Raw genomic sequence first — 72089 nt, 5'->3', positions numbered from 1 at the left:
TTAGTGGTGTCAGGTATGATATCTATTTGTGCTTAACGTGCCTATGCGTTCATAGATTTTGGTTCTACGCACTTTTTTGTGTTGCATGCCTTTTCTCGGAAATTAACTAGACCCTTAGAACCTTTGAATTATTTGTTATTTGTATCTGCACCATCTGGAGGCTCTATGTTATGTGCTTATGTGTATCTAGCGTGTGACATCATGGTTAGGGATATGTTATTATATGTTGTTTTGCTACCATTGGATATTACTCATTTTGATTGTATTTTGGGTATGGATTGATTGACTAAATACTATGCCACCATTGACTGTGTGAGTAAATCTGTTGTGTTTCGACCACCCGATGTGCCTGAGTTTGTCTTTACTGGGAATGGGGTAGTTCCTCTGCCGTACTTGATTTCGTTTATGAAAGCTAGAAAGTTGTTGAAAAAAGGTTGTTGGGGTTACTTGTGCTGTGTATTGACTGTATCTTTGGTTAGTGCTAATGTGGAAACTGTTCTTGTGGTTAATAAATTTCCTGATGTCTTTCCAAATGAACTGCCCAGGGATCTAATTGATAGGGAAATTGAGTTTACTATTGATGTAGTACCTAGAACACAACCTATTTCGCAAAACCCCTTACAGAATGTTAACCTCAGAACTGAAAGAATTGAAAATCCAACTTCAAGAACTGTTAGATAAGAAGTTTATCCGACCGAGTACTTCAGCTTGGGGTGCTCTAGTTTTGTTTATTAAAAAGAAAGATAGGTCCTTAGGGTTATGTATAGATTACCGAGAATTGAATAGAGTAACTATCGAGAATAAATATCCATTGCCCCGAATAGATGATTTATTTGACCAATTCCAGGCAGCTCAAGTGTTTTCTAAAATTGACCTTAGATTGGGCTATCATCAATTGAAAGTTAAGGTAGAAGACATTGAAGAAAACCACTTTCCGGACTAGATACAGACACTATGAATTTTTGGTAATGCCGTTTGGAGTGACTAATGCACCTGAGGCATTCATGGACTTAATGAATAAAGTGTTTAAACAATTTCTTAATGAATTTATCGTTGTATTTATGGATGATATGCTGATTTACTCCAAAAAATAGGAAGGAGCGTGAAAATCATCTGAGAAGTGCCTTATAGATCTTGAGAGAAAAAAAGGTATATGCAAAATTTTTCAAATGTGAATTTTGGCTTGACGGTGTAGCATTTTTGGAACATGTAATCAACAAAAATGGTATATTAGTGGACCCATAGAAAATCGAAGCCATTGTGGACTGGCCAAGACCAACCAATATGACAGAAATAAGAAGCTTTATGGGACTTGTTGGCTACTACTGCAGATTTGTGAGAGACTTCTCTAAGCTTGCCTTACCAGTAACACAACTAACTCAGAAAAATATACCGTTTGACTAGAACGACCAAAGGAAGTCTGCCTTCTAAGAGTTACAGACCAAGTTAGTAACTGCACTAATTTTGACTTTGCGTAATGGTACTGATGGGTTCTAAATTTACAGTGACGCTTCGTACAAAGGTTTGGGGTGTGTGTTAATATAAAATGGGAAAGTTATTGCTTATGTGTAGACGCGCCCCAAGGGCTTTATGCTGTGCTACAGTTTGGACTCAAATGTCACGGTTCTGAATCTAATCCCGTAAAATGCAATGCGAGACCGATAAATCACCAAAGAGTCCAAATCCGACAAATCGTTTTGGAAAACTGATTTTTAAGAAAGAAGTGCCAAACATGGACTGCTTTGCCAGATACAGAGTCGCCACCTAAATATTTATTTTAGAGGAATTTAGGAAACCTTGACTCGTGCCTAAGGCCACATGTCCGTCATCACCAAAGTTGCCTCGGCTCGGGAACTTGGGTACGATTGGGGAAGGTTATCTATGAGTACCCCCGCTCGCTCGATCAAAGATTGGCCACTACTAAACATGATATCTTGTTTTTGAAAACACATGTATTCTTATTCCGGTTATTAGCTAGAATTTACTATGTGATGCGCACAACACACAAGTATGGACTAGATCGCCTAAGTTGGAACAAAACATCTCGTGTCTGTTTGAAAATGGTTTGAAGGTGCTACTCACAAATAGGCTAAGACGTGGATTTGCCACTCTCAAGTGGGCTTAAGAAAACATGATTTTGCCACAATCAAGTGGGCTTAAAACTCGCATTTCAATGAATTGTTCCAATTCAAGTAATCTAACCTTCACCCACAGGCATTCAGGCAGTTATACACATAAACAGTTAGCCTCATGGCAAGCATGCTATCATGGCAACACTTACACTCATGTAAAATGCTAAAGCATAAACACTTACCTAGTACTCCGAACCAAAACAATAGCTAGTTAGAAATCAATGCATGATCCTAGCTATGTTTGGATGGCTAATGCAACACATGCAAGAATGCAACTAAGATAGGCTCGGCTATTCTAAGATAGCATATGAAATGCAACAGTTGATATGTGTATTCAACTTGGAATTGAAATATAATGCAGTTAGTATGATGCGCCGAGCCCGGTGCATGCAAGACAAAATGAATGAATGCAAACATGCGAAGCATAAGGATGCTAATTGAAATATGCCCTAAACTAACCATCAAAAGTAGGTAAGTAAAAGGGAGGAAAACGTGGGGTTGGAAGACATTCACACACTCACGCACACTTATTACAAAATTCGCCCTCTCGACGGAGGGTCCGAATAAATAATACAAGCCAACTAATTAACTAACTAACAAGCTAATTAATTATTACAAAACTTTAACTAATTAAACAAATTAATTAAATTACAAAAGCAGTAAAGAGGCCTCGAGAAGAGGGATGCATGCATGCTCGGACGGCTTCGCTCGGAAATCCATTGCCATGCTTCATGTTGCCTCTGTTTGCACTGCTCTGCACCTCTGAAAACTGTGCCAACTTCTATGACACTTCTGAACTACCTTGGGGACATGCTGAGAGTCCATCGGCCAAGAGATAGGGCCATCGGCCAAGAGATAGAGCCATCGGCCAAGGGAATGGTACCATAGACCAATGATAAGGCTCTCGGCCAAATGTTTGTTGCCGATCGGCACTAAACATGGTCGGTCGACCATCTCTTCCTGCAGAATGTTGTGTTGCTGCAGCAGAGGACAAACAGAGCATGACAATACATTTACAAGACTATGTATGCACAACCACCCTCCCTATCATGTTATGAACTCAAGGGAGTACAGTCATCGACCCTTGGGCCACCAATCACGCATTTCAATGCATGATGGCCAAAGGAGCCAAATGTACAATTCAATATGGGATGAAATGCACAAAAACATATAAGGGGGCCCAACCTCTATCATGGTTGATCAAGAGGCAAGGGATGCAATCATGCAAGCAATATTAATGCAACATGAGCACGTTAAGGACAATGCCATACAAGGCTAATGGTAATAAGCATGCCAAATGCAATGCAACCTAGGCAAGCATGCAAAATGCAACATGAACATTCAAACATGCAAGGCATGCAAAGGTGGACAAGTATGTCACAACATACAAAATGAGACAAGCATGTGACAACATGATAAAAGGATAAACATGCAATAAGCATGCAACATACTAGCATGCAACAACATGCAAGGAACTAAATATGCAACAAGCGTGCGACAACATGCGAGGCAAGCATGCAACAACATGCAAAGGACAATGCATGCAAATATGCAAAGCAACTTAACAAAAGGCGTGCCAAATGCAATATAACTCAAGCATGCGACAACATGCAATAGGCCAAGTATGTAACAACATGCAAGGCAAGCATGCAACAACATGCAAAGGATGGACTTAAACCAAAATGGACAGCTCTCAAATAGGCCCAAATCAGTGGCCAAAATGATGAATTGATGACAAAATGCACATACAAGCATGCACATGTAATGGTTCACCAACAAGGAATAAAGATAACAACTCTTAAGCATGAGCAATGAGGGAAAATCATGGATGTATGACAATACTATAGGCCCTGAAACTAAGCATGGAATGATGCCAAGGCATGCAAACATCACAAGTATAGCATGGTAGGGACCTCAAAACTCAAGACTAGTCAAGGCATTTGCACTATAGCTATACAAAACATGAGTCATATGGCCAATACAACCCAAAACAGTCCTAGAGCATGCCAAAACAATGACAAAACATGCATGGAGCAAAGCCAAAACAAGCTAGCATGAAGGGTCAAAACATGGAGTATGCAAGGCCGATAAGGAGGTTTACACTGAACCTACCAAAGCCAAGCATGTGATGACTTAACCAACAAAAAACAGAGTTATGGCATGTCAAACTAACACCAAAAATGGGCTAATACCAAGTCAAAACATGCTAGAATAACAAGCTCACTCATTAGGCATGCAAAACTAGTAAAGAGGACTTACACTACAAGTGTAAGAAGAAAATGAGGGATGCTCTAACCAAGTAAAAACAAAGCTATATCATGGAAAAATAAGACCCAAAACACACTGAAATGGTGGTCCAAAAGCCTAGGCAAGATGGCATACGCATGGGCTCTTTTTCAAGGCATAAAGCATGAACCCTTCAAAGCATTGAAGGAGTGAAACATGTGAGTGGATGGAAATGAAACATGCTCTGAAATATCATTCCAAATGATACTAAATCATGCAAATAGCCCAAGCAATGCATGCTAGTGGCTTGGAAACTCAAGGCTAGTGAGCTAAAATGCACTATTGCTATACAAAGCATGGCATGCATGACCAAAATAACATAAATTAGACCTAGAGCATGCTAAAACATGACCAAAAGCTTCTCAGAGTTAAGCCAAAATCATGCTATAATGATGGTCTAAAGCATGATACATGTTAAGCTAGTGTGCAAGTTTACACTACAAGTGTATGGAGCAAGCAAGGGGTGATCAAACCCGCCCAAAACAGAGTATGGTAGGTCTAAGAAGTCACAAAAATGAGCCTAAACAAAGCCATAAAGAAGTAAAAACACATGCTCATTTGGTTGGCCATCAACACTAGCAAGCAAGACAAGAGGAGAGGGGACCACCCTCTCCTATTTGGAGCCTCAAAATAGGTTTTTTACTACTGAAAATCCTCTGAATTTCAGTGGTTAAAAGGCCACGAAAAGTTGTTTTAAAAGGCCTTGGAAGATGGCTCAAAAGCTATACAAGCTAAGGGACAAAAGGGAGGACAACCCTCTAGCCAACCAAGGCACAAACCAAGACTTTTAGGACTGAAAAACCAAAGGAAAAACAGAGGTTTTTGTAATTCAACACCACCCCAAAAAACAGCCCCAAAGTAGTGTGCAAAGATGGTGAAGTAAGTGTGCAAAACAAATACAAAAGAGGAGAGGTGCTTACCCTTGTAGCACAGCAGCAAAAGGGCCTCTTTCTTGGCTCAAGTAACCTTCTATCAACCTAAAAACCAGTTCCAAGAGATCTCAAGCCAATGGTGATCAACTTTGATGAAGGAAGTGTATGCCAACTAGAAGTATTTCTCTACTTCTATACACTTCTATGCACAAAAGGAGCAAGAGAGAGAGGCTCTAGAGAGAGAGAGAGGCAGAGATCTTGCTCTCAAAATTCCAAGTGTGCTAAGAGATATCCCTCTTTTAGTGAAGACTGCTCAGTTTTGGTCCAACCGGAATGATGCCCAACTTCAACCAATCATATCTCCCCCATCCGGACTCGGCTTTAGGTGATTCTTAAGTGAAAAATGAAGCCCCGGAAGTAAGCTTTCTAACGGTGGTGGCCTCATGGCTGAAATCCAAGTATTCAAAAGGATAGGCCTGATTTAGCGAGGGCTGCTCGACTTTCTCTTAGCGATTCATGCCCATCTTCTTCTCCAACTAGGTTTCTTCCCTCTTCTCCTCTTTTCCTCAACTCCAAACTCCTAAGCAAGGTGTTTTGAAAGATTTTTTAGAGATTTCACCTCTCTTTCATTCATTTCCACTTCGTCCTTGCTCGGTTTACCGAAAAGCACGACATTTGACAAAATGCGAGCCTCAGAGCATCGTAGAAACTTTATTTCAAAAATATTTTGAAAGAGAGGGTTTTAAGGTCTAAAAACCATTCAAAATAGCTTTGGTCCAAAAAGGGGTGTGAGGTTGGGATTTGACTCTCCTCTTGCCGAAGAAATTGAACTTTTGCTCTGCACATCTTTTACCATCAAGTAAGCCATTAGTAGAGCCCAAGTCTTAAGGTCGGTAAAAAATGAGGTGTCTACATTATGCTTCTCGGCAACTTCGACCACATGAAAAGAACTATCCAACCCACGATCTTGAACTTGCAGCTACGGTTTTTGCACTGAAAATCTAGCGCCATTATTTGTATGAAGTAACTTGTAAAGTGTACACTGACCATAAAAGCCTCAAATATTTCTTCTCCCAAAAAGAACTGAACATGAGACAGAGATAATGCTTGAGTTGATCAATGATTATGACTTACAGATCTTGTACCACCTGGGGAAAGCCAATACTGTTGCAGATGCTTTAAGCCGAAAATCCATTTGGAATTTGTCATGTTTACTTACCGGTCAAAGAGAATTGTTACATGATTTAGAAAGAAATGAGATTGAAATTGTATTGCGTGAAAGGGCGGGATCTTAGTCGTCATTTCTGCCCAACCTGAAATGTCAAAGAGAATTGTTACATGATTTAGAAAGAAATGAGATTGAAATTGTATTGCGTGAAAGGGCGGGATCTTAGTCGTCATTTCTGCCCAACCTGAAATCATTGAAGAAATTAGAGAAAAACAATTGCAAGATGAATATTTGAAGAAGATTGTGGATGAAATCGACTCAAAATAGAGGCCGGGATTTGTGCTTGATAATAGTGTGTTGAAATTTCATAATAGACTTTGTGTACCAGATTGTTTTGACCTAAGGAAACGAGTTATGACTGAAGCTCACAATTCTAGATTTGTTATGCATCCAGGAAATACAAAGATGTACCATGACTTAAAACAGAATTTCTGGTGGCTTGGTATAAAGAAAAGCATTGCTGATTCGTAGCCAGATGTTTGCATTGCCAACAAGTTAAAACTGAACATCAACGACCCGCTGGACTACTTCAACCACTTTTTGTACCAAAATGGAAATGACAGCATATTACGATGGACTTTATTGTTGGACTGCCTTACTCCTCCCGAGGTATGGATTCTATTTGGGTCATTGTTGATCGTTTAACTAAATCTGCTCACTTTCTGCCTATTAAAACTCTTTATAATGCAGATAAATTGGCTAACATCTATATGAATGAGATAGTGAGATTATACGGCATGCCAGTATCTATTGTGTCTGATAGAGATCCTAAGTTCACTTTAAGATTTTGGCAGAGTCTACAGCAAGCTTTAGGAACTTGGTTAAGACGGACCAGTGCATATCACCCACAGACAGACGGTCAATCAGAAAGAACGATACAGACTTTGGAAGATATGCTCATAATGTATACCCTAGATTTCCAAGGCAATTGGGAGACCTACTTACAATTGGTCGAATTTGTGTATAATAACAGCTATCACTCAAGTATTGGGATGGCTCCTTACGAAGCTCTGTATGGTAGAAAATGTTGTTTTTCAATCTGTTGGGCTGAAGTAGGTGATAAACCATTGTTGGGACCAAAACTTGTGCAAGAAACGACGGAAAATGTGAAATATTGAAAACTGCACAAAGTCGCCAAAAAAGTTATGTAGATGTTCGAAGAAGAGACAGAGAATATGAAGTTGGGGATCACGTGTTTATCAAAGTGACTCCTATGAAAGAGCAAACTCAGTTTGGTGTGAAAGGGAAACTAGTATCGAGATATGTTGGACCATATGAAATCCTTGAGAAGATCAATCCAGTGACGTATCAGGTAGCCTTACTGTCGGTCATGGAACATATGCATAATGTTTTTCATGTCTCAATGCTTCGAGAACATTTGCGGGATCCACAACATGTAATTGAACCAACTCATGTGTTTCTGAAAGATGACTATACGTACGAAGAAAGGCCAATTTAGATTGTGAACCACATAATCAAAAGATTAAGGAACAAAGAAATATCCTTAGTGAAAGTTGATTGGCAAAACCACGGAGGGACATATGCAACATGGGAGATGGAAGAGGATATGATGAAGAGATACCCTGACTTGTTTCCATTAGATCCGATATTCTACCAAAACGAAGGTAATGTGAGTTTGGAGGACCAAACTCTTAAAGGGGGGAAGACTATAACAACCCCGACCGTGATTAGCTTAAAACATATGATTAAGAATGCCTAATAAGTAATTAAGATGAAATTCTGAATTAATTGCATGTATGTTGCATTATTTGTGTTTCTATTTGTTTATCGTAGAAATATCTATTTGTTTTTTTTTTGTTCTATGAATTGAAGGTCTTATCGGCATTCGATCAGAAAATTAACTTTGGATATGTATTATTTGGAATTTTTAGAATTTTATGGTAGGTTTAATTGAAATTCGATTCAGACCCCATTAATTCAAATAAAACAATCCTAATTCATTAACCTTAACTCAAATTAATTAACACAATCTAATGGAGCCTATATAAGGCACATTTGACTCTACATTATGTTACACATCAACATTTCATCCTCTTCTTGAACTCAAAACGTGAGAGTGAGAGTGAGAGAGAGAGAAAGACAGACAGACAGAGACAGAGAGAAGCCTAGAAGGAATTGTCTCTAAGCAAGGAAAGAAGAATTGTGGGGTATTGAAGGGTTTGGACTTAGAGATTCAAGGATTCAGCCTTTAGCTCTTACTTTGGAAAGCCTAGGTAAGAATTCAACCCTTAGATTGTATAATTGTGATATCAAGGACATGAACTCTAGAGAATTAGTTGTACAATGCAAGAATTGAGCTAGAATTGAAGTCATACCATGCATGCATGCACTTTCATCACAATTTTGAGTTTGAGTTTCAAGTAATTCCCTCTTGCATGTCCTTGGTTCACTTTGGGTTTGGAAAGTCATCAAGTTTCATATCATTTTACCTTAATTGATCATGTTTTGAAAACTTTGAAGACAAGAATTTCATGTATGTGATGTTTTCAACATTTCAAGCTTGAGTTTGCACAATTGGCATGCTTTTGGGCTTTGATTTTGCGAAACAATTTAAAATTCCCAATGTTTTCCAAGTTTACACATCTTTCCTTAAGCTTTTGGCCCAAAAGAACATGATTTATTGGTTTGAATTTGAGTTTTGAAGCCTAAAAGCAAATCTAGGAATTCCAAAATTCTACTTCTCCGCTGGAGCGACCACTCTTTATTTGGCACTTCTGCTCGAGCGATCAAAAGTTGGCTCGAGCGTAAATTGCATGCTCCTAGATGTTTATAAGTTTTGCAGACCACTCGAGCGACCAGAGTTGCGCTCGAGTGAAGTCCTTAGTCTCACGCTCGAGTGACCGTCGAGCGTGTGTTGAGCGAAAAAATCAACCGACCAGTACTTTTGTAAAGTTTATAGATCGCTCAAGCTACGAAAGTTGCGCTCGAGCAACCGCCCTTATTTTTGACCCTCTGCTCGAGCGAATGAAGCTATGCTCAAGCGAGGACCTTGTTTTCAGCAAAATTGACCAAGTGTTGAACAGTATGTTTTGGCATCCTCATTGTATCCTAGCCATTCCAAGGCCATGATTAAGACATAATAATTAGGATAAGGACTATAAACACACTAAGAACGAAATGAAATAAGTTAAGTACTATCTGAGTGTGTGTTTCAATATGTGTATTTGTTATGTTTGTGTAGGTCACACGCCATAAACTATTTGATTTGTCTACTCTGTCTGTTTTCTTTTAGAGCCATCTGTGAGTAATAACTTAGTAAAACTATATTCGACTTTATTTATTTTCTGTATGATGAAATAAGATCTATTTTCTGAAATGTTATATTATGTACAATGAATGATTATCCAATTTCTGGCAAGTACTCGTGACATCCTTAACACAAGGCCCTTATCCAAGGGTAACAATACCGTGGTCTCATGGCCCTTGCCTAGGGGTAATAATACCATGGTTTCATGGCCTTTGCCCAGGGGCAATAATACCGTGGTCTCATGGCCCTCACCCGGGGGTAATAATACTGTGGTCTCATAGCTCTTACCCGGGGATAATAATACCGTGGTCTCATGGCCCTTGCCCGGGGATAATAATACTGTGGTCTCATGGCCCTTGCCCGGGGATAATAATACTGTGGTCTCATGGCCCTCGCCCGGGGGTAATAATACCGTGGTCTCATGGCCCTCGCCTAGGGGTAACAATACTGTGGCTTAAGTATGTTATCTGTTCCCGGTACCGGAGGTTCCTTTATGGAACTAGTCAAGAATGACCCTTAATGCTCTGTATCTGATCTGTTAGCGCTAATGGGTGTACCACGTATGATCCTCTGTGAAATTGAATAAGTATATGCTTCTGAACTCTGAATAAGAATACGAATCTATTTCTGCTTTCTGAATCTGATATGGGACATCATTCATTAAACGCTTTACTTTGTTATTATTTACTGGGCTCTCGCTTACTATTTATATTACGTATGTAGGTGACCAGGTGCGTGATCAAACCTAAGCTACTGCCTGGAGAGTTTGGATCAGTTAGTCACCATGCCTCTTGGGGACCTTCCCATTTGAAAAAGTCAAGTTTTGTGAATCATGTTAAGGATGTTTTTGTTTTGTTTTTGTTCATCCGTACACTGGGCTAAGTCCCTTTTGATAATACATGTACGGTGTTGCATAACTTATATGGATATGACGTTATGTATAGATATATAAAGTTTTAAATTATCTGTCTCATGTATGTCTATACAGCTCAATGGACGATGTATCTTATCTATTTGCTTCCGCAGCCCCTCTCTTGTATGATTTTCAAGTCAGAGACCTTTGGTAATTCCAAGATTACTGGCCGGTTACGACGCTAAACCTATAGGGGGTTTGGGTCGTGACAACCAGTATTGGCAATCACCCCTTTTAACTTGTTTTGAATTTTTTTTTTTATAAATATGTGTACCAAATATGATTTTTGTTTTCGTTTTTATCCAAAATAAACATAAACATTAATGTTTTCTGTAAATTAAAAACAATAAACAACAACATTAAAGTGCTTGTAGATAGATCATGGCGACAAGCAGATAGCAGTGCTGGAATAGCGTGGATTTGTTACCTTGGTAATGGTAAACCTATAGCACAAAGAGCTTTCCAACTTCAGCCTACATCAGCTTTTGTGGCAAAAGTGATAGTTTGTCAGAGAGCGATCCAGTGGGCAAAAGAACAAAATTTGCACCAATTATGTACATGGAAAGATTCATAGCTTTTAGTAGACGTACTATGTAAAAGAGTCGGTCCTTTTTAGTCTTCTTTCACTATACTAGCAGATATAAGGTAATTTAGGCCTCGTTTGGAAATAGACTAATTTAGTAATTTTTTAGTTATTTGGCTAAAAAGGTGAGTAAAAAAAACTTGTATGTTTGAGATGACTTTTTGGCTAATTATGAAAAGATGTGCAAAAAGTAGGGAGAAAAGAGAATCTTTGACTTTTTGGTATGGGTTGTTGGCTTTTTGACTAATTTAGTAACTTTTTGACTAATTGACTAAAATAGCCTCTTGCCAAACGAGGCCTTAGTAAGTATTTTGATTATCTTTATGTATGTAAGGTCAAGCATCGGGATGTTAAACCTAAATATGATTTGATACGTTCTGTAAATAATTTCCCTACTTAATATAACACTTGTTGTTTGTTTGCTTTCTCTTTGAAAAAAAAGAAAAAGAAAAGAAAAGTCCATTATCACACTATAAGTTAGGAAATGTTTGATAGCCTCATTCAGTATTTAAAACTTAATATATTAAGTGATAATTAATTAAGTCCGTTTGATAATTATAATTAATATTACTTAAAATTTTAAGTGTCTCTTAAAATGAAGACTAAAACTTAAGAAAATTTTAAATTATATGAAATTTACTTAATTTTGATTGAATTTATAACTATTATGCATAAATATCGATATATACTATTATAAACTCATCACCATCACTACCACCACAACATCACCATCATGCCACTGTCACTACTACTGTTACCATCATTACCATCATCACTGCCGCCGCTACCACCACTGCCATAACTACTTTAGGTAATAATTAACACATTTTGAGACATACTTTAATATCACGTTCATCGTAATCAAAGCCACCTAATCAACACAATTTTGAACGAATATTTTTAACCCCCAACTAAAATTCATACATTTGCTAGTGGTTAATGAGACTTTTTTTATTCGACGTGATATGTTTGAATAACGGAAATCTTAAAAGGGGATGGAAATGTCATTAGAAATAATGAAATTAATGGTAATAAAATTTATGTGCCAATATTATTCAAGTGTTTGGTTTTGTTATAAATCTTCAAAGGAGAAATAATAAAAATTTAGATATTGTGAACCGGATTATTAGTTTTTTTTACTCTTAAATACTTAACATTCTTATAGGAAATCTCTAGATTCTCATGAAAAGATAGGGGAATCTTGCTATTATAAATAACAAATTTAAATTTTCTTATATTTTCTTGTATTTTTTTTTATAAAAAAACTAAAATTCTAGTTACCATATTATTATGAGTTGTATAAGAAAATTAATTTCCATTACATTCATGTTAAACAAACTTAGAAAATTTTAAATTTTTTTTTTCTTATTTCCTTCACTTTCTATGAATTTTATCCTAACTAAACTGAGCTCTTAAGAGTATAGTCATGTCAATATAATCTTAATGCAATAAACATGATGAGAAAGAATTTTATATGACACATACGTCAGGTGGCAGTCATGATATGAATTTCGAGTAAAAATTACAAATGCTAAAACATGCGACAATTGCTGTTTGAAATTCGGATCCACTAATGGCATCAGATTCGGCGAATAGATACGGAGCATAACAATAATATAAAGAAAATTTGGCGATGCCTTTTTCTTTTTTATTTATTTTTATTTTATTATTTATTTTTTTTTTGTGTGTGTTTACACGAAAAGAACAAACAAACGAACTGAAGGCATAGTATCGACTTTTAGGGGGAATAGTAATTAGCGTAAAAATTGAAAAAAAAAAAAAAAAGATTGCACATCAGTGATAAATTTTATAAATATTAATAATTAAAATTTTAAATTTGTTCATGTATTTGTAAATATTTTTGCAAAAGACCACTAGGTTGTAATTCTCTCAAACTTTTAAGGCATAGTAGTCTGTTGTGAGATTTTAAGAGAATTAGTAGTGAACTATTTCGATAATCTGAATCATTCATATTATAAGATTCATTGAGTAAAGTATTCATAGAAAAAATTAAATTAATTAGATATTCATAATCACATAATCAAGGTATTAATAACTAACTTATTTAAATTATTTATATTTTTTTATTTTAAAATTTTATGTCAAATTATTTAGTATAGTTTTCACTTACAATTTACAAGGACAATATAGCATAAATAAACTAGGGAGGAAAAAAAAAATTAATTAATTAACTAGAAATCAGCCACTTGCGATTTGTTACAGTGCATCTATTTTTACCCTTTTCCCACCACAATTACCTACTTTTTGTTCTTAAATCACATACCCATGATGGGTATTCACCATTTAGTTGACCATTTCCTTATCCTTTATTCAATGGAAATATTATAGGAAAATAATAAAACAGTGAAAAGTGAAAGAAATTATTTATCAAAAACAAGAGGTACAATTTGTACTACGATTTCTTTGCATCATTTGTTTGTAATTATTATTTTTTTTTTTACACTGATGTGTAATTTTCACATTTTCACAAAGGAAAATGTCTCGTAACTCAAATTTTGTGGCTCAAAAGTGGCTCAAATGGCCAAAACGACGTCGTTTTGGCCATTTTTATGTTGTTCTGTATTCAAAACGACGTCGTTTTGGCCATTTGAACCACTTTTGAGCCACAAAATTTGAACTACGTAGCATTGTCGTTTCACAAATTATGCGTCTTGTGCCCGGTGTAAATTTCTTTGTTTTAAAGGGCTTTTTTTTTTTATTTTTACAACAAAAATGCTAGACCCAAAAAATTTACACAATATACATTGATAAGTTTGGGAATCATTGTGTAGGTGTGAGAGAGAGGAGAGCCCGGGCAAGTTTAGGAAGTTGAAATAATAGTTAAAAAGTTATTAAAAAGTCAAAAATTATACAAAAAATTAAGATTCTCTTTCCATTTTTTTTTTCCTTCACATTTTTTAATAAAAAATTAAAAAATAATCCTAACCATATTAATTTTTTTCATTTCATATTTTAGTCAAAAAAAAGTTACTAGAATAATCTATTCTTAAAGACAACAACATTATTCTACTATCTTCATAGCCTTAATTCACCTTTTTATTTAGGAAAAGTTGCTTGTAAATCCTAAAAGTTGAAATTGTATTCCATTTGGTTCCATAAAAATTCTGTTGACCTGTTTGATCCTTTTCTTTGTGGAAAGACACAAATACCACTGGTGAAAATATTTAACAGCGTGACAATTGTGTGGCCGTGATTGGATGCGCGGGGTTATATTTCATTTTTTGTGTAACAGGACTAGTTGGAGAGCGTGGGTGGGTCATGTGCTGCCGTTGAAGTTTGTAAAATGGGCAAATGCTTCACAAGTGCCTTGTTTGGCGCGTGTATTGGGTGCCACATAATAGGAAAGCGTACTAAAGCCTTTTATGGGTTTTGGATTTGGTGTGCTGATTCCACATGCCAGACACTTGGGTTACGTTTGTTTTTAATAAACAACATTTGAATCTGGGTTACGTTTGTTTTTAATTTTTTTAGAATATCACATCATATCCGTTATATTGGAGTGTCACATGTCACGTTTGGGAAAAGTACACTAAGAAATTTTTAATTTTTTTAAAAGTATCACATCATACCCATCACGTTGTCATGTTTGAGAAATGTACACTAAAGAGCTTTTATTTTTTTTGAAGTGTCACATCATACCCGCCACGTTGTCACGTTTGAGAAAAGTACACTAAGTAATTTTTATTTTTTCTGAAGTGTATCATCATACCCGCCACGTTGTCACATTAGGAAAAAATACACTAAAGAGTTTTAATTTTTTTTAAATGTCACATCATACCAGTCACGTTGTCACAGTAGGAAAAAGTACATTTAAAAGCTTTTATTATTTTTTTTTGAATTAAAAGTTTTGGAGTGTCATATCATACGCGCCACATTGACACATTGAGAAAAAATACACTAAGGAGTTTTTAATTTTTGGAGGGTCACATTGTTGGAGTGTCACATTAATACTTGCCACATTAGAGTATTACATCATACTTGTTACATTAATAAAAGGTATAACTGTCCACCAAAACACTACCAAAATTAAAAATAGGATCGCACGAAAAAAAACTCTCTACTAATAGAACTTAACAGATTAATAAAAAAAAAAAAACTAATTGGAGTAGTGTCATAATGGTAATGTTTATACTGAAATATTCAAATATCAAAAAGTGCACACGTAATCCTACCAAAATCGTCCGCCAGCAAATGAAAGGGTATAATTGACCTCTAAATACTAACAAACAAAGGAAACAGGATCACATGGGATATATTCCCCAACTAATAGGACTATTAAGAACAATAGAAACAACATTGGGACCAATTGGTGCAACTGTTTGTGAAATAGGATTTATCGGTAAATATCCCTTTTATTTATTCATTTTTTTTTGGTCCTTGCGAGTAAAGTTATAAGGTAACATATTTAATCCAGTAATTTAAAATATGTTTAGTAACATTTATATTTGTAATTTTCTATTTATATTTACAAAAAAGTTTAAAATTATAAATAAAAACTCATTTTGTTTCTATTTTCATTTTCAAAAAGTTATAAACAGTTTAAAAAAATTATTAAATTTTGCAAACACAAAAAATTACTTTCACTTTATAATTTTTTTTCCCCCCCTCATTTCTTCTTTCTCCCATCCTTTTCGACCACCACTCACCTTCGTCCACCATGTCCCTCAATCGCAAACAACCTGCCATCACCACTAACAACCTTCCACTAGTGTTAATTACTTTCGCCACCACCTTTTGTTGAAAACCGCCTTCAACTACCACCCTAGATGGCTTACTAGCCACCATATCAAACTATCTCTGGCCACTGCCAACCACCTCTCACCAGTAGCAACTAGCTTCGATTACTATCTCCTCCAATGGACAACCAACTTTGGTTGTCATCTCTAACCATTGATAACCACCTCTTACAACCACTCTTTTTAGCTTGTTTTGAAAACAAAATTTTAAAATGTGTACCAAACACGTTTTTTGTTTTCATTTTTATCCAAAATAAACATAAAAATTAATGTTTTTTGTATATTAAAAATAATAATAAACATAAACATTAACGTTTTCTGTAAATTAAAAACAATAAACTATAAACACTAAAGTGCTCGTGGATGGATCATGGCGACAAGCAGATGGCAGCGTTGGAATAGCGTGAATTTGTTACCATGGCGATGGCAAACCTATAGCACAAAGAGCTTTCCAACTTTAGCTTACATCAGCTTTTGTAGCGAAAGTGATAGTTTGTCAGAGGGCAATCCAGTGGGCAAAAGAACAAAATTTGCATAAATTATGTATATGGACAGACTCACAACTTTTAGTAGACGTACTATGTAAAAGAGTTGGTCCATTTTAGTCTTCTTTCACTGTACTAGCAGATATAAGGTCGTTTAGTAAGTATTTTGATTATCTTTATGTATGTAAGGTCAAGCATTAGGATGTGTTAAAACATACACATGATTTGGCACGTTCCATAAATAAGTTCCCTACTTAATATAACACTTGTTGTTTGTTTGCTTTCTCTTAGAAAAAATAAAAAATAAACTAAATAATAATAATAATAATAATCCATTGTCATACTATAACTTAGGGGATGTTTGATAATCTCATTCAGTACTTAAAACTAAATACATTAAATGATAATCAATGTCCGTTTGGTAACTATAATTGATATTACTTAAAAATTTAAGTGCCTCTTAAAATGAAGATTAAAACTTAAGAAAATTTGAAGTCATAAGAAATTTACTTAATGCTGACTGAATTTATAACTATTATACATAAGTATTGATATACACTATTATAAACTCACCACCATCACTATCACCACAACACCACCATCATCCCACTACCACCACTACTGTTACCGCCACCACCACCATTGCTATCGTCGCCACCACTACCACCATGTCATAGCCACTACTACCACCACTGCTACCGCTGCTACACCACCACCATGCAACATTTGCTACTACCATCACTATCACCGCTACCACTATCATGCCACTGCCACCACTACTACCACTACCATCATCATACCACCACCACTACTATAACCACCATCTTCATCACCGTTGTCATTGTTACCATAAGCACTATCATTATTTTACTACCACTATTATTGCTACCACCATCACCACCATGCCACCACTACCACAACCACCATTAATGCTACCACCACCGTCGCCACCACCACCACCACCACTACCACCCGCATCACAATATAAAAATCAAGATATACAATTTAAAAATAATAAATTTTATATTTAAACTTATATATATTAAACAATTTAATTTTAGTTCAATACTTAAATTTTTATCAAACAACTTTTCAATTTAAAAAATTCAGCATTCAGGGGTGGTTTAGGATGATCTAAATAAGTACACTTTTTGATCTTTTATGAAATATGGGTTGGGTATGGATTAGGTTTGAAGTGATGTGGTAGAGAGGCAATATGATTTAAATAAGATGATGTGACTTAAATATGATAGTGACTTTTTGACTTTATTAGATTATGACAAACAAGTTTTCAATATTTAAATTTTAGTCTTTAATTTTCAATTTATCAAATACCACCTTAGATATGCATTAAGTTTAGTTATCATCGGTGTCTGTTTTGGGCATAAGCCGACAATGCTATCGTTTTGGGTCTCGAAAAATTGACTAAAAAAAAGTTTTAAAATTTTGTTAACTATTATATTAGCCTATAAAAATATCCCACAGGAATTTAAAGGACCTCAATAAAATCCAGTTTTAAAATTTTGTTAACTATTATCATAAAGTTTCACCAATTTCCCATTTTGGCCTTTAAGTTTGATTTTTCTCAGTTTGTCTCTTCATGTTTGTAATCCTTCTCACTTTGGCCCTACATATTTGCAATTCTTCACACTTTATTGTTAAACTAACTTCCATTTAAAAAAACTAACAGAATTGCCGCATTGCCAACACATCAGCTCCATATGAGATGTAAAAAAATTCACTAAAAATGAAAAATAGAAAACAAAAAAATTGGAATTTTTTTGTCTTTAGTGAATTTTTTTTTTCAAATTTATTCATAAACATCATTACATTATAGATGCATCTAGATTAGACGCACCTAAATAAAGAAAAAATTTTATTACAGACGAAAAAAAAAATGAAAATATACTGATTCAATTACCTGTATTGTCAATTCTAAAATGAAAAGTTTACTATCATTTTTTTTTGTCTTTAGTGAACTTTTTTTTTTCTTTTTTTAGTTAAATTTGTATTTATTTTTCTAGATGCATCTAAACTAGATACATCTATAATGTAATAATGTTTATAAATAAATTTGAAAAAAAAGTTCACTAAAGATTAAAAAAAATTATTTTTTTTGTTTTTTATTTTTCATTTTTTGCATCATTAGTGAATTTTTTACATCACACATAGAGTTAATGTGTTGATGATGTGACAAATTCTATTAACTATGCTTAGTTTTAGTTTTTTGAAAACACTTTTCAAAAAATTATACTTTTTTATTTTCCATATTTTTTGATTTTTACTATTTTTTTAATATTTTAAGTATTTTTTAAAAAAAATTTAGACACACCTAACATAAATACACTAAAAAGAATATAATTTTTGTGAAAAAAAATCTTTAAAAAATTCACTAAATATCAAAAATACAAAAAAAAAATGAAAAATCAGTACATTTTTGTGTATTTATTAATTTTTTAAAATATTTTTTCATAAATATTTTACTTTTTAAAAAAGTAAAAACAAATGTTAAAAATTTTAAAAATATTCACTAAAAATTTAAAAAAACACAAAAAACTCAATTGTCAAAAAACTTAATTTAGTAAACTGAAACCAAATACACTGATTAGTTTTTTTGAATGGATTTACGAGTAAAGTGAGAATGATTGCAAACAAGAAATGTCAAAGTAGGAAGGATTGCAAACTTGAAAGGCTAAAGTAAGAAATATCAAACTTAAAGGGCCAAAGAGGGAATGATTGCAAACATGAAGGGTCAAAGTGAAAAAAATAAAACTTAAAGAGCCAAAGTGAGAAATGGGTGAAATTTTAGGGAGGCAAAATATAATTACCCTAAATTTTAATAGATATATACAGGAAGTAACCTTTTCACGAGTACCGTCAAATATCAAAAAATAAAAAATAAAATTAAACACATAATTATTTTTTTTAAAATATGTATAAAATGTCCCTGTGGAAAGATCGCTGTAGGCGTTTAGGCGTTAAAAAAGTCAGAGCCAGACCTACTTATCATCCTACTACTCACATAAAAGTGAACAAAATTACCCCATCCTCTAAAACATAAGGGTACGTGTTACCTATTTGTTGCTAAGCTATGGTAAATTGGTAATTTGGTGCCGAGAGGTTGTGTTAGTCAGGAAAGCTCATTGAAGTAAGATTTCTCAGCATCAAGAACACCCTGCATGAACAAGACAATTTAGTAACTACTACAAGCACATATTGCAACTGGGGTGATGATATTGAACTGTTTTTCGAGTCAGGACCTTAATGATAATAATAGCTGCGTCCTTGTGCAAAACTTCATTGTACTCGTAACACGCTAGATTCTGCAACATGCCAAAACCTACTATGATACATTTAATGTGATAAATTTAAATATCAAAAACAAAATGAGAATTTAATATCGACTAGTATCTGCTGAGCAACGGCATGATGTGAGAAGTTCCAAAGCAGCCGTTAACAGTTCAGTGAAAATAGGCTGAACCTGCATACATTCAGATGTTTTCAAATTGCAGAGTTAACATTAAATTTCATATAATAATTCACAAATGGTAGCTCAGAATCTTAAAATATCCTAGAAGTTTGCAACACACAGTATTCAATTTCAAAAGGTCAAGGACATAATCAGAACCTAAGAAGCTCTGACACTCCAAGATGAGTGTCATACCCATGTCTGACATAGCTGGAACACGCGTGTCCACATGTCTGACATGCTATGCAGGGTGCAAATTTTTTTTTTTTGGAAAGACATGGGGACACTTCATGGGCACGTGTCCAGTGTTTGGGGTCGAAATAAAATATAAGGAAATAAAGAGGGAATGAGTAGAAAAAAAAAAAAAAAGATATATGAACTCAAATATAGATTGATGTCTCTCGTAACTATGTATCATAAATTTATATTCATATACATAGAAAATGAAATTATATATTTAGTCATATCCTAGCATGTCTATGTCCTAATTTTCCTAGCGTGTCTATGTCCTAATGTTTTGAAAATCACTACGTTCCCATATTTGTGTCTGTGCTTCTTAGATCAGAACAAAACAATATTTGGCTAAATCATATGGGATTAGTCTAAACAATAATTTAGCTTAGTCAGCTGGGGCAGTCCAAAACCAAAAACTTACTTGACAAACAAATCTTTACTCATTAAAATAAGTTGTTCTTTCAATTTCAATTCATATAAACAAATAAATAAGAAAACCAAAAAAATCAACAGCAACTCACTTGTGCCGAAATGCCAGTCCCTCCAGGATGCTGATCATATAACAGAATTCTTTCAGGAACATGGCAACTATCGTGAGGATTTACACACTCTGAAGCCAAATCTGATGAGTTGCAAATTATATATCTACATGCCAGAGTATCATGATACAGTCAGATCAACAACCGATAAATATGACAAGTTGGGTTATAGCTAATCAACTTGACTTCCCTAATGCAGCTACATATTTCACGTTTAAAATTTGAAAGAAAATAAATAAATAAATTGACAACAATTGTTAAGAAGGCTGTAACCTCAAAATTATCTATTATTTCGGCTATGTTTAGACAAACAATACAGATTTTATTAGTTTTGGTTTCCTTCTACTATAAATGTTGACAACTTACAGAGGTATCACTTTAAGAAGAGCATGATCCACAGCATGTAAGCCTGCACGGAAGGACAAGTTTTTAATCTCCACAGTTGCTTTTATAGATTGTGGGACTCGAATCCAAACAGCCTGTTTACATGTAAAGGTAAAAACAAGAAGTCAAAAGAAATGGTTAATTGGACACAACAATGCTATGAGAAACAGCCGAAAGTAAGAAATCCATAATAATGCAGAAGGGAACCCATACACACCTGTGATTCATATGAATGCGTAGGAAGCAAAAGATCAACTGCATCAAAAATTTGGTTGCTTCCTCGCCATATACGATAGAAACCAAACCAAGTAGTTGTTACTTTGCAAGTATTTACTTGGGAAGTTGTTCTAGATAATTGGATATTGGAAATCCTCGCTGGATACGCCTACACAACAGTAGAAAATGCATGTGGTTATCAATACTTATTCCAGTATCAAAAGGGTTCACAATACTTGTGTATTTGCAAATACATTCATGCAAATGGAATTAAGCTTGTAAACTACATGGCTAAAATGCAAGCAAACACAAGTCTGCCCTGTCTAGTCTGCCTATTTACTATCTTTCTCTGTTCAGAATGCCCAATGGAGTTGTTAGAGAAATTGAAAAACTCCAAGCTGCTTTCCTGTGGGGAGGTAACGATCTGAAAAGGAAAGTTCACCTAGTAAAATGGGCTGAAGTGACAAAAAGTAGGGAGCAAGGTGGACTGGGAATTAGAAGAATCAAGGATGTCAATTCTAGCCTTCTCCTTAAATGGTGGTGGAAATTTGGGAAGGAAGTAAATGCCCTTTGGAGGAGATTGTTGTGTAGCAAATATAGGATTGAGGAGGGTAGCTGGACCCCATTGGCGAGTGTGTCTCATAGTCACTCTAGAGTGTGGACTGATATTATCACAGTGGCTAAACATCATCAACAGTTAGTGGAGTTCTATGTAGAGAAGCTTCGGTTAAGGGTTGGGAATGGGACTAGGATCAAGTTTTGGCATGACCGTTGGCTTGGCAGCAGATGTTTAAAAGCTGAGTTCCCTAGAATTTTTAGTTTGTCCATTGATAAAGGGGGATCACTCTTAAGCTTCTATGATAGGAGATCTTCTGTGGAGGAGTGGAATTTTATCTTTAGGAGAAACCTCTATGATTGGGAAAAGGATGAAGTAAATCGATTGGTTGTTGTTTTAAAAGATGCCCCTCCCCTACGCAGTAATGTGGAGGACTGCGCTACATGGAATGGAACAGCTGGCTGCCTCAAGGTATCTGGCCTATACAAGTTCAGTGACACTCCTTTTGGCCCTCATCTGTCGTTAGGTAAGTTTGTGTGGAACACCGATTTACCTCCTAAGGTCCAGTTTTTTGGCTGGTTAGCCTGGAGGAATAGAGTGAAAACAAGAGGTTTTCTCCAGCATATTGGCATTCTTAACAGTAGTGCTTCAATTCTTTGTGCCTTTTGTGAAAATGCGAATGAATCTGCTGCCCATGTGTTGCTGCATTGTCCATTTTCCTGGAAAGTTTGGTCAGATCTGTTACAATGGTGGGGGTGCCTGTGGGTGGTGCCTAGGTCTGTTGACCGATTGTTTTATTGGTGGTTAGGTGGCCATTTTAAGAACAAGGTTAGGAGATTATGGAGGGTTTTACCTCTGATTGCTCTATGGTCCATTTGGAAGTGTAGAAATGATTGCATATTTAATGGGGTGCAGCCTTGTGGAGTTGATCTCAGTGAGCTCATTAAGGTTCGATTTGCCTTATGGAGTAAGGCCTCCAGGTTAGGGAATATGTACTCGGTTAATGATTTTATCAACAACATTGATCAGGTAAAGGCATGTGTTTGAGGAAGGTTGTAGCTGGCAGTGTCCTTCTGTTGTGTGCATCTGAGTAGCAGAACAAGCTACATTCTTCAGCTGCTGCTCAAGCTTGTATTGTATGGTGGCTTGTATGGTGGCTGCTAGTCTGCGGGTTGGTAGCACACTTTGCCAGATGCTAGGTGCATTTTCAGTCTGTTAAGTGGCCTGGCCTGGCTGCTGTTTAGGGGCCAAGCATTGGTGGTTGCTGCTGTATTGTAGTCTGTGGATTGTATCTTGTATCTTGCTAATTTGTTGGAGTTTGGGTGTTTGATTGGCTTCTCGCCAATCATGGGTCAAGTGCATAGTGCACTCCCCTGATTTGTTGATGTATTGTGGATTGTATCTTGCTTAATCATCAATAAATCCTTATTTTGCCGATCAAAAAAAAAAAAAAATGCAAGCAAACACAACAAAGATACGATTAAATTCTCTTCAAGATAGCCAGAATGGTCATCTGGTGGCTACATGTGGACTTCTCTATTCAAGAAGGCAGCTAACTTGAGCCGCTTCATTTCAGTTTATCTTGCCTCTGAGATCCATATTCCACAAATTCTCCATACAAATAGGAAGAGTTAGCTGGGTTGAAATTAAGAAGATGAATCTACATGAAGGATCTCAAGTAATTGAAATTAAGGGCTTGCTGAGTTGAGCTGAGTTAATTTATTTATCAATTTTATGCTATTAGAAATCTAATTATATAAAGCTGGAAGTGCCATGAGAGGGCTTATGCCTTGTGCCTTTGTAAAGTGAAAAATCTTGTCATTTTTCACTATGATAATAACATCAAACACTATGATAATAAATGAGATTTTGCAGTTAAAGGTTTCTCACTATGATTCCCTTTGCTTTAATCTAATGAAACTTAACTTTGAGAAAACCAGATACAATATCATATATACCATTTCCAGTTAACATATGAAGGTTTCACAGAAGTATGCAGAATACTGTTGTCCATTCATGTCTCAAGACTCATAAACTAATAAGCACTGTTAGCACAAAGAATTAAGAGCCCACATACAATTTTACCACCAATGACATGAACATCTGTGTAATCACAAGTTTTTGTGTAGTACTTCAAGTCGGCCAATTGGCATAAAGCAATTTTACTTGATATATCTAATTCTTTCACCAGATAGGTTTTGCCTTGATGCATATACACAGCACCATCATAAACCTGAAAGATCAAAAAAAATTATTAGGTTACCATTGTAACTGCATAGACCAACTAAATTTTTATTTTTTAGTATAATGGAAAATAATCTGAAGAACCAAGTATGAAGTACGATTATTATTTAAAAGAAATAGGCAGATCACATCCTTGGGCAAAAAGACCCTGAAAGATTGAGAGGCAATTGGAGAAAAAAAGGCATGAAATGTAGTTGGCTCAGCAAAATAAAAATAAATATATAAAATTGCAATAAGTGTAAAGAATCCGAACATAATTAGACTAGAAGTCAACCATGCACAAAAAACACTCCAAAGATCTACAACAGCAAAAGTCAAAGCTTTACCATGCATAAATATGAATTGCCATATATCAATATAATAATTCCCATCAAAACTCATAATCATTTGCTTTCCTCAATCTCTTCAAGGACTTCATTCTTTTGCTTGTCAATTACTTTATACTTCTCAGTTTCAATTGCTCGTATACTAACATTATGAGAAGGCATTTTCTACCAACAAGAATACAGAAAAGGAAGATGGGAAATTAGTGACTTACAGCTGCTAAAGAATTTCATCCATGATCAGATATTTCATTAACTATAAGAAGAGAGATCAGACCTATACTATTCATACAAATAATATACCTCATGCCCAATGTAACTCCAAATTCTGTTAGGAGAATCTCGTGAGGGATCAGCAATCAAGTATCCTTTACTTTTAAGTGCCATTATGGCATTCTTTATGCGAGGACCAAAATAAATCTCATCGTGAAGAAAGCTCAGTGAGTGTTCAACCGCAGCACAAACCAGGTGTTGTTCATGCACCTACAAGACTCCAAAAATTAGGAAAGGTTCCCCTGCTACCTCGGAACCCATAATAGACAATAATTTAACAGAAGAAAAAAAAAACAACTATCTATTTGCACGCCACAGTACACATCATTTATACCGTTCGGATATAAACTTTCAAACGAAAGTCAAATGTTTGGACATAAACTTGCGAACAAAAAACAGTTCACAAGTTTATATCCAAACAGAATGATATCTTAACAATTCATTTTTGTTCAGAAGTTTATGTCCCGAACATTTGAATTTTGTTCCAAAGTTTATATCTGAACAACACAAATGGTGTGTACTGAGACAAACCATGGTGTGCAAACAGAATATCCCATTGTTTAGGCATTTGTTCTTCCACATCTCCACCACATTACCAAAACCGCTGCCATCATGGCCTCCAGTGCAACAGCACCAATACCACCATGCACCACCACTACACCATCCATAATTATTTTTTGCTTTTTTTTTCATTTTCTCTCATTATTTTAATCTCTCTACCTAAAACCCCCAAACCACCACCATACTATTTGCAAAAACCCCACTAGAAGAGATGGAAGGTAGCTTGCTCCTAAAGGGAAGAAAGATCTACAACCAACACACCACCGTATTTTAGATATTTGCAAAAACCGTTGATGCCATTACATTTACTCCAACTCATTCATTTTTGGGGAAATTTTACTTCAGGGGTAACTTTGAATTATGTGTTAACTGCTTTTGGAAATAAAAATACCTGTTGATTTTTAGGATCAACATGACAACACTCGATGGAACTCCTGAAGAGTTTCTGGGGAAACTTCATAAAATACTGATCAAGAGGCCCTTCAAATGCAACATATACAGCAAGTGAGGGCTTTTCCCTTCTCCCAGACCTTCCAGCTCGCTGCCACAGACTAACATTAAATAAACAGAAAAATATAAGAACAGCTGAAAGAAAAGATTACCTTACTAATAACACAAACCAAATTACATTAGTTCTATACCTAGTGATACTACCAGGAAAGCCTAGATGCAGGGTTACATCAATATGCCCAACATCAATACCCAACTCTAAGGCATTAGTTGCAGCAACACCACAAAGATTCCCGCTGAAAAATTCACTCTCAATTTTTCTCCTATCCTGCTCCATCAATCGTGTAATGTCAAGGCACATTATTGAGCAAATTAAAAAGAACCACAGGCTGTTGGTGATAATGCAGACATCAGCAGAGGCTCAAAACAACCCAATTATGAAATATACATAGAAATTAAAATATAACAAAGATATGTTAAGTGTATATACACAATACTAAACAGCACAAAATGTCAGTCACAGTAATACTGGCAATTGTTTTATCTGTGTCCACAGAATTAAACGTCAACATCAGGATTTTTAACTTCCGAATGACAAACTAGGCTATCAACCAAACTAGGCTTTTGACATAATAAATGAGATATGTAAGAGGACGAGGAAGAAATTGAGAACTCTACAAAGGACTTTAGTTTTTTATCCAAAGGCTCAAAGCATAACAAAACCTAGAAAGAATAATAAAAACATAAGTGCAAGGAGGGAATAATATATAACTAAAGAGCCTCAAGGAGGTAAAAAGTAAACTTCAGAGAATGAAACCATGATTCACAAAATAATTAGGAGATTAAAAGTACCTTAATCAAAACTATTTATTATTTTCTCTAATTATTTACATAAAGACCACAAAAGGCAAGTTCACCTAAGCCATCGTCCATTCCCATATCTAGAGCATCAGGTGCTTCAAGAGCATTGTGACGTTGGAATTCTACAGTGAAAAATGAAGCAAAGAAATGCATTACTTTTCTGCCATACATCAGATGATAGTAACACAAGCACCAAAACTTCTCTCCAATCAAAGGGTTTTTTCATTTCTTATATGATTCATCAACATCACCCATCATCATTGTTCGCAGAAAATGAAGAACAAAAATACTGACCTGAACCAGATGGGGTGCTGTCTCCTGAAGAATCTCACGCCTTATCATAATTACAGATATCAGATTACAGCATCTCTTTAATCCAAAAATTGAATGAACATCAAAGTTAAAGACTTAAAAAATAAAATGGGTTAATGTTACATATGTATAGCATAAAACAAGTTCACAAAGTTTGCGTGTTTTGCAGAATACAATGCAACGTAGCCCATGTTGAGCAATTTCAGCAAAAAGACATGAAACCTCCAAAATCGGGCTGCAAAATAGAAAAATTCAAACATTCATATCTTGAGTCCAAATACTTAAATATATGGTAAGTCTTTTCCTTGATGTTTATGCATGATAAATATATCATATGGTATTATTATATGCAATTAACATATATTGTGTGCTCGTGAAGGCAAATATTGGAAAATACTTGGGATCAGAGGAATGGCAAATGCATAACAGACATGCCTGTGGATATGACTTATTAAGGACTTGTAATTACTTGAAAGTATTGTATAAAATATTACTAGTCTGTTATGCAGTATACATGCTTTTATAGATTTTTCTAGTTAAGCACTTTCTCAATCAAAAAAATATTGAAAACGGTCAAACTTCGAATATAAGTCTTCAAGAATTTCAGCCAAATGTGTGTTACATCACTATACCAAAACATAGCAATTAAACAGCATCCTAACTACTTGACTTCTTTCATACTCTCCCCAAGGCTACCCAAAATTATATTCAAAGGATAAGTAGCTCAAACCACAAGTATCTAGGAATGAAAACTTCGTTTTAGTAAATGACATGAAAATCAGAAGAAATTGCTTACAGTAAGCTCCAGAAACAATACTAGTTTACGAACATCTGAAGGACAAGAAATAACTTCGTGAAAGACAGTGTGTGCAATAATTTTCTATGACAATAAACATAACGATTTCTTACCTTGAGCGTCTAAAAATAATATCTTTATCTGATGATTCCTTTTTATCTATGACATTTGTAGTTCTCTTCGAGACCTACAATCCAGAAGTGCACACAAGTAGATAAAACAACATCCCTTGGAACAATAGCTACTCCGAAAAATAGAGCACCAGAATAGTGGCAAAAAAAATATACAGTTTTTGGACATAAAGGAGGATTCCAGAGGATAAAGAGCTTTTGACCAGAAGGGCTACCATCATTCTGAATCAACTCCATTGTTGGTAGATTAGCAAGTTCCTAAACTATAGGAAAAAGATATGTTTCAGATGAACAATATGAAGTTAATGCATGTGATAAATATTACAGTTAATAAGCACACATAAGTGCACACACACAGAGATTAAAGCAATTGAAAATGGTTCCTAAGAAATCATCATAAACCTCATATTTGAATGTTAGAAAGATAATGTATACAACTATTGAAGTGTTTCATGTAGAAACCAATATTACATTGGTAGCACCATGAGAATTTGAACATGAATTGTAGAATGAAAGCAGAAATGGTAAATAATTACTCAAAAGACAAGGATTCATGAATGGGCATTGAAGTTGACCATGACCACATAAAAAAGACATCCTACAAATAACTACAATAAATTATGGACATTGCGCCCCCCCCCCCCCCCAAAAAAAAAAAAAATAAAAATAAAAATAAATAAATAAATCAAAATTTTACCATAGCATGTTCACGGGGGTTTGCAGAAGTTGCAGTACAAAAGTGAAAAGAAGGATCACTACCATACACTGCACAAATAAGCAGGCTGAGAAAATAAGAGCTTTCCAAGAAATAAAAAAGGAAGAATTAAGTGGAAGGAAAAACCCATATCTTTTCCAAACCATATAGGGAATAAGTACCATGAAAACAGAGCCGCCGAAGTCTCCTCAATATTGTTAGCTTTTGATAAAACTCTCTTTAGAATGAACTATATTTTGTATTGAATTTTTATCACTTATTGATTCATATATATTGCCCATAGGCTTACATCCTTTTATATAGAGAAGGTTATACATAAGTTCAATGAATAAGATCCATGAACCTAAACAACCTTGTAATTAATTAGGTACATGAATATAATCTAGACAATGTACTTAATAAATATAAAATACATGAATATAAAAATACATGAATACAAAGAATGTATGAACTCTATGTATCCAATGCATGCAATGTATCCAAAGTATCTAATGTAAATATGGCATTAATTTTAACACTCCCCTTTAATGCCATATTGTGTGACACCCAACATTTCTCTAAAAAATTCAAATTTGTCCCTTGGTAGAGCTTTGGTGAAGATGTCCGCAACTTGATCTTCAGTCTTGCAATACTTGATTTGAATCTCATCATCTTCCACAGCTTCTCTAATGAAATGATGTTTGATAGCAATGTGTTTAGTACGAGAATGGTAGACGGGATTCTTTGCCATAGCAATAGCAGACTTATTATCACACATAATTGGAGTAGCTTCACCTTGCTTCTCACCAAAATCATCCAAAATTCTTCTTAGCCAAATTGCTTGTGTAGTTGCCAATGATGCTGAAATATATTCGGCTTCAGCAGATGATTGTGCCACAGTTTGTTGTTTCTTGGATGACCATGAAATTACACCCGATCCAAGAGAAAATGCATACCCAGAAGTGCTTCTCATATCATCAACACATCCGGCCCAATCACTATCACAAAATCCAATTAACTTTGCATCAAGAAATTTCTCATAAAAAATTCCATAATCAAGTGTACCTTGAATGTATCTCAACACTCTTTTTGCAACCCCAAAATGAATTTGGCTTGGACTGTGCATGAACCGAGACAATAAACTTGTAGCATACATGATGTCCGGTCTTGTAGCAGTTAAGTACAACAAACTTCCAACCAAACTTCTATAACAAGATGCTTCAGCTTCTTTGCTTCCATCTTCCTTTGACAACTTTTCATTCACAATCAAGGGAGTAGCAACTTCTTTGCAATTCTTCATTTTAAATTTCTCAAGAAGTGTTTGAGTATACTTCTTTTGGAAAATAAAAACACCACCATTGTTTTGGTGGATTTCAATGCCTAAAAAATGATGCAATAGCCCCAAATCACTCATTTCATATTTCTTCATCATCTCCCTTTTAAAAACTCCAATCAAGTTTTCATCACTACCGGTAAAAACCAAATCATCAACATAAAGTGAAACAATGAGAATACTGGTTGTACCTTGCCTCTTGATGTACAAAGTTGGCTCACTTTTGCTTCTTTGAAAACCCTTTTCATTGAAGTAAGCATCAATTTCACTATACCATGTCCGGGGTGCTTGCTTTAGGCCATATAAAGCCTTCTTCAACTTGTACACTTTATCTTCTTTGCCTTTGACAACAAAGCCTTGAGGTTGATCAACATATACTTCTTCTTCTAATTTCCCATTCAAAAATGCTGACTTTACATCAAGTTGGTGCAAGAACCAACCCTTTTGAGCCGCCAAAGTAATGATAGCTCTAATTGTATCAAGTCGAGCCACAGGAGCAAAAGTTTCTTGGAAATCAATTCCAGGTTGTTGTGAATACCCTTTTGCCACAAGTCTTGCTTTGTTCTTTTGAATAGAGCCATCCGGATTGAACTTTGTTTTGAAAATCCACTTCACACCAATTATTTCATTTTCTTTCGGTTTCTCCACTAACTCTCAAGTCTTGTTCTTCTCAATCACATGAATTTCATCTTCCATTGCTTTCTTCCATGCTTCATCTTTAATTGCCTCTTTAAAATTTTCAGGTTCAACAATGCATAAATTGCATCTTGCATACATATCACTAAGACTCCTAATATTTCTTGGAGTTGAACTTGGAGATGAAGAACTTGAACTTGAACTTGAACTTGGAGAAGATTGTGAACTAGCAATTGGTGACAATCTTTGTGGAGATTCAAGAGTTGCAACATCTTCAACTTGTTGACTTTCTGATTCTTCATTGAAAGTAATGCTTTGATCTTGGACTTTCTTTTCCTTCCAATCAAAAGACGCCTTTTCATCAAAGAGAACATCTCTATAAATAATCACCTTCTTTTGATCCAAACTGAAGAGTCTATAGCCTTTGGATTTTGAGCTATAACCCACAAAGATGCATTTCTTACTATTTTCATCAAGCTTGTGCCTCACTTCTTTTGGAACATGAGCATAACAAATGGAACCAAACACCTTCAAGTGATTCACCGATGGTTTCCTTCCACTCCAAGCTTCAAATGGAGTTTTGTCCTTAAGAGCTTTTGTAGGACATCTATTCATCAAGTAAACTGCTGTATACACGGCCTCACCCCAAAAAGTTTTGGGTAGCCCCTTCTCATGTAGCATAGACTTGGACATCTCCTCTATGGTTCTATTCTTTCTTTCCGCCACACCATTTTGTTGTGGAGTGTACCCAACAGTCAATTGCCTTTCCATTCCAATATCTTCACAAAATTTCATAAACTCATTTGAGTTGTATTCTCCGCCTTTATCACTTCTCAGTACTTTCATCAAACAACCACTTTGTCTTTCAATAAGATTTTGAAATTTCTTGAAGATAGAGAAAACTCCACTCTTTTGTCTCATGAAATACACCCAAGTCATTCTAGTAAAATCATCAACAAAGATAATAAAGTATTTGTTACCTCCATGAGTTGGTGTATCCATAGGTCCGCACACATCGGTATGGACAAGCTCCAATGGTGCTTTAGCTCTCCATGCTTTCTCCTTTGGAAATGACTCCCGGTGATGCTTTCCAAGTGCACAACCTTCACAAATATGTTGCACTTCATGAATGGTTGGCAACCCAAAAACCATATTGTTTTGTTGTAGATGCTTCAAGCTTTGAAAATTCAAGTGCCCAAATCTTCTATGCCAAAGCCATGAATTATCAATCACATCCATCTTCAAAGCCGCATTTTTGCTATACCGGAAAATGAGAGGAAAACTTATATTCTTCTCCATCTTGATTTGTGCTACAACTTGGCTTTTCCCCCCTTTGTCAAAAATTTTGCAAAAATCGTCTTCAAAGTGAACAAGATATCCATGCTCCATAAGTTGTCCAACACTTAGCAAATTTTGCTCCAAGTCTGGAACTAAGAGAACATCGGAAATGAATCTTGTACCCATCTTGGTTTCTATAGCAATAGTACATTTTCCTTTTGTTTGGACTAAGGCACCATTCCCCATTTTTACTTGAGGACTGGAGGAAGCATCCATTTTTACAAAAATGCTTTCATCTCCTGTCATGTGATTGCTACATCCGCTATCGAGAAACCATACATCCTTGGTTTGATCCGATGCCTTGTGACAAGCATAGAACATGTGCCCTTCACTTTCTTGCTCCTCAGAAAAATTAGCTTGTTAAGTGCTCTTGACTAGGCAATCCTTCTTGACATGCCCAAATTTGTTGCAATTGTAACATTTTGGCTTTCCTCGAAACCAACAATCTTTATCAACATGATTGCTTCGGTTGCAAATTCCACACTTTTGTTGAGTGGACTCTTCATTTTCCTTTCTTTGAAAATTAGACCTTCCTCTTCCGGTTGCATTTCTTCCTCCTCCTCTTCCTCTTCCTCTTCCTTGGGAATTAGAGGTACTAAAATTGAGCTTGGATTGAAAGGCACTTTCAATTGACTTTTCAGATTGCCTACTCAACCTTTGCTCAAATGCTTTAATTGAACCCATCAATTCTTCAATACTCAATTCAGCAAGATCTTTAGTTTCTTCAATGACAGCAACGATGGGATTGTATTTCTCCAGCAAACTTATCAAAATTTTCTCAACAACTCTTTGATTAGTAATATTATCCCCATAAATTTTCATTTGGTTTACAAGTTCCATAACCCTAGAAAAATAATCCTTCAACAATTCCATATCCTTCATCTTTAAATTTTCAAAATCTCTTTTCAATGACTGAAGTTTGATGGTTCTTACCTTCAAGTTGCCTCTATACTCTTTCTGAAGAATATCCCATGCCTCCTTCGCTTTTGTTGCATTGATAATTCTTGGAAAGATTGCTTCTGAAACTCCTTGTTGAATAAAAGAGAGAGCCTTTGAATCCTTCTTCCTTTGCTCTTTTAATTGGTTCTTTTGGGAATTTGTCAAAGCTTCTTCATCTTCAGGTTCCTCGAACCCATTCTCAACAAGATCCCAAAGCTCTGTATAGACAAAAATAGTTCTCATTTTCACATACCAAAAATCAAAATTTTCACCATTAAAGATAGGAGTGGATACATTTTGGTTGATGGGATTCGCCATGGACGTCGGTTTGTTCTTCTTCGGGGCTTGTTTTCCCGTATCCGATCTCTACACCCAGCTTGCTCTTGACCCAACCAAAGCTCTGATACCACTTATGTTAGCTTTTGATAAAACTTTCTTTAGAATGAACTATATTTTGTATTGAATTTTTATCACTTATTGATTCATATATATTGCCCATAGGCTTACATCCTTTTATATAGAGAAGGTTATACATAAGTTCAATGAATAAGATCCATGAACCTAAACAATCTTGTAATTAATTAGGTACATGAATATAATCTAGACAATGTACTTAATAAATATAAAATACATGAATATAAAAATACATGAATACAAAGAATGTATGAACTCAATGTATCCAATGCGTGCAATGTATCCAAAGTATCTAATGTAAATATGGCATTAATTTTAACAAATATAAGAGCAGTATGACATCCAAATGCTCCTTTATACGTATGGGCTTCATCAATGACAACAAACCTGATTAATAAGAATAGAGGGGAAAGGAAACCAAATAAATAACAAAGTAAAAGTATGTCACATTGTGATCAAGAAATAATATAATGATATTCTCTATAAATGAAAAGCATTTTGAGGAAAAATACAAGTTTACAAATAGGAATTATCTCAGTCACTTCCAAAGCAAAACTAGAGACCACTGTAAAACAAACATTACCTAAGATTTGATAAAACCTTCCTGAACTGCCCATGGAATGGCAAGATGGACATGTGTAACATATCTGGATTTGTGATCAACTGCACATGAATTAACAAAATTTCAGTATGATATGACAACACAAGGCAGCCAGCTTAAGGAAAACTGACTGTCTGAGACAACCAAAACTTACTAAAATACCAGTCTAGCATTATCACGCAGCCAAATCCTGTCTGTCTGGGAAGTGTCACCATCATAGATACCAATATCTAAGCTAGTATCAAAATCTTTTGTCATAGCTAACAAGGCTCTAAGTTGATCTTGTGCTAAAGCCTGCACCAATGAACAATTTGAAGTATAAATAATGAATAAAAAGCCAAAAACAGACAACAAAAAAGCCATTCTCCACCAAATCAAAATACAACGCATTTTGTAATTCAATTTTATTCAGTAGAACCAAGGCACATCACCAAGAATAATACAATAAAATTAACGCATGAGATCTATTCCTGTGAACCTTTGTTGGAAAGAGGTACAGAGCACACGCTAACAAATTCTGGGACAGTACTTCTAGTACTGGCAGATTGTAGCAAAGAGATTTCCCCACTGGATGTCATTGTTGCCACAACTACATGCTTGCCAGCAAGGGAAGCCCGAACAGACTCTGCCTGCAGATACCAGAAGAATTAAAGTTCATTCAGAATTTTGGCTCAGAAAAGGATTGCAGTTCAAGATAACATCCATACCTGGTGGCTATACAACCTAGTAATTCCAATACATTTCAGAGCAGATTTCATTTTCTCTGACAGTTCATTTGGGATTTCAACATGGTAGGCAACCCTGGCACTAATTTTTTCAACATGCACCATCTGCATCAGAATAGTCCAGCGCTCAGCACTGCATTCCACATAAGATTTAAATAGAAGGCGGTTTTTATATCCACATCTAAGGTCCCCAGGCCAAAGAGATCTTCTTAGTTTAACGTTTTTCAGTTAGCTATTCCTAACCTCCAGTCCCAATCCCCTCCCCAGACAAGATGAAAGATAAAGAGAAAATAACTACAAAGGAAGAGACAAAGGAAGAAACCTGTCCCCAAGCTCCAATGCCCTTTTTGAGATGTTCAACCATTTTCACAGGTAGCGATGGATTCGCATCCTGCGAAGTCAATGGTTATTACAATGGCTTTTAGACACATTCGCCTTGGTCTGTGTTTCTCCAAAAAAAAAAAAAAAAAAAAAAAAAATTTCTGTAAATAAATTTTCAAAAGTAATCAAATTGAATAAATTTTTTTAAAAAAAATTTTCAAAACTTATTTGGTTTACAAGGTTTTCAAATAAATCTTTCTTTCATATACATCAAATCAATCACTTTTTTCAAAACTCTCTCAAAATAATTTTTCAAAATATTTTTTAAAAAAAAACTAAACCAAATAAATTTTCATACTTTTTATCTCAAAACATATTTCTCAAATACAAACCAAACAAACCCATTATCTTTGACTAAAGACTAAAAGAAATTGAAAGTATCAACTGATCAGCATAAACTCACAAAAAAAAAATAAAGGCTAGTCAAGGATCTAGTATCAGCTCCAAGTATATATGAGTCTATGACAAGCTAATCGACACTACTCTAAAAAGCTCCTAATTAGGTCAAGTTTAGCATCTTAAAAAAAATTTATCTTTTTATCTTTTTTATCTTTTTTTTATCATATTACCTTTTTATTTTTCTACATATTTTTTCTTAAAAACACAAAAAGTACACTTGTTTAACTCATTTCAAACAAGCCCTAAATAAAGAGAAACATCAGAATGCTTTTTATTTTCAGTTTTTAAAAAGGACAAAAGAATTCGACTATTTACAGCCTGTTATATTTATTATATTATTCCGTAAACACCCATGTTTTTTGTCCTAAAACACATGTAGCGAAGTAAAATTTCACACAATCAATTTTTGCAATTAGTAATAATAAATTCATTAAAGACAGGCTAAAAGGGAATGCCACACGTATACAGCTGGAAAAAAATAAAAAATAAAAAAAGACCTATACTCCTCCACATGTATCAAAAAGCTCAAAAGGACCTATACATATTATACAATCAGTACAATTGAGTTAAGTTTTGAGAATTTGATAGAAGCTTTTTAAGCTTCCAGAATCTATGTGCTGCAACCCAAACCCTGGGGGGTGAAACCTAAAGAATTCTAGTCTCGTATGAGAAATTTAACATTGATTATGTTTTCATTAACGCTCTGTTTGCTTTGGCAAAAAACATTTTCCATATTTTTTGGCGTTTGGTATGATGGGAAACCAAAGTCAATGAAAAATAATTTTCAGGTTCAACAGAAAATAAACTTATATAGGCCGAAAACATTTTCCACTTTTGAAAGGTACAGAATATTTTCTAGACTAAGGTCTTACCAGCGCCACCACTCTCCCAACACTACCACCGCTGTCACTACTACTACCACCACTGCCGTCACCACCTCATTGCCGCCATCCCACTACCAGCATCATCACTACCACCACAACACTACTACTACCACAACTACTAGCACATTAATTTCAATGTTGCAACCAAACATAAGAAAACGTATTCTACCAAAAACATTTTTTGAAAAAGTATTTTTTTCGCTTAAACCAATTGAACGAAAAATAGGAAACATCCTAATCTAAGAATCATGGGCACTTATAAGGAGGAGAACATGTTGTCGACACTGAACTCCTTGAACACCCTTAGAAATGTGTCTTAAGTTAAAAATAAATTTCATAATTGCACCCTTAGAAATGTGTCTTAAGTTAAAAATAAATTTCATAATTTCAAACACTTTGCAAATACTGCAACAACACTTCTCTGAACTTCATGGATGCAATTTATATGGAATCTCTAAATAGTAACAATGTTTGGCATTCTTCTAAATGCAACTTGCGCACTCCAAACATTTCGCAAACACTTCAACGACACTTCTCTGAACTTCATGGATGCAACCTATGTGGAAAATCTCTTAATAGTAACAATGTTTGGCATTCTTCAGAATGCAAGTAGTGCACTCCAAATATGATTTTTGAAACATTTCTAAAATGAACACATCATGTGTGTGGCCACTGACCAACATAAAGTATGCAATGGAAAACTTCTAACATATGAATATATATGTATGTATGCAAATATAGCAATATGTTGTTGTCACTTGTCATATAGTGTCCCTTTTTAAGATTTCGGCAGGTTCATGTCATGTGTTATCAGTTTCCCGTATCTATATTTATGCTACATAGATTTGACTCACTAGAAATGCAAAAAGCACTATAAAAAAAATACCTACATGGCAGCGTGCTTCAAATGAATGAGAACTTGAAGTTGCACAGCTTCTCCTTGCCCGTTTAGCTTCATTTCCTCTTGCAGTGGTACCACTTTCCTTCATAAACATGAGTTGATCCTCCAAGGAAAGGAACTTTTCCATCTCATTCCCATTTTTATTCTACACAACATATCTCATTGTTATTGGATAGCCCAAATGCCATTGACATATTGTAAATCTAGAAAACAAAATATGAATGGCAAAAATACATTTTTTTAATGAGGTAAGTCTATATTACCATGGCAGGAATCCTAAGGGGGAATGACAATCTCATCACTAGAAATCTCATTACTAATAGTAAAATTCATGTGTGTCAATGTTATTTAAGCATTTAGTTTCTATAGGAATTCTCTATGGGAAAATGATAATATTTTAAATATTATGGGCCCAATTTTATTTGTTTTCTAACTCTCAAATGGTCAACATTCCTCCAGGAATGTGAGATTCCCATTGGGGGAGCGGGGTAATCAAATTCCTATAGTTTAGAAAAGTGATTTTTTACTTCAGTAGGTAATCAACAATCATTTTTTATTTCAATCCATTACAAATACTGGAATCATAGGGACATGTAATCACATTCCCATTTCCCTCACGATTCCTAACATCCAAACGGAGCCTAAGATTATTCCTGTACAAATCAAACCCAAATGCCAAAAATTAAGAGGAAAGCCTAATCTAATTACGGGAAGAAGGAACCCAAAAAAAAATACTTCCAAATTATAAGGTGATCATAATTCATTCCCTTCTATAGAAGTATTGAATCTATCCCTCAATCCTTGAAAATAGCATAATACAGCTTGAATTGTAAGCTTTACAATAATATCTTTATTAAAATATGAATAATATATGGAGCCCAAGAGCCTTCAACATAAATGGAAAAATAAAAAATAAACAAAAGAAAAGAAAATAGAAAGCAAGACAACTAAAAAATTTTTACGCTACATGTCTGAGTAGTCTCTAATTCAAGCAAAGGAATCATTAATGGTATGTTTGGTTGGAGGATTTGGGGAGGGATTTGGAAAGGGAAAGGGAAAAGGTGTGTGAAACTATGTGAAATTTAGGCATGTTTTATTCATATTTCACCTACCTTTTCCATTTCCCTTTCTAAATCCCACCTCAAATCCCTCAACCAAACACAACATAAATGTTTGAATTTTGGTGGAAATGATTATATATTGTTCTATATTCATTTTCTAAGGGCATGTTGGATGTCTCTTGAATTTGAATAAGTCCATCAACATTTCACATAGCTTATCAATGGCAGACATTTAATCAATGACTTTAGCAATTTATACTTGGTCATTTTATGGAAACCTAAAGATAATCTCATTCCATAATCTATGGTCAAGTCCCCTATTTTTCTTTCTAGCCCCGTTTTAGGTGACAATTTTCCTTAATATTATCTCAAGGGTAACAAACAATTCAAATTTAAGGAGATGCCAAAACACAACCTAAGTATTTAATATGTTTTAGTATATTTTCTTCTTCTTTTTTTTTTTTTTTCTACCGCGTGTCTTATATCAGAATAGAAACACATGAAGGATTCAAAACTTCAAATGCCCTTCTTTACATGAGAAATAAACAGATGACAAGTCACTTCATATCACCTCTCAATCAATATCCCAGTACATAGTTATAACTTTCTGAGATAGAAAGCAAAATATAAACATATCAAAGCATATATGCACTCTGTAAAGCATGATGTGATATATATTGTTTGGTGTATTCCCAAACACATTAAGATTTGTGGGCAAGTGGTTGCCTAATACATGAAAGCCAACAGAAAGTTGTACGTGTGTGTGTTTGTGTGTGTGTGAGAACGAGATAGAGAGAGAGAGAGAGATGATGGCAATAATTGCAAAATTTACAGTAAATTTTGTAACTTCTTTCACTTTCTTTTTTTTCTCATTTCATTTTTTTATGAAGGGATCGATTAAATCCCTGTCTCTAGCATAATCATCAAGAACTTTACTACCTAAGCTATTCAATAAGTTTTGTAACTTAAGATATGCACATTGGCAAACCAAGAGTCAAGGATAACCAAACCAAACCAAGCCTTAAGTCCCATCAAATGGAGTCGGCTACATGAATCCTTCTTCTCCACTCAACTCTATCCAATGTCATTTCGTTAGAAACCAAGAGTCAAGGATGCCAAGAATAAATGTGTATCCTGTTAAATGTTCAAACAACTCGAGTTCAGAACTACTGAACATACCATTAACAATTTAACAGCACTGCAGAGATTTGTTTTGAATGACCCTTCTCTTTTGTTTATAGCATTGACAATCTTTGATGTGGGCACATGTTTTCGAGCTACTGAACAGGATGTGAAACCAATGCATTAACTATTGGGAAACCTAGCAATCATAATCATCTTGGAAAGTGGGAGGGAAAGTAAAAATGATCATCAATTATACCAGTACGAGATGTACTTTCAACTTGATGTCTCTGTTCCACTAAGGAATTGATAATAACAAGGGCACCAAGTGAATTTGAAATGCCGATTTCATCATTAACAAAAGGTACAACCTGTGAAGGAAAGAAAATATTATACATGCTTGAACAAAATGATCACTAGATAACAAGGGGAAAAAAACATATCTAGACTTGAACAAAATGAAAGAGAGGAGGCGAATTATGTAGATTGTATCAACATGACAAATATATTCTTGTCACCTTTCATAGACCCAAGAGAGAATTTTAAACCAATCAGGTGAGAATAAATCCTGACTTCAACATGCAAAAGCATAGTAAAGAATCTTAGAAGTGGCAGTTGTGCAGTTAAAATTAGCAAATGATGTGCAGGCACTATGAGACGGCACAAGCACTTGCATCCTTTGAATGTTACACCTGGTGGAGGACATCTTGCAACAAGATGACGCACAGAAAAGTACACTACTCTAAGAGGACACTGCATCCACAAAATGAAGGACAATTCAAAAATTTCATAAGAAAAAAGACAGTAAAATTACTTCCCGATTATACAAACCCCTAGAGTAAATCTACAATACTATGTTCATATGAAACGACTGTTACTCAGATTTGACACCAACAATAAGGAGACCTGTAGAAATGTCAAACTATAAGATCATTACAACAGTCAAACAACAAAGGCTGCAAACTCTAGTAATGATTCAGAAATTCAATCAATTACCTTGGGACAGAGTACAGAAAGATGCTCTAAATCAGCTATACCAATTTGAAGTCCAAATTACTGAGTTGGTCCAGTGCTTCCTTCAAACAAGTTGAGGTGATTTTTTCCCATTATATCTGAAGATATGCAGAATAAATTTTCAAGAAATAAAATGCCTTCATTAGTGTCTTCAACCAAGAGGGACATAGGCATGCATTATTCTCATTTGCATATGGGTTCATGTAACGCCCCCAGAAAATAATGCAAATAATCCATTCCATAAGATCTATGAACATAATAGAAGTGATACACTCAGAGTTTATATTACAAAAGGTATTACATGCATTATACATTCATAAATGTTCATCCTGAATCTATAGCATGTAATATTAGTTAATAACAACAGAATAAATGTCCTACGGATTTACATCTTTCCAAGTTATCACATGGTTATAACAAAAGAGAGAGAAACTCTATAGATGTAAAGCCCTAGGCTTGAATAAACATTTAAATGCAAAAATAATAAAAACAGAGCCTCCAGCTCTTAAGTCCTCCCAAGCTACGTCCTTGGAGGAAGCATGTCATCAGTACCTGAAAATGGTTTCCTAAATAGGGTGAGCCTAAGCCCAACAGAGATAGACTAGCACACTATATGAGGTTTAACTAAGATATAAGTGCCAAGTATGTATGTTCAACACTTATAATCAAAACACATCTACTTCACATGACTACACGATACCAACATTCACATCTAGATCCATTCCCATTTATTCATTTCATATTAGTTCATTTCTTTTCAACTCATAGGCCAAGTTTATAATTCTCCGAATACCCAACTGAGACTGTGACTCAATGGTTTTCAACCAACACAACAAACATAAAAAAAAACACTTCAATCTTGTCATTTTACAGAGATTTCGTCCACGGGATCGGCACCCATGTATACATAACATTTCAGGACTTTCACCCTCGACACTCCGGCCAACTTAATTATCAATGGAGTCCATCCCCTATCTCCTCCTAAAACATAGAGTACATCTCCTTTCTCCTCCCAAAACATTATACATATACAATATATTTAAACACACCGTCATATTCAATGACATTTAATTACACATATTCAATGTCTCAACACACCGTCATATTCAATGACATAGTTAAATGATTAGTTTCAATTCTCCTAATCCTCATGCAATTTCTACAACACTCATAGTTATCCTCCACCGATAGCCCAATACAGATATTTCTAAACAGATATACAATTTTTGTAACAAATAATTTATCAAATTTCCGTAGGTAAGTGATTAAACAAATCCAACTACACCATTCATTTATACACCCTCCCAATTTCACATTCCTCATATCAATTTCATTATTTAAACAAAATAATTTTTTAACACATGTTACAGCAAATTTCCCATTTTTTCCAAATATCAATCCAAAGGCTAAATTTCACCATTTAATCACAAGAGAGCTTCATATTCAAAACCCTATATTCATTTTGTAACCCAACATGGAAAACTCCTCTTTTAATTTGAGTCCAAACCCTAGTTTACCCAAAATCACTCCCAAATCTCATCATTTATACATAACTACAAATATCTAGGTTAAAAACCATATTAAGGTGTAGGATATCCCTACCTCAAGTGTAAAAGCCCAATGGAGAAGAGGAGGAACTTCAAGAATGATGAAATCAAACTTTAATTAGATGAAATGAAAGCTCTTGAGATGCTCCAACTCTTTATCAAAGAATGTAGGGTGTAGAGATCCTTAGATCTAGGTGTATTTGTAGAAAGAAGTTGAATTTTAGAGAAAGAGAGAATTGGTTTAGGGTTTTTGTGAGAAAGATATCAAAAAGTGATATAAAAATGGTCTGCTGCGAACTGATATACGCGAGGCTCGCTCGAGCGAAGGAGCTGTCGCTTGAGCGACCAGACGCAATAAGTGACCTCGCTCGAGCACAAGAAGAGTAACTCGAGCGCAGAATACATACCTTCAGAAGTTTTACAGACGCACACCGTCGTTCGAGCACAAGAAGCCTCGCTTGAGCGAAGAACACTACCCTTCCAGAATCTCTGTAGCTCTGCAAAAATGCTAGGAGTTCACAAAGCTCGTTCGAGCGCAAGAAGCGTTGCTCAAGCGAAGAAGCCAAAATCTGGGCAACAGCATTCTAGACTAAATAACAATCAAACTGTCTCAAATATGCCCAAGACACTCCAATACTCAAATGGGAAAAGAAGAAAAGGGAAAGAGACATGAATAACAATATTAAGCCACGAAATCAGCATTCGGAATACAATAAAGGTCGGGTCGAAACTAGAATCGCTATAATCTCCCCCTTAAGGAATTTCATCCCCGAAATTTCAGATCATATTTCAAAACCATGTTTTAGCCAATTTCCAAAATGATTACAAATCAATTCTCAATCCCATGACCCACCTACCAGTCATTCAATCCTTTCACAAAATGAACAAATTCACAATATAGATTTTAACATATATTATCAATATGCATCTTCCGAAATTTAACCAATTTCAATACGTACATCTCATATTTCTAAAACATATTCAATGTTTATGATAAATTTTGCATTTCTAAAACTTCAACAACGTATACAATGTTCAAATTGGACTTGCATTTCCAAAACATATTCAACATATACAATGTTCTCAAAATTCAAAACATATACAATGTCTTTATAGTTCATGAACAAAACTAAAATCTCAACATATACTCAAACATCAACAAATAAGTCCGGATATTTCTCACGGACTTCCAATTCACGCTCCCACGTTGCTTCTTCAACCCTGTGATGTTTCCACAGTACTTTGACCAAGAAGATTGTCTTGCCTCGCAAGACTGGGCCCTGTCTATCCAAGACTCTCACTGGTCTCTCCTCATATGAGGCATCCTCATCTACCTCTAAGTCGGTCCAATCCAACACACACGATGGATCCAGCTCATACTTTCGAAGCATACTAATATGAAATACGTCATGCACTCCGGAAAGTTGTGGCGGCAACGCCAAACGATAGGCAACCTCCCCAATCCGCTTAAGGATCTCAAAAGGACCAATAAACCAAGGGGACAACTTCTCACTCTTTTCAAATCTCATAAGACCCCACCTAGGTGATATCTTTAAAAAGACATGGGGCTTGTTTGGTTTGTTTTTCAGAAAAATTTTTGGAAAAAATTCTCTACAAACAAATTTTCAAGAGTAATCAAACCAAACAAATTTTTCTAAAAAAAATCTCAAAATTTTGTTTGGTTACCTACTTTCCAAAATCACTCTCTCTCTCTTTCTCATATACATCAAATCAATCACTTTTTTTAAAACTATCTCCCCAAAATAATTTTCCAAAACCATTTCTGAAAAAGGCAAACCAAACAAGTTTTCGTACTTTTTATCTCAAAAACTACTCTACAAACACAAACCAAACACGCCCATGGTCTCCTACCTCAAAAGACAAAGGTCTCCTCCTACGGTCGGCATAACTTTTCTGGCGACTTTGGGCCTTAACCAACCTCTTACGGATAAGTACAACTTTCTCTGTCGTTTCCCGAACCAACTTTGGACCCAACAAAGGTACATCACCTACCTCGGCCCAACACACTAGAGATCTACATGGTTGGCCATACAAGGCGTCAAACGGTGCCATGCCAATACTCGATTGGAAGCTGTTATTATAGGCAAACTCCACTAAGGGTAAGTGTCTCTCCCACGACCCCTTAAAATCAAGGACACAGCCTCGAAGCGTATCCTCAAGGATCTGAATGGTACGTTCAGACTGCCCATCAGTCTGAGGATGATAAGCAGTGCTAAACGTCAACCTAGTGCCCAAGGCACTCTGCAAGCTCTGCCACAACCGAGTTGTAAAATGCGGATCTCTAACCGAAACAATTGTCACAGGGATCCCGTGCAACCTCACTATGTCCCTCATGTAAAGGTCGGCAAGATAATCTACCAAATCACTTACCCGCATAGGAATAAAATGCGCTGACTTGGTCAATCGGTCAACTACCACCCAAATGGCATCATTACCCCGTTGAGTCATCGGAAGGCCCACAACAAAATCCATTGTAACATGCTCCCATTTCCACTCGGCTATAGGCAAGGGTTACAACAAACCTGCTGGCCTCTGATGTTCGGCCTTCACTTGTTGACAAGTAAGGCACTTCGATACAAACACGGCCACATCCTTCTTCATACGCCTCCACAAAAACTGGTGACTCAGATCATGATACATCTTTGTGCCTCCTAGATGCACCGCAAGGTGTGAATGGTGAAACTCTCAGAGTACTTTCTCTCGGAAAGACTCTGGCACAAACAAACGGTCACGGTATCTCACACTTTGGTCAGGATACACAGTTAAGCCCTTTTCTACCTTCCCGCTGGAGATCTTCTTTCGGAGGGATTCTACCTCAAGGTCACCCTTCTGCACTTCTAACACTCGGTTCACAAGTGTAGGTTATGCAACTACTGAAAATAAGGTTGCAGACTCGACAGACTTGCCCAGATATAAGTCAAACTCTCCAAGGGTACCCAACATTTCCCATTCCCGGATGGCGATACAAATTACACTGCTAATTGACTTCATACTCAAAGCATCAGCCACAACGTTGGCCTTTCCCGGATGGTAATGCAACTTAAAATTATAATCCTCTATGAACTTCATCCATCTTCTCTACCCCAAGTTCAAGTCCTTTTGTGTAAACAGATATTTCAGACTCTTATGATCAGAAAACACCTCAAATCTCTCACTATATAGATAGTGCCTCCAAATCTTCAAGGCAAAAATCACCGCTGCTAACTCTAAGTCGTGTGTAGGGTAGTTCCTCTCATGGGTTTTCAACTGCCACGAGCCATAGGCTACTACCTTCCCTTCTTGCATCAAGAGACAACCCAAACCTTCCAGTGAAGCATCACAGTATACTGAATAGCCCAAACCCCTCTCTGGAATAATCAAGACTGGACCAGTGGTAAGTTTAACCTTAAGCTCTTGGAATGACTTTTCGCAAGTCTCACTCCACACAAATTTGACTCCTTTTCTCGTCAACCTAGTCAAAGGTGAGGCTAGTATGGAGAAATCCTTCACAAATCTCTGATAGTACCCAGCTAACCCCAGAAAACTACAGATCTCAAAGGCATTCTTAGGCTCTGCCCAATCTTGCACTGCCTCTATCTTGAATGAATCTACAGTCACCCCTTCCTCGGATACCACATGGCCTAAGAACTTAACTTCCCTTAGCCAGAACTCACATTTCCCAAACTTAGCATATAGTTTGTGGGCTCTAAGTAACTCAAGCACCACTCGCAAGTGTTCCCCGTGCTCCTCCTCAGAGGGTGAGTAAATCAAGATATCGTCCACGAAGACGACCACAAAACGGTCTAAGAACTCTCAGAAGATTCGGTTCATCAAATCCATAAACACCGCTGGAGCATTGGTTAGCCCAAAAGGCATCACAAGAAACTCGTAATGGCCATATCGTGTATGGAATGCCATCTTCAGGATGTCTTCCCCTCCTTACCCTCAACTGGTGGTAACCCGATCTTAGATCTATCTTAGAGAAACATCGAGATCCTTTCAACTAATCAAACAGGTCATCTATACGTGGCATTAGATACTTGTTCTTAACCGTAACCTGGTTCAACTCTCGGTCATCAATACAAAGTCGTAACGCTCCATCTTTCTTTTTAGCAAAGAGAGCCGGTGCTTCCCAAGGTGAAGTACTAGGGTGAATAACACCTTTATCCAATAACTCCTGAAGTTGAATCTTTAACTCACTTAACTCAGCTGGTGCAAACTAATACGGTGCCATAGAAATCGGTGCCGTGCCAGGCACTGGATCAATAAACAACTCGATTTTTCGGTGAGGTGGTAAACTAGTAAGATCCTCGGGAAAGACATCTGAGTACTCGCAAACCACTCGTGGCAACTTAACCCGAACTTCATCACACTCACTACTTAAAAAGCTAGCAAGAAGACAACTAAGTTCACTCTGCCCATGTGGATCATATACCGATGACAAGACTCTATCCACCCGGTCTCCCAAGAAATAAAAGCAATTACCGCTCAAGGTACATACAGTAACCCTCTGACGGTAGCAATCTATAACAGTCCGGTATGACGATAATCAGTCCATACCCAAAATAACATCAAATCTCGACATGTCAAGCAAAACAAATGCAAATGGAAGTCGACGACCGGCGACCTCTATGCCATAACCCCGACACCCCTGTTTTAGAACAACCTCACTACCAATAGGTGACTCTACACAAATAGGAGATGCTAACTGTGCCAACTCTAACCCCAAAATCGATGCAAATGCAGATGAAATAAATGAATGAGATACACTCGTATCAATCAACACACTAGCAATTGAATTGCAAAACAAGAAGGTACCTCTCACAACAGATGGAGCTGGTATAAGATCTAGCGCGGTAACAGCATACACGTACCCAGTTGGCCTCTGATCTATCTACTCACCCCTCAGAGCGTAGGACTACTACACTGACTGAGCCGAAAAGGCTCCTTAATTGGCCCTTGAGGCCTGTGCTAACTGTGCACGCTGGTGACTCTATGTTTGCCTTGAACCAGACGTACTAGGTGTGCCACCCAACCGTGGGCAAAACCTCTTCAAGTGCCCCACTTGCCCACACTGATAACAAGTGAGCGGCTGGCCTCTCCCTTGACTCTGGCCCTGAGAACGAGCTAAAGATGATACTGCTTGCTGCCCTTCTCCCCTCTGCGGGCATGTTAGAGACTTGTGGCCCAACTAGCCACACTTAAAACAAGTAATGTCTCCCTGACCACCTCTCCCAGAACCCGAACTCGGCACTAGAAAGGTAGACCTCGAATGCACTCCCTGGGACTGTTGGGGATTAGAACCCCTTTGCCTCTTACTGTCCCTCTGGTTGTCCTGACTCCTTCTGGAGCCCCCCATCCTCTCCTCCTCCGCATGCATGATAGTCTAAAGATGGGTTGCACCCTCCACAAGGCGCCTATTGTCCCTAATCATGGATCCAGCCACTCTAAACATGAGCCCGGTCCGTAATTTTTTCTCGAACTCCAAATACCGACGCTCCTCAAACTTGAGCATTACAAGTTTGATAGTAGTTTGCCAACCACATATCCAACTTCCAAATATCTAAAAATAAAAATGGCGAATTACACACACCACCTCTGATGTGTAAACCATATATATCATAAACTCTGTACATAATTATACCGGCCTTTCTTAATAAGGCTAAAGCAAATAGGAAGATCTTTCTCTCAAGCAGTTGTGGTAGAAATAAAGAAGATTTTCACATACTAGAACACACAGAAATGATACATCCCTCTAATTTGGAAGCTCTAAAAGAGTATTAATGATGTGAAAAAAAAAAATTTAAAAAAAAAGAAGAGAAAAAAAATAAGGTCAAAACATCACATAACATGGGACCCACACACCAATTAGAGCTATTAGAGCTCTCAACCTTTTTTTCTAGAACACATATATAAACCACCAAGGGGCCATCCTAGTTTGCAAGGGAGTATGCTCCTCTCTTTATTGATCAGGGTTCGAATCCCCTACCACTCAAGTGGAAATCCAATAGTTTAGGTGGATCGGCTAGCCTCCCCCAGTTTGGCTTGTAAAGGTAAATCCTAAGGGGCCTTGGGGGTGTTCTGGATGATAAAAGAAAAAAGAAAAAAAAGCGCGTATATAAGACAAAAGTGGGACACCTATCCAAATAGAATCCACATGTGAAACTCATATTTTATTTCAATGTGTGTTTTATTATGAAAATCATCTGAACAACTTTCTACCCTCTCAAAGCCATGCATATGACTTATATGAAGGTGTGATTAGTCTAGGCTTATTAATCTTCTAGGCAATTTTGTTTTCCAGGATAGCAACATCCACACAAGCTTCAAATTTATTTAGGTGTTTTCTTTTGACTCACTGTTTTGGTCTTCTGTCTTTTTTAAACCATTCAAAAAATATGAATAACATGAGGGAGAAGAAGAAGCTTCCATTAGAAAAACCTCAAAATTTCCTTCTAATCCCACCTGCTATGGACCATAACCAATGGGGACTTGCCACGTGGAGATTTTTTTTTTCCCTTAACAGTCTTGAAACATATAACATCCGTACTTGGAGTGAGATCAATGTATTCAACTACTTTGAAAAAACAAACATTACTTGGTCAAAAAACAACTCACTACTCTCTATTTACATGCATCTATTTTCAATATATATGACTCAAAAAACATAAGCAATTCAATTGAGTTCTTGACATGGCTTTGTCTCTCAAGCCACAGAGGCCAAGAAGCTCAAGCAAACCCATGTCGAGTTCGACATGCATGACACGATGGGTGGTCCGAACCCTTCTGCGGTTAGGGTAACCGGCCGGTCCAACTTTACTGGCTCAAACCCTATTGCATCCATGTTCGGGTCCATCTACATGATGGACAACCCGCTTACTGCCACTCTTGCTCTGAACTCAACCGTGATGGGCCATGCTCAGGGGATTTATGGTATGTCATCTCAGCACAATGAGCTTAGCCTTCTGATGACGCTTACGTACAACTTCATTACCGGTCCCCACAATGGAAGCTCATTCAGTGTCGTTGGTCGGCATCCAATCGCAAATGAGGTTAGGGAAATGCCGGTCGTCGGAGGCACGGTGATGTTCAGGCTAGCTCGCGGATACTGCTTAGCCAAGACATATTCAACGAACCAAATGGATGCAATTATCGGATACAATGTTACCTTGTTACACAATTAAAACTAGAGGCACTTGATTTTTATATATACTAGTGAGCGATGTCTTGTAATTTTACATGTAAAATTTTAGACAATTTGATGAATAATAAAGATGGGTTGAATTTGTAACCATTTTTGGGGTATCATTGGAAAATAAAGAAGCGTGACAAAATTTATGTTGACTTTATAGATTAGAATAGGTAGTTGATATATTCTAAGTAGTTTATATTGGGTATCCAAAAAAAATCTTGAAAATTATCTCAAAAATAAAATATGTGAATAATTTGAGTATGACCACCACAAAATTTGAATCTATGGCATATACTTCAATTTTGAGGTAATTTTCGAGATATTTTTCAGGTACATAGATTTTCGATTGTTTTTGAATAATTATTATTATTATGAAATATGAATAAATTTGAATTTTTGTTTGCAATAAAGTTTTAAACATTAACATGTTGCCATGTTTATCTCCATAAATCTCTCTCTCTCTATGAATGCAGTGTTTTTTGCAAATTCAAATTTGCAATTCCTTCTTCTACGCCATTACTCCAACCTCTTGTTTTGTTGCCATTCAGGTGCTTCTCTCTCATCTCTCTCTAAAACAATGTGCACGCCATGGATGATAAGGGATTGGGCAACATGTTTCCTCGCATGAAGGTTTCCCTTAGGTAACCCAACACAAAGTTTCAAAGTTTTAATTTTGTGCAGACTTATAATCTCTCTCTCTCTCTCTCTCTATTGTTTTTATTAACTTTGAAAAAAATCTTGGTTAAAAGCTTAACTCTGATATGGAACATTCCAATCTTTACTCTTTTTTTCATCATTTTTTTTTTGGTGGAAAAATTCAGAACTTATTCTAAAAGCATGTTTTAACTTTTTTTTTGAAAGACAATCCTCCCGGATCCTTATTGTTTTAATTTTTTTTTTCAAATTTAAGTAAAAATATGATTGTTAGAAATTTAGTGAAGGAGTTGGTTTGTTCTTGATTTGGAAAAAGTTTTGTCTCTCCCCTGATTTAATACAAGTTTAATGAAATGATTAGAGCTCACCTTTAGCTCTTTATTCATCAAATTTGAATTTGATGAAAGAATTCTATTGAAGTTATCTTTTTGTGTATTTCTTTTTTATATATTTTTGGTTGCCTCATGTCACGGCCTTGGTTGTTTCCAAGCTATCCGTGTGGCACTTAAACAATCTCAAGTCTCACTTGATGATACTAAGTCAGCCTAACTCACAAACTTATAGAAAAGAGAAGTTAGAAGAACACAAGAGAGTTTGAGAGAATGCCTTGTATTCACTTTGGGAGAAAGCTTTACAATTCTTGGATGGTTTGGAGGAAATGAGCTCCTCCCCTATTTATAGACACTCTTGGCCTTTCCTAAAACACTTTAGAAGCCACTAGGAAATACATGGAAAACCTTCCCTTGGAAGCCTTTCTTACAAGCTACAAGAATATTCTAGAATGCTTTAGATATTTACAAGTCTAGTGTATACAAGGGTCTTGATTATTCAAGGATGTTCTAGAATCCTCCATGTTCTCTCAAGTGTTGGAATGAGCTAGGAAGTTCTAGATCCTTCCATTAATCTCTTTGCTCCCAAGCTCAGATGTAGGAGTTTTTGCCATAGGAAATTTAGCAGCTTGTGACACTCAGCTTAAGATTCTTTAGCTTGGGCAATTGAAATGGAATAGTATGGTTGTGATAGAAAAAGAAATAAATTATATATATATATATATATTTTTAAAAATGTACAGCCAATTATAATAATATCTTTCATTGATGTCAATTATATCGCTTGAAATGGAACCATGTTTAAAAGATCAGAAACCCAACTCTTCTGCAATTTCAGTTTTAAAAAAATATTTTTAATTATTTTTTGATTTTCTTAAAGTGATTCCCATTTTATCTCTCTACACTACTTGAGTTAATTAAATGGTGTGAGGTAGATGAAGAACCAGATACATTTTGCATTTCATTAGCACAAGTTCCCAGAGGAACCATGGTGTTCAACTCTAATGGTGGCAACAAAAAAAACTTTTCATGAGACGAACAAAATGGCTTTGTGCGATAACAAATGCGATGGAGACAAAGAAACAGTTCCAAGTTCGACACAAAGTAACAATATCGAGTTAGAAGAGAAGGAGATCGATGAGTCGAGTTGGCAACACTTTACAGATGAGGATTACATTGTCTTTTGTTTCAAAGAGGATGGAGAGATTCATGTGGTGCAGGATGGGAAGCCAGAAGTGTCCGATCATGTTGATTATGTTGCTGTTGTGCCTTATACTCAATTAAGAGTAAAATACTAATAGTTATATATTATGATTTCTAGTTCATTACACACTTTGGTATATATGCTAAACTAAAAATATATATATACATGTTACAGTATTTAAAAATTATTATTTTACATTCTTATTCTAATTAATGGTGCAAACATATATTATTTTCTTAATTTTTTCCCACAATGCCAAATAAACATATTGTTTGCGGTCCATCACGAGAAAACTAGAGAAAATTTTATCAAATTGGGCAAATGATTTAACAATGAAAAAATTATGAAGTCGTCTTAGAATACCATATGACATTATTTATGTAGTGTTCCCGATAAATGAGAAATGTTAAAAAACATTAAGTGGGTTATCATATCTCTCATCTCAGCTATCTAACAAACGTGGGTCGCAATTGTCAAATATGTAAAAAATTTCACTATGTTTATTGGTTGGGAATATTAAAAAAATGACAGTTGATATTTTGAAATTACTGAATGACTTGTATTAAGTTTCATCAATGCATATGTTTTTCTATTTTGGAAATAAAATGCTTACTTATCAAAATAAATAAAATAAGTTGAAGAGAAAAGTAAAAATTATATTGTTGTAGGGAAAGGGAAAATGGAACATGAACTTGGAAATGGACACCACATTGCATAGGGGTGTTTGGAGAGGGGATGAGGAAAATGATATCATTGAAGAAGAAGAAGAAGAAGAAGAAGAAATCACTAAAGAAAGTAAAATCGTATCATCCACCACCACCACCCAATCAAGTGAATCCTCCATTGATCAATCTGATGGAAGCTCTAGTTCTTTTGCCTTCCCTGTGTAAGTTCCCAACTATAACTTACAACCAACTATTCTAAATCTATTTTTTTTTTTTACTTTTTGGGGATTGTTATTAGTTTGTGTAATCATAGTTATGAATATGGAAATTTGAATTAAATATGCAGATTGTGCAGTGAAGGGATGGGAAGCCTTGTCCGAATGCCAAAACCAGACTCACTCCACTTTAGGAAGCACCACAAGGCCCTGGTAGCTCGTCTTCACTGTTATCGTTTTTGAAATTTCGCTTTTCTTTCTTTCATTTTTTCTTTCTTTTTTTGTCCCTCTCTCTCTCTCTCTCTCTCTCTCGGTATTTTTCTTCAAATAATTCTAGCTAAGATAAAAATTTAATCAAAATTTTATCATGATCATGGAAGTATAAGATGTACATTTAGAGTTAGTGTGTTGTGAGTCATATGCAGAATAAATTGTCCGCATTTAAATTTTGAATAAAATTTGGTTTTTTCATTTTGTTTTTCTATTTTTTTGGAGGGGTGGTATGCGGTAAAATTGTTTTCTTTTTTTTTTTTTTTGAATGAAAAAAAAATACTCTAAGGTATCATCACTACATCCGTGGATTTAGTAGGATAACCGATTGACGGCCTGATTTGACCCAACCCATAGGAAGGGATCTACCACCGAGGCACCAATAGAGCTCAACCACACGTCATAGATGAGAACCTAGATTTCGATCGGAGTACAGGGCGAGATCTCCATAGAGAGCCAGCTGTAACGCAGCAAATTTGTCCCCCCAAGATTTGAACCTGAGTCACACCTGTGGGGAAGGATGCCTTCTCCACTAGGCCACCGCCCCTGTGGTTGTTTTTTCTTTGTCGTTTCCATCAATCATGGTCACATCACATGCTAGATACACAAAATTGGGGCACATAAAAGTATATAAATAGTTCATTTTTTGGGCTTAGATTCATTACGTGTGCTGCGTAATATTTCAAATACAAAAATGCAATGAACCCATTTTATTAATTCATAATTTATTCTAAATATATTTATGTTGTAGAAATTAAATTGATAAAGTATAAAATCCAAGAATAAAATAAATTTGAACCATTGATTCTTTTTTTTTTGAGTAAATTCTAAATTCATAGGTCTGAGTGTATAGTGTTATTATTTAAAATAAATCAAATGCACAATGTACTTTCTATGCAAATTTTTTATTTTTTTATTTTGTGCAACTAGCATTTTTGTGATTTTGATGATAATAGTAGGAGTTCTAAAAAAAATGTTAGTAGTATAATACAAATTTAATAAAAATTTTGTATAGAATAATGTAGCATCTTATCGAAAGTTCTATTTGAATCAATATAAAAGATCAAGTCATGCTTAATTCAACTCAAGCTCTGTTGAGCTATAACTTTTTTAGTTACTTTTTGACTATTTAAGCAAAATAAAAATTGACCATTTGACAGCAATTTTTTTGTTGACAATTGTGAAAATTTTGAACAAGATTTTGACAACTTCTAATTAACAATCACGTTTTCCTTGAAAAGCATTGTTAACGGCGTTTTTTCTTACTTGAATTTAAAGACTTAGGGAAAATAGAATCTAAAAAGTTGGTTCAAACAGTATTATATGCTAAGTAAACAATGTGATTAGCAATAATGTTTTTATAAAAATGTGTTTGCTAAGCACACTTGAGCATAACGTGAGAATTAAGTTCATACGTACACTATTTGTTTCATTTTTAGTGCTTATGAAGAGAGAGGAACAAACTAACTTCATGAAGAGACAGAGTTAGACTGTAAAAATCTCATAATATCTAAATAAGCATGCGTTGCAATGAAAACAAGAAATATCTTATTTGCTAAAATGCATTACTAATATAACTTCCCAACGGGAGCTTCTATATACACACACCTAATATCCTCAATACACACACTTAATGATATTTAATTTTATTACAATTTTATCCATAAGTGAAATTACCATTTTAGACAGCATTGTTAATTGAAAACATCTCAATGCACACCTCAGAGTTGAAAAACATCCCAATGAAAACATCTCAATGCCACTGGTTTGGCATGCTTCTTTGAAAATGGCTTTGGCATTTCTGTAAGGTTTTCATTTTTTACAAAGGGCTTTGGCATTTCTGTAGGGAAAACATCATTGTGATGGAGGATTTGCCTTCTGAAAATCAGCAAATAAGTATTCATGTGAAGCAGAGCGAAGGAAATGTGAGTTTAATTTTTTTTTTTCGCAGCGTCGTTCGGATAACCAGAGCTGAATTTTGTTATTTTGTTCGGAAATGTACTACCGAAATAATTATTTATTTTCGGAAGTTGATGTCCGAAAAAATTGATAAATTTCAGAAGTTGTTGTCCGAAAAATGTATTCAAATTCGGAAGTTGTTGTCCGAAAAAAATTAACTTGTACAACATTCAACTTCCAAAATTTGAAAAAAAATTCGGATAACTACTTCCGAATGAAGTAAATATTTTTTTTTTCCATTTTATATTCCAAATTTGCAAACTGCATACCAAATTTAAAGTTTCAAATTGCAAATTAATCTTTATAATGCCATTAAAAATTTGTAATGTTATATAAAACATGCAGGAATATGTGTCAACTTAAGGAAGTCAGGTTTGCGCGATTTTGTGTTAGATTACACCACTCATTTCACAACTGAACAGGTTCAATCTACGAAATTATAACGATTATGTTTTGAATTGCTCACCAAATGTAAATGTTTGATAATATTTATTTAACTTTGTAGGTATTCAAAAGTAAGGATGAATTGCTCAACTGGGTACGTGAAGTTGGAAAGAGAAATGGTTTGGTCATTGTAATCAAAACATCAGACTATGGTGGAGGGGAAAAAAGACCCAGGATGTATCTTGCTTGTGAGAGGAGTGGCCAATATAGAGCAACAAAGAAGTTAAAACATGATGGCAACAATACATCAAGAATAACCGGTACGAAGAAGTGTGGTTGTCCTTTTGATATGAGGGCTCACAGGTTTACCACATATGATGAATGGACATTGACCGTAGTATGCGGATTGCATAATTATCCACCTGCGGAGCACCTCGAGGGACATTCATATGCGGGGAGGCTATCAAAGGATGAGAAAGCATTGTTAATGGATATGTCAAAGAGCATGGTTCGGCCAAAAGAAATCCTAGTAACCTTGAAATAGCGAGATGCCCTCAATGTAAGCACACTTAAAACCATTTACAATGTACGCCATCGAAACAGGGTGGTACGGAGAGCTGGAAGATCACAGATGCAACACTTATTGGGTGAATTGGCCAAGTATAATTACATTGAGCGCCATCGGTCTGAAGAGTCCACGATGACTGTGACAGACTTGTTTTGGGCACATCCTACCAGTTTGGACTTATTTCGGTCTTTCCCACGTATATTAATTATGGATTGCACATATAAAACCAATAGATATTGGCTTCCTCTTCTTGAAATTGTGGGAGTGACATCAACTGAAATGACATTCTCTGTAGCTTTTGCATACTTACAGTATGAGAGGGTCGATAACTATACGTGGGTGTTAGCTACATTGCGTGATGTCATGGATGGGTTTGTTGTGCCAACAGTTATTATTACTGACAGAGAGATAGCCTTGATGAATGCCATACAGAAGATATTCCCGAGTGCCAAACATTTATTATGTCGTTGGCATATCAGTAAGAATGTGTTGACCAAATGCAAGAAAATGTTTGAGACACAGCAAAAATGGGAGAAGTTCAACCATGAGTGGAACTCTGTAGTGTATTCATCTTCTGAAATTCAATACGAGGAGCGTCTTAAATCATTACTTAAGGAATTCAGTAGTTATCCTGATGCAGTCAAATACGTCATGGATACTTGGTTGGTTCCTTACAAGGACAAATTTGTGGCGGCGTGGACAGACACGTGTATGCATTGTGGCAATGTTACAACGAACCGGTAAGATTACTTTTCTTCAATATGTTATTAATAAGTGCCATGCACTTGATTTTAACTTTGACTTACATTGAATTGAACAGGGCTGAGAGTGCACATGCAAAACTTAAAAGATAATTGGGTTCATGTCAAGTCTCATTTCAGGCATCATTTGAGAAAATACACAGTCTGCTTGAGTTGCAACATACTGATATCAAGGCTTCATTTGAGAAAAGTCTAACTGTTGTGCAACATCAATTTAAACCTTCTCAATTCAGAGAGCTACGGGGTAATGTGTCTATCTCTGCATTGGAGTATTTGCTTGTTGAGAGTAAGAGAGCCAATTCCATTGGTATTGATGTTGAAGCTTGTGGATGCGTCCTTCACCACACTCATGGTTTACCTTGCGCCCATGAGATTGCTGACTACATCAGACAAGATCGTCCGATACCACTTGCTACCATACACTCACAGTGGAGGCAACATCATATCTCCATATGTAAGAAAGAAGAGGAAACGGAGGTGACTTGTCATGCAGAAGTAGAGTTGTTTGTGAACAAGTTTAATGAAAGTGATAGAACCATGCGGTTGGAGCTTTTAAAGAAGTTGAAAGAGATTGTATATCCGGGAAGCACTTTCTTGTTGAGCCGGAGGTGAAGCCCAAAACACGTCCTCGGGATCATAAGAAGATCAATGTTTCTACCCGTCGTGACCCGTGTGCATTTGAGTTAGTGCAATCTGGACATGATTCCTTCTCACCTAGGGACACTGAAATCACTACATTAGCTTCTACTCTGCAAACCAAGAAGAAGCGACCTGTTAAGGGAAAGGAGAAGGTGAATCCGAAAGGGAAGGCATACATTACTAGAACAGTGAAACCTGGTGCATATGTTGATGCTTTCCCTGCTGGGTTGAAACCATACATTAAGTTTGTCAAGGATGTAGCTGCAGATGAGAATTGTGGTTTCAGGGCTGTAGCTGCTTCAATTGGTCATACAGAAGATGATTGGGCTCAAGTTAGGCGTGACGTATTGGGTGAGCTGCACACACACAAAGAGGAATACATTACACTTTACGGGTCCTATGAAAGGTTTGAAGAATTGACAAGCATATTGTCATACTTTGAAGACAGTCCTGGATACTCACATTGGATGACTATGCCAGACATCGGGCATCTTGTTGCATCGTGCTACAATCTTGTGTTATACCACTTGTCTTTACAGCAATGTCTCACCTTTTTACCTCTTAGAACAGTGCCAATACCTCAACTTGATAGACGTGAGATTGCCATTGGGTTTGTTAACGGAAATCATTTCGTCCAGGTATAACAGAAACTTATCAATTGGGTTTGTGCATGTACAAGAAGTGATGAGGTATGACCACTAAGTCAATTGATATTTGGTGCAGGTTTTGTTGCAGCCAGGCCATCCAGTTCCTCCTATTGCCACTAATTGGAGAAAATACCGTCACCCTTGTGCTGTGGACTGGGATGATGCATATGTGCGTCGCATTCAATATTTCAAGGACATTATTCATGATAATGTAGCTACTCGAGAGACTTTTGATGTTGTTGATGCCGCATGACACATGTATGCATTTGACAATGTTACAATTATGGAAGAAATTAATGGATGTGTTTTTGATGTTGATGTGTTTTTGAATGTTATCGACTATTGTTACCATTCCATTGTAATAAGAAAATATCATTTACAAAATCAACGACCATTGTTACCATTCCATTCTAATAATAAAATGTCATTACAATGTCATTACAATACCATTGTTGCCATTCCATTCTAGTAAGAAAATATTAACCACTGTTACCATTACAACAATGTCATCTTACAAAAAACACCAAAAAATATTCATCAACTAACAAAATAACATGTAACAACATAACATGTCACGAATCAGCTGTATTCCTACGCCTAGGCCTACGACTGTATGTCAATGTCGAAGATGGAAAGCGACCTCTAGCAGAACTAAGTCCAGCTTCGTCAATGTGCTGACCTTCAAGAACATGTGTCATACTCTCGATAGCTTGGTAAATTCGATAAGGATGGCGAATCCCCTCCTGATAACCAGCGTCAATAATAGGATGTGAAATCTGCAGTGCATGTGCAATACGCTGCATTTGAAAAGAATATCACATTTTAGGGAACATATCAGAAAAAAAAAGAGTAAGTTACATATGCATCAGAGAGGATAATAGATTACATCCGCATGTTCGCTGAAATCCTGATGGTCATGGACACGCGGTTCATCAGTATGCTCGACATATAGGTGCGCGATATTCTTATACCAATCCATGTAACCCGGTACACATTGCCAAGGCTGACGAACTGGTGTGCTCCTCCGTTGATCAGACAACACGTGGTTATCCCAAGCCTCCCACATCCTATCCAAGTATCTGTACATGACGGTATATCGTGCAGATATGTTGCCTCGTGCACCACGACTGGGAGCTAGCGGTGCATCTGGGATGGTTTGAACCCTGCCAAACTGCCTCAAAACTCTATCTGGATGATAGGATTCGACAACGTCTAAGCACTTTAAGCATCCATGGTAGAACGTAACCGGGTTACATGGATGCCGGTCTTTGCAGCTGTGGTATGGATCCCAAATAACCTGTAAACGTAAAGTGTTTTTGCATTAAAGTACATAAAGGGTAAGATAAATGGAAGTGTTAAAATTATCGCAGGATGAGTAAACTTACATCAGTAGCTACTAAACTGTCAAGCTCGGCTTGAAAAGATTTCAAATGGTCAATGGAGGAACCCGCCTCTCTCCTAGATGCCCAATGGTACACGTGTGGCATGTCTTCATTGTAGCCCATGTTCTGATGAGGTCGGAATGCTCGGAAGTGCTCATAAATCCACGCCTCCAAAAGAGTCATATAACCACCCATCTGCTTAACCCCAGACCGGCTAGCAAACCCCAACTGTCGATATAAAAATGCTAATGCAGCAGCACCCCAGGCATAAGTATGTATGGATCCCAAATCCATCAACAACCCGAGGTAAACAACGGGAACCCTGCCGCCACTCTTGTCACTGAAGAGTGTACATCCCAACAGAAACAATAAATAAGCTCTTGCAGCGCACTGTATAGTCTCCTCGGGGTCTGAATCTGTGACACCAGCAAACTGACTTCGCAACCATTCAAGCCTGACTGAATTGCCACCAGCAGAAGAAACCTCTTCATGTGCTGCAAGTTCAGTAATCCCCAAGCCATAAACGAGTAATGTAACTCCATGATGATCTGTCACATCTGGTATGCTGACTGATTTGCCTACAATGGGAAGGCCAAGAATAGTGCCAACATCATCCAGGGTCAAGGTCATCTCACCAACTGTCATGTGAAATGTGTTCGTCTCAGGTTGCCATCTCTCAACAAAACATGAGATTAGAAGCTTGTTAACGAACCGATAAGTGCAACGAGCTAACTGTGACAGTCCAGACTGCTCAATAATGGCTTTGAATCTGGTATTGTTCTCTACTAACCACCATGGCCATGCAAGGATCTTGGAAGAGTGATTATGACACTTTAGGGGCCCTCGTTCCTACAACACAAATGATATCTCATTACAAACTACCATACAACACACACACAAAAAAAAAAAAAAAAAAAAAAACTCATATACAAATGAATTTCAGTTTTACTGAGGAATGTTTACCTCCCCGTGCCAAATAGCTGCAGCCACATGACTATTGAAACTCCGCAGTATTGACGAATCAGTCGGTCCACCTGGAAAAGCATGAGTAAGGTACTCTTCCTAGACAGGAGGAGAATCAGGTAAAGAGGTATCCTCCACAGCAATGTCAGGCATATCATAACCTTCCACTTGTCTTTGGCTTCGGTCCCTACTTTGACTGGCACTGGGAATATCATATTCTACCGAAAGTGGATAACGACCTCGACCACGACCTTGACCTCGTCCTCGCCCACGCCCTCGTCCCCGTTCATGGTCTACATCCAATTCACGACGTCGTCTATTTGAAGCAGTAGGTGGGACACGTTGTTGATATTCAGAATCCATATTATCTGCAAAAAATACTAAGTGTGTGTAATGAGTGTGTGTGTAAATAAACAGAGTCTGTGTAAAATTAATGACAGTCTTTTAAATTATAAGTGTGTGTGTAATGAGTGTGTGTGTGTAAAATTAATGACAGTGTGTGTAATGAGTGTGTGTGTAAATAATAAGTGTTTTAAATATAATGAGAGAGTGTGTGTAAAATTAATGACAATGTGTGTAGTGAGTGTTATAATTAAGTGTTTTAATTAAGTGTTAGAAGGGGAAAAAAAAAAAATTTGTGTTCGGAAGTTGCTGTCCGAAAATACCTATTCTGTTCGGAAGTTGTTGTCCGAAAATACCTATTATGTTCGGAAGTTGTTGTCTGAAATTATAGCTACTACTCGGAAGTTGAAAACCGAAAAAAAAAAAATATTTTCGGCACTTGAAAGCCGAACCAAGTAACTATTTTCGGAACTGCCGAATAGAAGCATAAATTTCGGAACTCTAATGCCGAACAAAAACAAAAATTTCAAAAAACTAGTTCCGAATGAAACACGGCAATCACTTTCGTTGGGGTGGACTGAAAATTTCGAAAATGGTTAAAATTAACCCTACATTACAAATAAAATAGGAATGAGAAGATTCTAATCCGTGTAAACTAACCTAAAATGTGAAAATTTCAATGCTCTTCAATGCCCTTCAATGCCAATACTTCAATGACACGAATGGATGGATGAAGCTTTTGGGGAGGAACGATGGAGACTGTGAGAGATGGGTGTGTGTGTGAGAGGGGTTCTCAGATGGGTGTGTGTTGGAGGGGTCTGTCATGGGTGTGTGTGTGAGAGGGGGTGTGTGTGTGTATGATTTACATTTGGGGGTATATGTGGAATGATAGGTGTGTGTAGTGAGTCAAATATATTAGGATTTATTTTTTTAGTGTGTGTATTGAGAAGGATTTGTATAGAGAGGAAAGAGTGTGTGTATATAGAAGCTCCCCTTCCCAACCCACCTCCCTCAGTTTCATTTGACAAATGAACCCCACACATGAGAACATCTACAAACATGTGTTCTGTATTAAATATTTGAAAAACACATAATATAAAAGACTGGACAACAAAGGGAGTTCAATCTTGAGTGAATAATCATATGTTTATCAAGAGAGTAAAAATCTAAGTGCACTAAAAAAAGTTCACAGAACGGAACAAAGACGTGATATAAAGGGTGGGTCTCACCTCTTTGTTTCACATTTATGTCCTGAAATGGGGATGATTAGAAGAGAAATTATTAACTGTTATATTGAATATAGAATCTCAGTTATTAATTAGTGTGACTTTCACGTGAAGTTCACACCAATCAACAATTGAAATGTTGGAATTTGACTTTCTTTTTTTTTTTTTGATCGGCAAAAAAGAAACTTTATTGATGTAAGAATCAAATACTTAGTACCAAACGAAATACATCAATAAAGAAAAGGGAAGTGCAAAAGCATCATAATGAGCTAAATCATCCCAGCTAGGTTGACACCAAAAAACTCATCCAATCATTTGCTTGCACCCCCAGAGTTGGTGAGAAACCAACAAGAAAAACAGACCAAAACCCCACAAAAACAGACCAACCCAACCCAACCCAACCGCAGCAGCAAGACTTCAGCGTAGCATACACCATACAGAATCTGGACCAAGAGCAGTAGCAACACCAACTATGCAGACTTCAGCATAGCATCACACAACACAAGATATGTAGGACAACAGACTCCAAGACAGACTCCACAGTAGAACAGAATGTAGAACAAAAAACAACCCACCTCATGCAGCAACCTCAAGCCCCTTAAAGTTCATAGGATGAGAGTAGGTCCTTTTGAAGTCCTTAAGCTCATTATGCTATCATGATCTCCTCAGCAGAACCCCCATATAACCAAGCTTCCCTGACTCAGTCCTTGTTATAGTGAAGGATACTATGTGCAAGCTGAGGCACACAATGGCCAACATAGTGAAGGATACTCAGAGCACCAATACATTTGCAGCTTTGTTCCATAATGAATCCAACTTGAGACTAAGGCCAAGGTTGACACAACATAGCCGATTGCTGAGAAGACCAAACAGAGAAAAATGGCTGCCCAAGCATCAGCATAGCAATCCACAACTGAGCAAAAACAACAAACCAAACAAAATGGAACCTGAACCAGCAGAGCCAAAATGACAGCAGAGCTTATAGTGAAGGATACTCAGAGCACCAATACATTTTCATCTTTGTTCCATAATGAATCCAACTTGAGACTAAAGCCAAGGTTGACACAACACAGCCGATTGCTGAGAAGACCAAACAGAGAAATATGGCTGCCCAAGCATCAGCATAGCAGTCCACAACTGAGAAAAAACAACGAACAAAACAAAATGGAACCTGAACCAGCAGAGCCGAAATGACAGCAGAGCAAGACAAACAGAAACTGAGGCAAAACAGCTGCAATTCCGCCCACCCAGGTCCAGCAACAGGGATATTTTAGGTTCCATGCCCAGTTGAGAGATATTTCAACCAGGGAGCCACTCTAGCTATAGTGAGCTCACAGATATCTACACAGGTAGGATCCAGCTCCTTTAACAGAACCTCATTCCAGAACGTAGAGCATACTGAGACCAAAACAGGAACCAGGCTTGTACGAGCTCAGACAACTCCTATGCCTAATACAAAATTGGACCTCATGACCCAGCCTTTTGCAGTTGCAAAGGGGATGAAGAAAAACTTGTCAATCAGTCTGGCATCACCCAGTAAGATTTGTAGCCTGAGCTTAATTGAGCTGCCAAGAGGCAAAACACCCACACCGCAACTTCACCAACAACATAGCCATGCTCAGATCACCCTCAGTCATATCTGCCACCAAGACTGCAACCTGTAATCTGCAACCTGCAACCTGTAATTTGCAACCTGCAACCAACACTGAACAACCTACATCCGCAGCAGTAGAGCCAGCTCATACTAGACAACACCTGACTTGTGGACAATTAAACACGACATCATTGACTGAAAATGAAGCACCCCTGAACTGAGATCTCATCCAAAATGCTAGCCTCACTTTGATACATTCACACAAAACATGAAAATTGGGCTGAACTGCCTTAAACACACACTCATTTCTATAACTTCACACAGACCACAACACTGCTGCTGGTAGAGCCTTCCACACCAGGTTAACTTTCTTCTTAAACTTCCAACCCATCCACCAAAGTAATAGGCCATCAATGGAACTGCGGATAGCCCACTAAAAACCCCACCAATCAGTAATAGCAGACCAAATTTTCCAGACAAAAGGACAATGAAACATAACATGGACAATTGATTCTCTAGCCTCATGACAAGGTACACACTTTAGGACATCTTCCCCTTCTAGAATTCCAAACCTTTGAAGCAACTCTTTAGTTTTCAGTCTTCCTCTTCAAGCTAACCACGAGAAGAATTTTGCTTTAGGTGGTGAGAAATTATTTCAAATAAGATCAACTGATTTATGATTGGGACCATCATTGAGCACACCCCAAGCATAAACAAAATTAACTTTGAATATACCTGATTGTGAAAACTTCCAGCCCAATCTATCAGCTAAGTCAGGTCTGAAAACAAGGCCTGACCCCAGAGCAGTGATTAATCTGTCCAACTCACCTTGTTCCCAAGCCCGAAGTGTTCTTCTGAAATTGAAAAACCATCCAGATAGACTACTTCTTCTAGCTACTTGTACACTCAATGAGATCTCTTTATCATTAAACAGCTGAAATAATCTAGGAAATTGGCTTAAAAGGTTTGTTGAACCCAGCCAAATATCTCTCCAGAAACTGATTCTTTGTCCATTACCTATGAAGATTTCCACATTATCCTTGTAAAATTGGAGAATGCTACCATTCCTTTGGGCCACTGATAAGATATCTTTCCATATCTGAGATATAGGACCATGAACATCCTTCTCAGGGAACCATCTTCCCCCAACTAAACCATACCTTTCGCAAATAACCTACTTCCACAATGCCTCGTCCTCTTGCCCATATCTCCACCACCACTTTAACAGCAAGCTATCATTGGCCAACCTGATGTTTTTGATCCCTAGCCCTCCTTGTTTCAAACTCATACACACTTCATTCCACCTAAGTAGATTCAACTTCCTACTAAGCTCTGAATCACCCCATAAAAATGATGCGTGAATCCTATCAATCTCTTTTGCAACACACTCAGGTATTTTAGAAAGAGACATGTAATACACAGGTAAAAAAGACAACACCGACTTAATGAGTGTGACTCTACCAACAAATGACAACACTCTTCTCTTCCACCCAGAAAACTTTTTCTTGAAATTCTCCACAACTGGCCTCCAAGTCAATCTCCTGCTAGGGCTGGCACCTAATGGTAGTCCTAGATACTTCAGTGGTAATTTCTTGCTTAGACAATTCAATTTTGCAACAAACTCATCAACCAACCCATCTGCCATACGCACCCCACACACAACACTTTTAGCAAAATTAATCCTTAGACCTGAGATGACTTAAAAGAACCTTTTATAGCCAATATTTCCGACCCTTCAGCCTCACAGAACAGCACTGTGTCATCAGTAAATTGAAGGTGAGATATGTTCAACGCATTAGCACCTACTAATATACCTCTAAAAAGACCCAAATCTTTAGCTCATGACAAGAGTATATTCAGACCCTCAGCTACAACATTAAACAAGAAAGGGGATAAAGGATCACCTTGCCTTAAACCTTTTGAGGGAAAAACTCTGGTGATGGTGACCCATTGACAAGAACGGATACTCTTGCAGAAGAAATGCATGCCTTTATCCATTTGGTCCAGGTAGTACCAAAACCAAAATTCTCCAACATTTGAATGAGGAAATTCCAGTTAATAGTGTCGTAAGCTTTTTCAAAATCAAGCTTAATTATTAGTCCCTTTCTTTTAGTTTTCTTCTACCAGTCCACAACCTCATTTGCTATAAGAACACCATCCATAATATTCCTTCCACTTAGGAATGTTGATTGGACTCTATCAATAACTTTTGGCAACACTAGTTTCATCCCGTTGGCCAGAACTTTAGCCACCACTTTATAGACTGAACTAATAAGGCTGATAGGTCTAAAGTCTTTAATAGATTCAGGACTATCTACTTTGGGAACAAGGGTCACAAAAGAACAATTAATTCCATTACCCAATACACCATTGTCATGAAACTCTTGCATGAATTTCATGATATCATCCTTCATAAATTTCCATCCCTTTTGGAAGCAAGTGAGATTAAATCCATCTGGCCTTGGAGCTTTATTACCATCGCATTCCTTGATTGCTGCCCAGACCTTTGCTTTTGAGAACTCCTTCACCAAACAAGACTGAATCTGACTTTGATCAATGCTTCTAAACTCACCCCCTAAACTTGGTCTACTCTTCCAAACTTCAGTGAATAGGATTTTAAAGTGAGCTGCCACTGCTTGTTTCAACTCCGCAGGGTCCTCATATAAAGTATCATTAATCTTCAAAGAATCAAAGAGGTTCTTACTTTGCCTTCCAGATGCCATTATATGAAAATACCTGGTGTTTTTGTCTCCTTTTAAGGCACAGTTCAGTCTGGACTTCTGCAACCAGATCCACTCTAGCCTTTTTCTAAGCTGCCACACTTTATTTCTGATCTCAAATCTTAGTCTAACTTCATCTTCTATAAGATTTCTCTTTTCAACAGTTAGATCCCGCGAATGTAAATCAGCTTCAGCAGCTTTGAGCTTGGACTCCACATGACCAAAAACCTCCACATTCCAAATCTTCAGAGCTTGTTTAAGTGATCTCAGTTTGACCATAATTCTGAACCCAGCCCACCCTTCCACTTGTGTACCAACCCAAACCTTTTGATACAAACACATTATACAAACCCATTTTGCTCAAGAGTACAAACACAAGATAAATGAATTGCTGACCTACATCAATCCTTTTAAAACCTTACCAAAATAAATAAATAAATAAAATAAACTACTGGCTAATTGCTTATGATGATTTTAATCTGTCCACTAAAATTTTATTCTACATATTTTTACTTGATTGAAGTTAATGATGAACCCAAAGGCCTCGTTTGATGTAGGTGAACTACAAAAAAAATATTAGTTACTAAGCAAATACAGGAGTAAAAGAAATATCATATATATAACTATTGGAAAAAATGATTTTATATAGGCATATTTTTTAGCCCAATTTTGGGTGGACCCCAAACGTCTTTTGGGGTGGGTCCGTAGAGGTTGTGTTCCTTGTCGCGTGGCAAGTCATACGGTGAAGACGAAACGTCAAAACCATTTATGAGTGAATGGGAAATTGACATCGTTTTCGGGTCTAACATTAATTTTTAGATAAAATTCTTTTGAATTTTTTCAATAAAAATTAGTGTGGAAATTTAATTTAATTCTAAATTCAAATTTTGGATTCCTAAGTGGTTTCTTAAAGTTTGTAATTTTAGAATTTAATTTAATTCTAAATTCAAATTTTTGGGTTCCTAACTGGTTTCCTAAAATTTGTACCTCTTACTTTATTTATTAAACTATTCAATTTGTTTAATATATATATATGTTCTTTAGTTTAATATATATATATATATATATATTTATATATTTAAAATAGTTATTACATAAAGTGCCAAACAGTTGGTGTGTTGGACCAACGGAACATCTTTTCAAATATTTGAAATTGTAGTATTGTTGGGTAACGGTCTGAATCTGTCCAAAGTGTTGCACCTGTTCACTTCGGAAAGCACCTGTTCGGGCTGTGTCTTTGTGTCTATAAATACTTTCTACTCCAGCAGTCTTAGAACACATATTTTTCTGATCCGAAAAAATCTGTTTGATTTTTGTCTCTTTGCAGTTCTTATTTTCCTTTTGCATTATTTCTTCATTCTAGTTTTAGAATAAATTTTTCAGAGAGTTAGAACATAGGTTTGGTTCGCCGAACAAATTTATTTGAAATGCTTCTATAAATTTGTGAAGATCATTGTATCCTGGGAGATAGACGCCATTCAACCGTAAGCACCGTAGTGGGGCGAATCTGTCTTAAGGACAGAGTGTCACACACTCGACTTGCTCTTAATTTTATTTGGGTTCGATAAATAAATCTGGTATGTTATATATTTATTTTGTTTGAATTTATTTTCAAGTTATTTTATTTTACACAGAAGATTGTTCCAACAATCTTAAGACAAATTCGAATTATTCTGTTTACAGAATTTTTCGTTTGTTTTCCTTTTTTTTTCTTCGTAAATAATTTCGGAAGAAAATTATTTTCTGTGGATTTACAAAATAATATTCTGGTTGGAAAAACAAATAGTGATTATATGCTATTTGACAGATAGTAGTAATATACTGTCTCTTTTCTTTGACAACAACTAGTAGTACGATACTGGTGTCATTAACAATTCAGAATATATTTTTGTGGAATTTTTTCAGAAATTAATTTTGGGTTTTAGAAATTATTTTATGAGTTTTCTTTAATTAAAATTCTGTTTCAGTATTTTAATTATTGAAGTGTTACTGAAATTAATTTTCTTGTGTGGAATTAATTTGGTTGAATAAAATTTTATTTTATTTCCAAATTAATTGAAAAATAAAATTTATAGTTTTTATTTCTTTTATTTTACAGAATTTAATTTTCTGTGTGGAATTAATTTGTTTAAATAAAATTTTATTTTATTTTCAAATTAATTGAAAATAAAAGTTACATTCTTGTTTCTTTTATTTTTACGGAATTTAATTCTGTGAATTTGGTTTAATTTTCTGTGTAGTGTAAATTCTAATTATAATTTTGTTTTATATATTAGAATTGATGGCTACTGAAACAAATGCCCAAACAAGTACTACTGTGGTGGCTGCAATGACGCCAACCCCCCCTCCTGTTGTAACAGTACCGGTAAATCACGGTGAAAAGCCAGAGAAATTCTTAGGAACTGACTTTAAAAGATGGCAACAGAAAATGTTGTTCTATCTTACAACTCTGAACCTGGCTCGTTTTCTCCGTGAAGATGCTCCTATCCTGAAAGAGGATGAAACTGACCGGCAAGTGGTTGCTGCAGTTGATGCCTGGAAACATGCCGATTTCCTTTGCCGGAATTACGTCTTAAACGGACTTGACAACACATTATACAACGTCTACAGTCCAATCAAGACAGCAAAGGAACTTTGGGAATCGTTGGAGAAAAAGTACAAAACGGAAGATGCCGGCTCAAAGAAATTTGTGGTTGGCAGATTCTTAGATTTTGTAATGGTTGATTCAAAAACTGTGATCAGCCAAGCTCAAGATTTCCAACTCATTCTGCATGACATTCACGCAGAAGGTATGTCTCTTAGTGAATCCTTTTAAGTTGCAGCCTTAATTGAAAAATTACCAAAAGGCTGGAAGGAATTCAAGAACTACCTCAAACACAAGTGCAAAGAAATTTCTATGGACGAGTTAATTGTGCGTTTGAGGATTGAGGAGGACAACCGCAATTCTGAAAAGCGGGCTGGTAAGCTTCCTATGGAGTCTAAGGCAAATGTGGTGGAACATGCTTCAAAAACCAAGAAACGAAAGTTTTTTGGAGAAAGTTCATCACAAGGCTCTAAGGGGGGGGGGGAATAAAAAGTACAAGTCTAATGGCAAATGTTACATCTGTGATAAAGAGGGACATCGGGCCAAAGATTGCCGTAGCAAAGGCAAAAACAAAAGAAGAACAAGCAAGAAGCCTGCTCAAGCCCACATGACCGAAGTGGATAATATTTCCAATGGTGTCGATGACATCAATCTTTTTGTAGTTGTTTCCGAGGCAGATCTTGTCGGAAATCCTAAAGAATGGTGGGTGGACACTGGTGCTACTCGCCATATCTGTGCCGACAAAAAGATGTTTATATCTTATTCTACAGTGGACAATGGTGAACAACTCTTTATGGGCAACTCCTCAACTTCCAAAGTTGAAGGACAAGGAAAGATTGTACTCAAGATGACATTTGGAAAGGAACTCACTCTTAACAATGTGCTGCATGTACCGGACATTCGCAAGAATCTTGTTTCCGGATCTTTGTTGAGTAAGAATGGGTTTAGGCTAGTTTTTGAAAGTGACAAGGTTGTACTTACCAAAAACGAGATGTATGTAGGAAAAGGTTACATGTCTGATGGCCTTTTTAAGTTAAATGTAATAACCGTTGTACCCTCAGTTATTAATAATACTACATCTTCGTCTTACTTACTTGAGTCTTCAGATTTATGGCATGGTAGACTAGGACATGTTAATTATGGATCTTTGCGTAGATTAATTAATATGGAATGTTTACCTAAATTTAACATTATTTCAAATCATAAATGTGAAGTTTGCGTTGAGGCAAAATTATCTAAAACTCCTTTTCATTCAATTGAAAGAAGTACGGAACAACTTGAATTAATTCATAGTGACATTTGTGATTTTAAATCAATTCAAACTAGAGGTGGGAAAAAGTATTTTATCACTTTTATAGATGACTATACTAGATATAGTTATGTTTATTTAATTCGAACCAAGGATGAAGCTTTGGAAACTTTCATTCAATGTAAGAATGAAGTTGAAAATCAACTTGGTAAGAAAATCAAGAAACTTAGAAGTGATAGAGGTGGTGAATATGAATCACCTTTTGGTGAGTTTTGTAAAGAACATGGAATAATTCATCAAACCACCGCTCCTTACTCACCTCAGCAAAATGGAATTGCTGAAAGGAAAAATAGGACTTTAAAAGAAATGATGAATGTCATGTTAATAAGTTCTGGATTACCTCAGAACTTGTGGGGGGAAGCAATACTTTCTGCTAATTATATACTTAATAAAGTACTCCGAAAGAAAGTAAATCAAACACCTTACGAATTGTGGCATGGAAGAGTACCATCCTACAAATACTTAAAAGTGTGGGGGTGTTTGGCTAAAGTGGCTATTCCTAGTCCTAAAAAGACTAAGATAGGTCCTAAGACCATTGATTGCATTTTCATTGGTTATGCTAAGAATAGTAGTGCATATCGGTTTTTGATTCATAAACCAGAACATACCGAAATGCATGTAAATACTATTATTGAATCTCGAAATGCATCTTTCTTTGAACATGTATTTCCAAAGAAGACTGGACAAGAGACTAGTACTAATAAAAGATCTTTTGATGCTATTACTAGTCAGGATCAATATCATGATCAAGAACAAGAGTTAGATCAAAATGAGGAAGAGGAACTTAGGCGTAGTAAACGTGCTAGAACCTCAAAATCTTTTGGTCTAGATTTTCAAACATATTTGTTAGAAAATGAGCCTTTAACTTTTAAAGAGGCTATGTCCAGTCCTGAAGCTCCTTTATGGAAAGAAGCTGTCAACAGTGAAGTTGAATCCATCTTGCAAAATCACACTTGGGAATTGGTGGATTTGCCACCAGGTTGTAAACCTCTTGGGTACAAGTGGATTTTCAAAAGAAAATTGAAAGCGGATGGATCAATAGACAAATACAAGGCAAAATTTGTAGTCAAAGGTTTTAGACAGAAAGAAGGTCTAGATTACTTTGACACATACTCACCGGTTACTAGAATAACATCCATTAGAATGCTAATTGCCATTGCATCTCTATACAATCTAGAAATTCATCGAATGGATGTTAAAACCGCTTTCTTAAATGGTGAGTTAAATGAAGAAATTTACATGGAACAACCAGAAGGATTTTCTGTTCTAGGAAAAGAAAAGAAAGTGTGTAAATTGGTTAAATCATTATATGGTTTAAAACAAGCGCCAAAGCAATGGCATGAGAAATTTGACAAGGCAATGATGTCAAATGGATTTAAAATTAATGAGTGTGACAAATGTGTTTATATTAAAAACATAGATGAATGTTATGTCATTGTATGTCTTTATGTAGATGATATGCTCATCATAGGTAGTAATAATGATATGATTAAAACTACCAAGAAAATGTTGAATAAACATTTTGACATGAAGGACATGGGCATTGCTGATGTAATTATTGGTATGAAAATTACCAAAACATCAGAAGGATATGCTTTGTCACAATCTCATTACATTGAGAAAATACTTGACAAATTCAGCAAAGATGATGATCATCTAGCTAAAACTCTTGTAGATGTTAATTTGTATCTTTCTAAGAATGTACAAGAAAGTATTTCTCAATTAGAGTATGCCCAAATTATTGGAAGCTTAATGTACTTGATGAACTGCACTCGCCCAGATATAGCTTATGCAGTAAGTAAATTAAGTAGATATACGAGTAATCCGGGAGTAGAACACTAGAAAGCAATTATAAGGGTTCTAAGATATCTCCGATTTACTCGTAACATTGGTTGAATTATACTAGATATCCAGCAGTACTTGAAGGATACTGTGATGCAAATTGGATATTAGATACAAGAGACTCGAAGTCCACCAGTGGGTATGTCTTTACTCTTGGTGGGGCGGCTGTATCTTGGAAATCTTCCAAACAGACTTGTATTGCTAGGTCTACTATGGAATCTGAATTCATAGCTTTAGACAAAGCTGGGGAAGAGGCAGAATGGCTTCGCCACTTCCTTGAAGATATTCCAATTTGGCCAAAACCGGTGCCTGCTATATGCATACATTGTGATAGTCAATCAGCAATTGGTAGAGCACAGAGTCATATGTATAACGGTAAGTCATGACACATTCGTCGTCGACATAACACTGTAAGACAACTACTCTCTAATGGAATTATTTCCATAGAATATGTTAAGTCTAAAGACAACATAGCGGATCCACTAACCAAAGGGTTAGCAAGAGAGTTAGTTGAAAATTCATCGAGGGGAATGGAACTTAAGCCTATTAAATAAGAGTTACCACAACGGCAACCCAACCTAGTTGACTGGAGATCCCAAGATCTAGGTTCAAAGGGACAACCGAGTTGTGATTGACTCAGAAGGATCACTGTGGAGTCCAATTCCTACCAATTTCTATGATGAAATAAGTGATGTCTGCAGCGATTTAGGTTAAGTAATACTTTTAATGATTCTTATATCTAGGTAAACCTAGTGGAGTATGGCAGGATACTTTTCAT

The 72089-nt window shown here is 36.2% G+C and overlaps 2 protein-coding genes and 1 non-coding gene across 3 annotated transcripts; 2 read left to right on the top strand and 1 right to left on the bottom strand.

Annotated features, from left to right (window-relative positions):
- Positions 1-19551: 19551 nt before the first annotated feature.
- Positions 19552-37259, bottom strand: LOC114287554 (uncharacterized). The gene is made up of 26 exons (XR_014356341.1): positions 37108-37259; positions 34876-34944; positions 34536-34658; positions 34307-34457; positions 33991-34122; positions 33811-33890; positions 33554-33614; positions 28750-28783; positions 28571-28638; positions 28030-28131; positions 27856-27929; positions 27074-27181; positions 26886-26968; positions 26691-26756; positions 26303-26317; positions 25965-26193; positions 25715-25874; positions 24793-24972; positions 24549-24657; positions 24000-24163; positions 21368-21535; positions 21133-21245; positions 20749-20872; positions 19930-20005; positions 19785-19867; positions 19552-19699 (listed from the first exon to the last, which is right to left on the bottom strand). It is a non-coding gene; the product is annotated as an uncharacterized LOC114287554 (transcript).
- An 11010-nt stretch (positions 37260-48269) lies between these two features.
- LOC114263076 (dirigent protein 22) lies at positions 48270-49206 on the top strand. The gene is made up of 2 exons (XM_082908466.1): positions 48270-48408; positions 48574-49206. Exons 1-2 carry the CDS (start codon positions 48270-48272, stop codon positions 49044-49046), a joined length of 612 nt encoding a protein of 203 aa, XP_082764592.1. The 3' UTR covers positions 49047-49206.
- Positions 49207-55509: 6303 nt separating this feature from the next.
- LOC145813192 (uncharacterized) lies at positions 55510-57602 on the top strand. The gene is made up of 5 exons (XM_082908465.1): positions 55510-56011; positions 56123-56183; positions 56297-56671; positions 56782-57340; positions 57426-57602. The coding sequence occupies exons 1-5, from the start codon at positions 55510-55512 to the stop codon at positions 57600-57602; spliced, it is 1674 nt and encodes a 557-aa protein (XP_082764591.1).
- The last annotated feature ends 14487 nt before the right edge of the window (positions 57603-72089 follow it).

The sequence above is a fragment of the Camellia sinensis genome, chromosome 15 (assembly GCF_055761805.1).
Source record: "Camellia sinensis isolate YWXY chromosome 15, ASM5576180v1, whole genome shotgun sequence".
Taxonomy (NCBI): Eukaryota; Viridiplantae; Streptophyta; class Magnoliopsida; order Ericales; family Theaceae; genus Camellia; species Camellia sinensis.
Note: the sequence above shows the minus strand (reverse complement) of the source record. Positions and strands in the feature narration are given on the sequence as shown.

Excerpts from the sequence above, each read along its gene's own strand:
- LOC145813192 (XM_082908465.1), top strand. The coding sequence starts at position 55,510 with ATGGATTGCACATATAAAACCAATAGATATTGGCTTCCTCTTCTTGAA. Across the intron at positions 56,012-56,122 it reads GGCGGCGTGGACAGACACGT|GGCTGAGAGTGCACATGCAA; the intron begins GTATGCATTGTG and ends TGAATTGAACAG. Across the intron at positions 56,672-56,781 it reads ACTTTCTTGTTGAGCCGGAG|GGACACTGAAATCACTACAT; the intron begins GTGAAGCCCAAA and ends CTTCTCACCTAG.
- LOC114263076 (XM_082908466.1), top strand. The coding sequence starts at position 48,270 with ATGAGGGAGAAGAAGAAGCTTCCATTAGAAAAACCTCAAAATTTCCTT. Across the intron at positions 48,409-48,573 it reads TCTTGAAACATATAACATCC|CCACAGAGGCCAAGAAGCTC; the intron begins GTACTTGGAGTG and ends TTGTCTCTCAAG.